The sequence below is a fragment of the Henckelia pumila genome, chromosome 4 (genome assembly GCF_033568475.1).
Source record: "Henckelia pumila isolate YLH828 chromosome 4, ASM3356847v2, whole genome shotgun sequence".
Taxonomy (NCBI): Eukaryota; Viridiplantae; Streptophyta; class Magnoliopsida; order Lamiales; family Gesneriaceae; genus Henckelia; species Henckelia pumila.
The window spans coordinates 29839644-29911732 of NC_133123.1; the positions used below are offsets into that span (position 1 = coordinate 29839644).

At 31.9% G+C, this 72089-nt stretch overlaps 7 protein-coding genes across 10 annotated transcripts; 4 read left to right on the forward strand and 3 right to left on the reverse strand.

The window, feature by feature from the left end:
- The first annotated feature begins 1350 nt into the window (after positions 1 to 1350).
- On the forward strand, positions 1351 to 5053 carry LOC140894610 (uncharacterized). 2 transcript variants are annotated; one of them, XM_073303171.1, is made up of 6 exons: positions 1351 to 1939; positions 2566 to 2602; positions 2691 to 2927; positions 3027 to 3074; positions 4065 to 4504; positions 4799 to 5053. In XM_073303171.1, the coding sequence occupies exons 1-6, from the start codon at positions 1635 to 1637 to the stop codon at positions 4869 to 4871; spliced, it is 1140 nt and encodes a 379-aa protein (XP_073159272.1). In that variant the 5' UTR covers positions 1351 to 1634; the 3' UTR covers positions 4872 to 5053. The 2 variants fall into 2 exon arrangements, with proteins under 2 accessions (XP_073159272.1, XP_073159271.1); XM_073303170.1 differs by lacking the exon at positions 4799 to 5053 and having other exon boundaries at positions 4065 to 4791.
- A 971-nt stretch (positions 5054 to 6024) lies between these two features.
- On the forward strand, positions 6025 to 11075 carry LOC140863290 (WPP domain-interacting tail-anchored protein 1). 3 transcript variants are annotated; one of them, XM_073266610.1, is made up of 6 exons: positions 6025 to 6067; positions 6951 to 6999; positions 7312 to 7914; positions 8208 to 9313; positions 9969 to 10166; positions 10675 to 11075. In XM_073266610.1, exons 3-6 carry the CDS (start codon positions 7350 to 7352, stop codon positions 10885 to 10887), a joined length of 2082 nt encoding a protein of 693 aa, XP_073122711.1. In that variant the 5' UTR covers positions 6025 to 6067; positions 6951 to 6999; positions 7312 to 7349; the 3' UTR covers positions 10888 to 11075. The 3 variants fall into 3 exon arrangements, with proteins under 3 accessions (XP_073122711.1, XP_073122710.1, XP_073122712.1); XM_073266609.1 differs by lacking the exon at positions 6025 to 6067 and adding an exon at positions 6107 to 6213; XM_073266611.1 differs by lacking the exon at positions 6025 to 6067 and adding an exon at positions 6260 to 6339.
- An 807-nt stretch (positions 11076 to 11882) lies between these two features.
- LOC140864700 (uncharacterized) lies at positions 11883 to 13785 on the forward strand. The gene has a single exon (XM_073269000.1). The coding sequence runs from the start codon at positions 11919 to 11921 to the stop codon at positions 13191 to 13193; it is 1275 nt and encodes a 424-aa protein (XP_073125101.1). The 5' UTR covers positions 11883 to 11918; the 3' UTR covers positions 13194 to 13785.
- A 23562-nt stretch (positions 13786 to 37347) lies between these two features.
- Positions 37348 to 38109, reverse strand: LOC140861482 (uncharacterized). Its single transcript, XM_073264506.1, has one exon. It carries the CDS (start codon positions 37865 to 37867, stop codon positions 37490 to 37492), a length of 378 nt encoding a protein of 125 aa, XP_073120607.1. The 5' UTR covers positions 37868 to 38109; the 3' UTR covers positions 37348 to 37489.
- A 1429-nt stretch (positions 38110 to 39538) lies between these two features.
- LOC140861481 (probable galacturonosyltransferase 9) lies at positions 39539 to 42704 on the forward strand. Its single transcript, XM_073264505.1, has 3 exons — positions 39539 to 39832; positions 40831 to 42069; positions 42195 to 42704. The coding sequence occupies exons 1-3, from the start codon at positions 39674 to 39676 to the stop codon at positions 42468 to 42470; spliced, it is 1674 nt and encodes a 557-aa protein (XP_073120606.1). The 5' UTR covers positions 39539 to 39673; the 3' UTR covers positions 42471 to 42704.
- A 10792-nt stretch (positions 42705 to 53496) lies between these two features.
- On the reverse strand, positions 53497 to 53814 carry LOC140860754 (protein GLUTAMINE DUMPER 5-like). Its single transcript, XM_073263756.1, has one exon. The coding sequence runs from the start codon at positions 53812 to 53814 to the stop codon at positions 53497 to 53499; it is 318 nt and encodes a 105-aa protein (XP_073119857.1).
- Positions 53815 to 70923: 17109 nt separating this feature from the next.
- LOC140867303 (uncharacterized) lies at positions 70924 to 71400 on the reverse strand. The gene is made up of 3 exons (XM_073272377.1): positions 71344 to 71400; positions 71186 to 71254; positions 70924 to 70998 (listed from the first exon to the last, which is right to left on the reverse strand). The coding sequence occupies exons 1-3, from the start codon at positions 71398 to 71400 to the stop codon at positions 70924 to 70926; spliced, it is 201 nt and encodes a 66-aa protein (XP_073128478.1).
- Between the last annotated feature and the right edge of the window lie 689 nt (positions 71401 to 72089).

A 72089-nucleotide genomic window follows, 5' to 3' on the forward strand; every position in this document is an offset into this window, starting at 1 on the left:
CGTCACGCTTGTTACCGATAATTATTCAGTTGTCATCGTAATTTACTGTATCAAGATTTTTATAGGAGTTATTGATTTATCTAACGATATAAAGAACTTAAATTATAAAATTTGTATCCCCGATTTTTGACTTCAAATCAATGGTCATATTAAGCGGATAACTTTAGTTTATCTGATACTAATAATTTAAATTTAAAACGAATATGTAATTAGATCCATCCATTGGAAGTCAAGAACAACTTCAAAAAATGAATTTTTTTAAAAAAAAAAAGAAAGAAAAAAAGGAGGAACAGCGTGAGTGGGGATGCTTTGTGAGACAACTGTTTTCTAATATTCCAAACACAAAATAATTTCTCCGAAAGTTCATTTTCCATATGTAGGCCAAAAAAGGGGCCAATAAAGTCCACTATACTTTATTATAAATTTTTAATAGCATTAAATTATAGGTTATATAATGAAACTTAACAAATTTAGTTTCGTATATCATTTAAGTTGAAAAAAAAGGAAAAGAGGGGTTTTGTTTTTTTAAAGGAAAATCTCGTGTTATTAACTTGAATTATATGATCAATTAAACAAAAAGTTTTAATATTAGGAAATGTATAAAATAACAGATAAAGAAGGATAGGTGTGTAAATTAATCGAATTGAGGCAAATATGAAAATCTTAAAGTTCGAATTTGTTTTGAATTAGATAAATTTGATATCGAGTTCTTCGAAACTTGAAAATTATAATATTTTTGCCTTGAATTCGATTTGAATCGAGGTGAATTTAGATTCTATGAATCATAACAAAAACAAGACCATCTTCTTGATTTGAATTAAATCGAACACAAACATAAGCAAAATTCGAGGTTAGAAATTTCACTATTTTTTTTAAGAAAAAAAAATGATTACAAAGGTTTCCTAAGGTTGTCTGATAAGTGTTTTTTTTAATTAAAATACTTTATGAGAAATCAAAATAATGTATTTGATATCTTATGTATTATTATTATTTTTTATTTTTAAACTATATAAAATTTAATATCTATCATTCGATACAAAAATATCAAATTTAATATCAGATCTCAGATTCAAACGTAAATTATAATAAACTTTCCAAATAATTAAAAAAGAAAAGATCTCTTAAATCCTGAAATATCCGGTACTATTTCTATAAGAAATTAAAATACATTTTTATAAAAAAATTAGATTAATCGTGTTTATTATTAAGATCTTATTTTACAATTTTAAAATACATCTTTGTTTTTTTAAAAAAAAAAAATCAAGAAAGAATGCTTTAAATTGAATTTTTGAATGTGCAAGCAATTAAATACAGCCCTCCACCAGCATGTTACCTCACACGTGCCACCATCTCCGGGGATCCCTCCTCAGTTCTTCCCCCTATCTTCTTTTTTTGTTTTTTCAGAAGAAGATTTTTTAAGATTATATTTAAATTATTTATATATATATATATATTCTGAAAATTTTCCCAATTCATAACGGACAAATCTAAATCTAAATTGTTGGAAATGAATCTTAAATCCAATCACATGTACGCATCCCTAGCTTTCTAAATTTGAGGGGTGGAAGAAATCATTTTTTCAGGTTTTAATTGTTGTTTTTTTTCCTTTAATTTATTGGTGTATATTTGCGTAAATGGGGGCGGTGACGTCGTCGATGGCGGCGAAGTTTGCGTTTTTTCCGCCGAATCCACCTTCGTACGCGGTGACGACGGCGGAGGAGGCGAAGGGGAAGCTGCGGATGACGGAGGTTGCGGAGAAGGAAAACGTCGACGTTCTGAAAGTTAAGACGAAGAGGGGGACGGAGATTGTGGCGGTTTATGTGAAGAACCCGATGGCGAAGCTCACGTTGTTGTACTCTCACGGCAACGCCGCTGATCTAGGGCAGATGTACGACCTCTTTAGTGAGCTCAGCATTCACCTCCGAGTCAATTTGATGGGGTATTTTCAAAATTCTAGTCTTTTTTTTTCCCCATAAATGTATATGTTTCTTTTCTGCATTTTCATGTACGAGATTGGGGCGTAGTTTCCTGGTAGAATAAAATATATATATTTTTTTAATGCATGGTTTCATCTGGTGGAATATGATTAACTTCTGAAGGCGGGTGAAATTGTAGATTGTGAATGGTGCGACGGGCTAAGTTGAATGTTTCTTCATGTTCCAGTTTTTTACTTGAACATGGTACGAATATGTTTACTTCATAAAACCACAGTGATTGAGGAAGGGAGTTGGAACAAGCCCAGTGGAGACAGATGCCATGTATTTGGAGGAGCAAAACATGGATTTTTGAAAATAAATTAGGCTTGAAATTTCAGAACTTTTTTAGTTTAGGGGCATCCCCTCTCGGTAGTCATGAAAGAGCTATGGTTTACTCCAGTTTTCTGTTAATCTCAACCAGAATCCATCATACAAGATGAGTATTCAGCTCTATTTTGTCTTGCCATCAAATATTGCAAACCGCCAAACCCCATTAAGTCCACAAAAATATTATCCATCCAGCAAAACTATGCATGCGAAAGTTTGAATTCACAATGCCAACTTCTAGATTTTAATTTCTTTTTGGCAGGTATGACTATTCAGGCTATGGACAGTCTACCGGGAAGGTATGAGTGATGGGGAACATATTCAATAGCTGTGACAATTTTTTAATGGAAATTAATAACTTGTTTTTGTGTGTGTTTATTTTCAAAGCCAAGTGAGCAAAACACTTACGCAGACATAGAAGCTGCATATGAATGCCTTCAAGAGACTTATGGTGTGAAGGAAGAGGATATAATATTGTACGGACAGTCTGTTGGCAGTGGACCAACTTTAGATTTGGCTTCTCGTTTGTCTAGATTAAGAGCTGTTGTGCTTCATAGCGCTATACTCTCAGGACTGCGAGTTATGTATCCCGTGAAGCGAACATATTGGTTTGACATTTATAAGGTTGATCTAATTTCATGCAAGTAACATAGTACCTTTCTTTTATTCATTGTACTGTATGGATGAATACTCCGTTTACTAATGTTCTATTTTGTGGCACAGAATATCGACAAAATCCCATTGGTCCAATGCCCAGTATTGCTTATTCATGTAAGTTTTTATATATTCCGAGGGTTGTAAAAGAGCTTCCAATGATCGTTAAATGCTGGCAAGCTGGTAGAGGGATTTATTCTGCACTCAGTTGTTAAGATTAGTTAATAGTGACTGAATAAATATAGCACTTTCCACAGCTAGCAAATTTCCATTGATACTGTGTAGTTTTCGAAAAATAACATCTGCAATCAGTATTTGTGGAATTGAGAATACTTGGATGGTTTGATGATTCAATATTTGAACCTGTATTGTATGCCTTTGGATGTTGCATTTTATTTCAGACTATAACTTTTTCGGCTATCGAATTTGTTCTCCCACTGATACCATTGCTACATTTTTTTCCGAATTCTATTTTTAAAACTGATTTAATTACCATGTTTGGGAAGCTGCATGGTACATACTCAATATCTGGACTCAAGATTCATGATATCTGGACCCATTGGTCCAATGCCCAGTATTGCTTATTCATGTAAGTTTTTATATATTCCGAGGGTTGTAAAAGAGCGTCCAATGATCGTTAAATGCTGGCAAGCTGGTAGAGGGATTTATTCTGCACTCAGTTGTTAAAATTAGTTAATAGTGACTGAATAAATATAGCACTTTCCACAGCTAGCAAATTTCCATTGATACTGTGTAGTTTTTGAAAAATAACATCTGCAATCAGTATTTGTGCAATTGAGAATACTTGGATGGTTTGATGATTCAATATTTGAACCTGTATTGTATGCCTTTGGATGTTGCATTTTATTTCAGACTATAACTTTTTCGGCTATCGAATTTGTTCTCCCACCGATACCATTGCTACATTTTTTTTCCGAATTCTATTTTTAAAACTGATTTAATTACCATGTTTGGGAAGCTGCATGGTACATACTCAATATCTGGACTCAAGATTCATGATAACTGGAAGTTTTGTTGAAGCTTGAGTATTATACTATCTGCACTTGAATTGTTTTCTAAGAGTCCATAATGTTTTAAATGTTGCAGGGTACGGCAGATGATGTAGTAGATTGCTCCCATGGGAAACAGCTATGGGAGCTTTGTCAAGACAAGTACGAGCCATTATGGGTTAAAGGTGGCAACCATTGTGACCTTGAGCTCTACCCAGAATATATCAAGCATTTGAAGAAGTTCATCTCAGCTATCGAGAAATCTGGACATACGAGGAACGGATCCTTTTCATCTGTGGATCAGATGGACATTGCTCGAAACAGCACAGATTGCAGACCTAGACCAAGCTTAGATCAGAGAGAGAAGTCGAAATCAAGCACAGATCACAGGGAGAATCCTCGAGTGAGCATAGATCGAAGAGACAAGTCTAGAGCAAGCACCGACAAGAGAGAAAGATCACGGAAAAGTGTGGATTATACTGAGAAACCGAATAACAACACAGAACAGCCAGAGAGAGCACGGAACAGCATAGATCGGTTAGTCTCAATATGTATCTGTCAAAGTTTCTTCAGTTATATGCTCGAACAAACAAGGGAGCACCAAAAAACTCCATTGATGGAGTGGAAGAAGCCTAAAGGGATGATCTCTTTTATCAAGGGGGCAAAATTTATATTTCTGTGAAATGCACTCATAAAAAATAATAAATTTTTAAAACAGGCTGGGCGATTGCCTGTTCGTCTCCTGTTGGATACTACTCCCCTGTTTATCGTCTCATTTTGTGATTACAAAAAAAAACATTTTCACTGATTGTTGGAATTGAATTGTGGCAGCTTTGGAGATATGATGAAATCGGCTGTTTTGTGTAATATCGACTGTTTCAAGCCTGTGGGAACAAAGGTTTGAGAGTGACTGGATTGTAAGTTGCCTACTCCGGGCACTTGTTAAATCAACTGGTAGTATGTAGTTTTTCTTTTTCTTTTTTGTTTATTTTTATGCAATGTTCTTTCCATAGAAGCGCAATTGAAATTGTTTCAGGTGTTAGACTATGAATATTTATTTGAACAATTGAATTTGTTTACCATTTATTTTAAATTATTGTTTGTAAATGTAGAATTGTATTTATTACTTTGTTTTATTTTCACCTTGATTATTTCTAATGGGACTCTCGAAGTCGATTCGAGTTTGGCAAGATGGAATTCGAATTCGAACATGAACACAATTCGTTTGGATAAGTTGGTAATATGTCAGTGCTCAGCCTTAGTTAGAAAGACTATCGCATTGGGTAAAGTAAACTTCGCACTATTATTTTGTATGAATGATCATATATTGAACAATTTTGTACCGTTCTTACGCATCCATATATCTCGTACATACATAAAATTGACGTGATAAATCATGAGTTGTTAGATATCATATTAAAATATTATTCTTAAGATAGGTTGAACTAAACGATTATACATTCGGTATAATTTCAGTTTTCAAGGCTAGCAGTGTTGGAAAGGATCCGTGCCACGCCACGCGCATTGCTCGAGTATTAATATTATATGAAGTAAATCAACAAAATTATTTTAGATAAGCGATGTGGTTATCAAAAGACGCACAAAGGATTTATTATTAATAAAAAAATATGGGCAAGGTAAACAATTAAATTTAATGGATCTATATCTGTGGGCCCAAATTATGTAAATCCTACAGCCCAAACTATGCCAACCCGACGTGCGAATGGGACGGCAGTCCACAGTTTGCTCCCACGTGCCACAGGAAAAAAAAAAAAAAAAAAAGGTCACGTGATATCACGTGATGATCATATCGGTTAATATAATTTCTGTAAAAAATTCTTTTTTAGGCATTTCGTAAAATTAGGGAAGCTACAGTTTTAGTTTAATTTTTTATTATTATTAATTATTATGATTTTGATCTTTTTTAATATTATTATATGATTAAAATGGTAATTTTTTTTTTTAAAAAAAGGTAATAAGTGAGTCTAGAATTGTAATAAACAAATAAATTACACTAAATATCAATCTGCACTTGCATAATAAAACAAGGGTACTCGATTTACTTCCACGTTTAGTCTGGAACCTGCGACACTCCAAACGGCATGTTTCTTTTGTGAATGTGATTCTTTTCTTCTTTTTTTCTTTTTTTTTCGATCCATTTTCTTGCAATTCATTTTAGATCACATCCACAAATGATCTCTGGTTCTGTTCTCCAACATTCGAAGTGATGTTTCCCCCGATTTGAGGTTTGAATTACGCTGGTTTTGTTGTGACTGTGCGTAGGCAAGGGGAATTCGATCACTGATCTTTTCTTGGCGTTGTCGATTATCAAATGGAAAATAATGACAGATGTATTTGATATTTGATTATACGTAAGTTAATGAAGGGGATTTATAATTATGGATCAGGATGATGTTGGTGCCGTACGGAACCATGAATTAGTAAAGTTGTATGAGACTGAGTGTGGGTTTGAGTGTTGTGGGGAAGATGTGAATGATAATTTTGTCATGCTGTAGACTCAAGTTTGTGTTTGAAGGAACTGGATTATGGGCTCCCTGTTGTGAAGGTTTCTTGATTTGTGAAAAGTTAGGGCGGACCCAATCTGGTGTCTGGTGGGGAGTGTGAGGGACTCAGGGGCTACTGGCCGTGTTTTTTTTTGGGGGATTGAACTTTCTTTGTTATAGAAATTATGAAAAGATTTTGAATTTTTCTAGAGGGAATTTCACATGCAGACATCATGCTCTGCTCACGCTACAAGTTTCATTGGACAGTTGCAGGGATTTTGCGTCACGATTTTAGGGGTCGATGTTGGTTGTGAAAATTTCTAAAAAAATCTGATAGTATAGCTAAGTGAAAGTCAAGTGATTATGATTTGTTAATCTCATCTGTTCACTTCTTCCGTACACGTAGTTTAAACTTTTGATTTTCGTTCATTTTGATTACTTATCTTGCTTCTTACCCAATTTCATCTTTTACCTTGTAGAAGCTGGATCGACCCGCATTCGTGTAACTCTAACCATGAGCAACACGGGGTAAATTCTTACGCCAGTTATTTCCTTACATTTTAAACCTGTATATTCACCATCCACCAATGAAACCATCCAATACAAAAGCGAAATACATGCAATCCTCTTCGTTCAAAATGACACAATAGTAGTTTATATTAGTATTTGATTTTAAACCCAATCTATTTAAGACAACTGTGAGTCTGTGAGTTCCTGAACTTCAAGTAGTTTTCTTTATGGGTCTTACTCTTATCCACTCCACATGACTCCTCATTATGATTATCTGTTAAATCATATTTCGCGTTTGTTCAGAAAAGATGTATAAGCTATATTTTTCAGGGTCTAAACTCTAATGAAAGCTGACTAGAAGACTTGAAATGGGTTCCGATACCATTCAAGATGGGTCTGCTTCTGCCGAACTTGTAGGTTCTGGAGAAATGGAAGCTGAATCAAATAATATGGATTCACTTGAAGTTGTTTCATCTCGTGGAGACATCATTGAAGAGCTAGATAGTGCAGCAAAATCTTTAACAAGGGTTGAATTAGATTTAGCATGTTGCTCTGAAAAGCTGGTTAATCTGGATATACTTGTGATGCATGTGGCTTCAAGGGAAAATGATTTTGAAACTTTTGCTTTGGAGGGGGAGCATACACTGGAAGGCTCAGCTGAGAAAGCATTTCAATTTGACCTTTTATATGGGTTTTTGGACTCTGAAATCAGAGAACTGGATACTTTTCTAGTGGGTCTTCAAACTGATGTTGCTACATCTGGAAAGGTCATATCATCATTCAAGCAGCTTGGTGATGGTTTTAGGGAAATGGAAGAAAAGATGCGAGATTGTGAGGAATCCCTGAAACGGTCATTTGAACAGTTATCAGACATGAAAGTGCAATCTGCAAACTTCCATAGGATCTTGTTACCTTCTTCGGAAGATGAAAAATGTATGTTCATCACTTTCTCAATTTTCTTTCTTTTTCCCACCCTCTTTTTATAACTTTTGAACATGAGATTCAATTTTGCAGATCGATAATTAGCTTATGATGTGCATGTTTTAGCAATATTTACCGGGGTTTCAGCCTGAGTAATAAATAGAGGGTAACTTTTTGGTTCTTTTGTTGTTCAGGCTCCTGGTTGCGTCCCCGAGTATATCAGTCTTGATTAAATGTCTTCTGTATTTGTGTTTCATGGGGAGTTTCATTTATAATAATCTAACAGTCTCTAGTACTATGGGCAGCGAAATATGACCAGGAGTTTGCAGGTCTGGAAAATGGCGAGCTCTCTAATTTGAATACAAAGATTAGAATGCAGACCGCAGAGCAGCAGAGGCATATTTTGAGAATGCTGGAGAAGTCTTTGGCTCGCGAAATGGATTTTGAGAAGAAGCTAACTGAGGCTAGACAAATTGAGGAAGATTTAAAATTTAGGCTACAACAAGAAGTCATCGGTATTGAAGAAGAAGCTGAAATTATTTGGGAAAGACTGTTTGAGGCAGAAAATAATTCAGAAATTTTGTTGGGGGTTTTGAATGAGCTAGTTGGGAGAATTCAGATTGCACAATTTAATTTAAATGGATATGTTCAGAGAGAAGGAGAATTGGTATTTCAGTGTGAAGGTCTAAATGAACAACTGCAAAAAAAAGACCTTGCTTTAGTGCACTCTGAGCGTTCCAGGGATGAACTTTTGGAAAAAGTTAATTTACTAGAGCAGAAACTGAATGAATATGAAGCTCAACTGCACACCGTTGAGGATACTTCAGAGCAAAATAAAGAATCTTCCTCAATGATTTATGCCAGGAAAAACATAGGTGATGAAACTATGGAAAAGGACACTGAAGCTGAAAAGCGGGTTGAGAGTTCCGAATCAGAGTGTAAATTGCTTAGAGAGTCTAATATGGAGCTTAATAATGACCTGAGTCGCTTGAGAAGTGGCATTGCTGATGCAACTGAGAGGGTGGAGCAACTAGAGAGGCAGTTAAAAGATTCCGAATTTAAGGGACTACATGCACGGGCATCTGCTGAAGCTAGTGAAGAGAAGCAAAATATGCTAAATTGCACGATCGAGGATATGGAAGATTTGATAAAAGATCTTAAATCAAAGGTTTCAAAGGCCGAAAGTCAGACTGAGAGCATTGAAGATAAGTGCATCACCTTGTCAGAGTCCAATGCCGAACTTGTTGGAGAAGTTAATTTTCTTAGAGGTAGAGTGGAGCACATGGAAACATCTTTGCATCAGGCTGATGACGCAAAGAAGGAGACTGTAAAACATGTTAGGATGTATACTAAAGTCATTGCTGATTTAGTTGTGCAGTTGGCTCTTGAAAGAGAACGTCTTCACAAGCAGGTCAGCATTCTGGTTGTTCATATCATGGTGTTGTTGACCGAGTTACTTGTAAGAAAATCCTGGTTTGTATCATTTGTTTGTACCGTTTCTCTGTTCTCACTCTCCAGCATGCCTTTGTTTTGTTGGATAACGGAGATGTTACGCTGTGGTCCAGATATTTTCACCAAACCTATGCCTTCTAGTTATTTGATCTTAAATGAAATTCTCGAGCCATCAGTCTGAGGTGAAATTTTCAGTTACTTTTGTAAGTTTTGCCTGCATAGTCTGCAGTAGATATGGATCCCATAACATGTCTACTTGATATAGTTCCAATTGAATATCAGGCATCTATAACTTAGTTTCAGACTGTAACTTTAATCGTTATGGAGGCAAGAACAAAATATAGCTATGATGCATACTCCTCCTTGCGATGAAAAGATGTTTCTCTACTTCTAACCTTTCTTATTGTGGATAAGCTCAATGAGAACTGAATTATTGGGACTAGAAATGCCTCTTCAACCAGGAGCTATATGAAAAATATTTAATCAGGTGATGCTGTGAGCCTGTGATAAGTTGTAGAGCATTCTTACTGAATGATAGTAGTTTCCTCGTTATTACGGAATGTTCTGCTTTCAGTTTTAAACCTCCATGCTCATTTATAGTTATATTGTTTCAGATTTCAACTTTGGCAAAAGGGAAAAAGGTAGTGGTTAAGCATTTGAAGCAAATGAACGAGGACAATTCCTTCAATATGGTTGAAAATCCTGCTGCCAATGCAAAATTAGTGAAGGTCTCTAATTTTAGTCTTAACCATGGGACCTCTGGAAATGAAATTGACGAGAAAATAACAGGGTCTTCAGTTACAGCTTATCAGGTTAGTGCCTCTGTTAATTTTGTTGGTCAATCATAATTATTATGCTTATTGCTAGTACCCTGCATTTTATCGTTTACGAGTTTGGGATAACCAGCCTTGATGAACAGACGCAACCCTACATGGGCGTGAGCTAGCTTCTCCCGTTTAGATCTGTCACTTTATTCTTTTGATATTGCTTTCCATATCCTTGTCCACTTCGATATATAGCAACATCAGGGTGAAGTTACGGAATCTAATAGTAATTTGTCTTTTTAAGCTGATCTTATGCATGACTCAAATTCATCATAGGCGACATAATCTTGTATTCCTTGGTTCCACTTTTGCATTTTGAAGAACTGTTGGTTGTTACTTGTGTTGTGGTGTTGTACCAAAAGTCAAAGCACAACTAAGATTTTATTTTTCTGAGGTTCCTATGTTAAGAAGGATCGTTCTCGTTGCCTCTGCAACAACTAAGATCCTGATGCTCCAATCTTTCTGACCCAAAGCATGTGTTTGTTTATTTTTTTAGATTGGAAATGATCCTGGAGATTCATTATTAACAAATGAGATTAAGATGGAGCATTCCATTTCCGCCTCCAAGCTCGAGCCTGTGAGGAACATAGAACCAAGTCAGCTAAATTTCAAGTACGTGTCTGTTGCTGTTCTTGGAATGGTGATTTCTTTGTTGGCGGCTTTTCTCTTCCAGAGCTACGAATGGCAAAATTCGAAGAACACGGACTAATTTGCGTGGTAAATTCGAAAGTGGGCAAGTGTTTGTGTTGTATAATTTTAGGTCATGTTCTGGCAATTTTTGTACATCCGAAACATCCCAAGAAACAGCTCTACTTGGCTGGTGAACTGTAATAAATCTTTTGTATAATCTGTGTCAACGATGAAACATCTAGTGGAATTAAATACGATAATTTATCACGCTGACCTTGAATTTGTTTATTCTTATGAGATCATATTTAATACCGTGATTCTTATGTCATTGACGTGGAGCAGCTTCTGTCCGAATATATAAATCTTGCTGCTTATGTAATTGAAAAGTTTACTCTAAATCCTTCTCATAGTAGTTTTTCAAAATATATATATGTTTCAAGTTTGCGTTTAAAGTTGAACATTTAAAAGAAGCGGGCAACAACTAATGGCTAGTAACTTATATGAAATACAAGTCAAATTGATTGCTAGTAACCTATCTGATACAAGTAAAAAATTTGGAACATCTTTGGGTTTTAAATTCACTGAAACAAAATATCTCGATCATATTAAGACATCTTCAATCATAGCCTAAAAAATGAGTTCATTTTCGTCAAATGCATCGTCCCATCAAAAGTATATGTTCAAAACAATGTCTTTTCTTCAAACTCGTCCCATCAAAAATTTATGTTCAAAACAATGTCTTTTCTTCAAACTCAAACAAAGGTTCGATCATTTTATCACATCTCTTGTGTAATATAAGTACAAAATAATATTTATGGGAGTTATATGATCAAAATGTAAATTATCCCCATTTTTACATATTTTTGGTATAATGAAAACATTAATTTCCTTAAACGTGATTCAACAATTTGATTTTTTTTTTGAGTAAACAAAGACTAGAAAAATATCTTATAGTCATAAAAACGTAAATAATAAAAAAGAAAAATAAGAAAAGACCAATAAGTTTGTATTCTTCTAGTATTTAGTATTTATATATATATATATTTTATCACAAACACACATTCAAAACGAGATTAAACACGCGTCTCTTCTCTTCGTCAAATTTCTACAATGGCGGAGGTCTCTAATCTACACCGCCTCAACCACCATCCGCTGCCGCTTTCCCGGCGCTCCGTATCATCCACCGCCACGACTGGGTCTCTGCAAGGAGATGCCGGAGAGGAAGAAGAGGAAGAAGAATTCTATCGTCATCCTGACCCTTTATTTTTTAATTTCGATTCATTATCCTCTCCAGGTAATCCTTCAAACCCCACATTTTTGGATGATTACACTAGTTCTTTCACTTTCGATTTCGACGCAAACGCAACTGAAAACCTGGACTCTGAATCCGAGGACCCTAATTGCTTCTTCTTCGGAGGCGAAGAAGATGAGGAGCAGATGAATTTCGTCTCAGATCTATTCGAATCGCGTGAAACCCACTTGACGGAGGACCCGATCTGGGAGTTTGATCCAGAACCGGTAGACGAGTCGGGCCTTGAGTTCGGGTTTGGTCCTGGCCTTGGGTCAAATAGGGGACTTCGGGTTGTGGACATGGATTCGGAGTCAGATTCTGAAGAATTCGAGGTAAATTCTGGTTTTGTCAACAATAATGATGATAATTATGATGATGGCTTTGAGGTGAATAATGAGAACTATCATAGCGCAAATGAGAGGGAAGAGTTTGAATGGGAGGAGGTGAGTGAAAGACTTCATTTTGACGAGGTAGAGAATTTGAATTCTGTTATTGATAGAATTGAGGAAATATCCGTTTCGTCAGATATTTCTTCGTCAGACGGTGGAAATTTGATGTTAGGTGATGATATGCGGGAAGAGGATGAGGGAAATATAGAATGGGAAGTGCTGTTGGCAATGAATGATTTGGAGAGGAATTTTGAGCTGGAAAATTCCGCAGAAAGTATTGACGAGAATGGGACTCGCCATGACAATCTGCGGGATCGTGAAGATTATATTTTGGCACTGGAATATGATGCCCTTTTCGGGCAGTTGGTAGAGAATGAGAATGCTTTGAAGGGTAGTCCCCCGGCTGCTAAATCCGTGGTGGAGAACCTGCATTCGGTGGTGTATACAAAGGAGGAGGTAGAGGAAAATAGTTGTCTGGTTTCTTGTGCAGTTTGTATGGATGAGTTTGCTGTTGGTGAGAAGTTGACAAGGATGCCTTGCTACCATCTATACCACGGTGAATGCATTTTGCCGTGGCTCCACAGTAGGAATACATGTCCTGTTTGTCGATTCGAGTTACCCACAGATGATGCAGATTATGAGAGGAGGAGGTCTGATAGAGGAGGTGGTGGACTTTCTGCTTCAAGGCTAATGATCTTGAGGTAAGGTACAATTTTGGACTTTTGCGTTGAAAATGTGGATTAATATGTAAAATGTTTTCTTTTAAAGATGATAGATTTTGGATATTTGGGTGCGAGTGAATTTGGTGTTGTATATAGAATGGTTTATGCCGCAAGGTTTACTGTTTACGGCTGCCATGTTGAATACACGAGTTTTAGGTGATTTGCCTATAATTCTTTTAAAATCGCAAAGCTGTATTTTGGGTCATATGGGAAGACGATCAGTTGGATAGTCAGGTATTTCCTTCTGAATTTTACCTGTCTTTCGATGGTTTGCCGGACTGAACTAAATATCAAGGTCAAGGTTGGGTTGGCTGGTGTAAAGATAAGATGCAGATATGCAGTCGAGCCCCTACCCCTATTAATAATGAGGTAAGAAGATAATATTAAACTAGTTTTTACCGGATGAGCTATGTTTGATGTATAGATTAGGTTTGTGTTAGAGATATCTCTTAGCATCTTATGTCCGTTTGTTGAAACCATCTGAATTCATCTGAATTTGCAAACCTTTTTCCTGCTTGTTTTGAGCTCATGCTCATGTTCTAGTGTTATGAATAAAGTTTCCAATTGTTCAGTTACATCTTTGTCGATGCTATATTCCGGATAGTCTTACCTGCCAATATTCCTTCTCTATCTGTGTATAGAATAATGGGACAAACAACTTTGAAGTGTGAGTAATCGCTCAGTATGAAACTACAAAACACAATTCATGTGATATCAAGCAATGATATATCTGGACAGGTTTACCTTGTTCATGTTATGTAAGAAGATAACATCCAAACACTTGACACTAAATATAGCTACGTATCGTGTTTTACCTGGTAGTAGTGTACATATTGATTAGTTCTAACGATGGTCGCGAGTCGCGACTGGCTCAACTTGTCGTCGCTTTTGACGTCTAAACTAATCGACTGAGTAATCCATTAGCTAATTTATCTCATTAAATTACTTATTGCATGGGGAAGTATCAATCACTAAGGGCAAAATGCTATCCATACAGGCATTTATTCTTGAGTGACTGTACAGAGAATAGTTCCATCATTTTAATGGTGATATTTACTGTCAATTTTTTTTTCTTATAAATATATAATCTTGTGTAGTTTATAATTTTTTGTTGTCATGGAATTAATTGTTTTCATTTAATCATGATATATTTATGGGGTGTTGGTATAATAAAGATGATTACTATATGTGATTACATATAAAAAAAATGCTAAAAAAAATTCAACCGCCTAGGCGGATTATATATAAGAAAATGCTAAAAAAAAAAGTCAACCACCTAGGCACGACCTTGGTAGGCGCCAAGGCGGTCACGGACCGTCTCTCCACGTGTCCCGCCATTTACAACAATGGATATATATATTTTTTATTAAGATTAGTTATGTTATTCTGAAATAATTTGAAGGCTCGATGTAACGAAATAATGCAAATAAATATTTTTGGATGTTTTATGGTATTTGCCTTCGAAAAAAAAATATATATTTTTGGACCTATTTTGTGTTCTGTGACATTGTTCTTTGAAGTTACGCATTTAAGATATAAGGGGTATTTTGATCTTTAAAATTAAAATCTTTTAAAAAAATTAGGGTGACCGCTGTTTTTCAAACAATTTTTTTCACAAAATATGTTTTTCAAATTTTTATTCGGACAGCTTATTGGATATTTAGAATCTAGATTCATTTGAAAATCATAAAATCGGAAAAACTGGTTTTTTTCAAAATTCAGAATACAAAAAATTCAAATAAAATCAAACAAACCGTTCATAAATATATAGATAGACATGCAAATGTATTTCAATATTTCATTTGATCTCATGTGACATATTTACTGTGATCGATCTTATTTATTTCTTAAATCTATTATTTGTTTGTACTATTTTTAATATGTTGAAACAAGCAAAGCATATGGACCATGGTTGTAGAACTTTTTAAAGCTGAAGTGATACATTTTGAGGATTCATATTCTGATATATATTATTAAATATTTTTAATATTTCATATGTTGATATTTGTTTATTTATGATAGCTAGTATGTAAATCATACTTAAAAATATCCAAACTATTTCATTTATAAAAAAAATATTAAAATTTTACATCGATCATCCAAACCAAGAGAAACAGAACCAAAAATATGTCATGGCTTTTAAATATGAATTGTTCGGCTTTGTTTAACATTTGCCAAACCCAATAAATAGAGTTTTTATTAAAATCGAAAACAAACTCAGTTTTATTCATTCAATTCGGACACCCACAAATGAGTCATTTTACTGAAAAAAATCCTAAAAAATAAATAAAAAAAAATCAAATATGTTGATGAATGGTGGGGGCAGCTCTGGGCACTTTAATTTGTCCATCCACAAACTTGGCCTAATTATGGCTTTACCTCTCGCGAATGGCTGCATTTTACACACTAATTTATATTATATTAAATTAATTAAACTACTACTATTTTGCACGGTCAGATACTTTTTAATTACTTCCTTTTATTTATTTGTCATCAGAAGATTCAATGTGTCGATATCTTTCGCGTTCAACTCGAGCCGAGCTAAATTGAATGTGCATGATATTCTTATTTCGACTCAAGAAAAAAATACTAGAATTTGAGTACTTGAGCTTCGGATCGATGTCAAGGTTGAGTCGACTCTAAGGAGTATTCGAGCTCCAATTAGGCTTGAATCAAAATCGAATTCAAGAAAGTTATGATCAAAATAATTACATAATAGTTAACTCAACTCGATTGTAGTCCTCAAATTATCAATATACATTGTATTGTAAAATTAAGGGGCATGCCAAACAAGAAGTTCATGTTTAATCATATATTTTGTGTTATATTTAATCAATTCATGCGTAAATAAATCATATATATTCCGGCTAGCAAATCAGATTATCCTTTGGAGAAAATCAAGTGTTTTAAGTAGTGTTTGCAACCTCTAAAAACAAGTAATTATGAAAATCTTCATAATCATTTATTTTTAGAGGTTGCAAGTTTGTTTGCTAGTGTTCTATTGATTAATATTTCTTGCACGTAAATTGACCTCCATATACATTTTATCATATTCAAATTAAATAGAACGCAATCTGTCATTTTTTAATATGCTATCTCAAAATTGTTGTATTTTCATTAAATTTTTTTTTGGAACTGATTTTTTTATTTTGAAAGCTTGGAACTGATTATAATATAATATAATATAATATAATATAATATAATATAATATAATATATATTATATGTTTATAAATACATTGCTTTGACACGTCATTATTTGAAATTATACTAATTATAAATAATTTTATGAACACCATTCCTAAACATTATTCATTTTAATATAATTAAGTCATCAATAAACTAACCAAATTTGGTCATGTGGAAAAATACCCCAATATTTAATTAAAAAAATAAGAAAACTTCCAAATTTAATTATGTATATCTGTTTTATGATTTGGAATTCCAGCCTGAAATAGTCTATCATCATCGTAATTTTGCAATTTTGGTTTTCTTTTCAACTTGGTGATTTTGATTAACGCTGATATGATGCTCATATGTACCACGCTATATCAACACTCCTGACTAGGGCTGGCATACCGGATCAAAATATCGAGTTTTTGACATATCGTATCGGAATTTTTTCGATATACATACATTTTTTTGGTATACCACAATTTTTTCAGTATCTATACGTACGGTATCAATACGGATTTTTTTCGTACCAAAATTTAAGAATTTTTGTATCGGTATAGGTATGAATTTTTTTTATACCAATATTTCTGATATGTGTTAGAACCTAATTGGGGGGTGGGGGGGGGATTTAGGTTCTATTGACAACTTTAGCAATTTAAAGCGATTATGCAAATACGCAAGCGGAAGACTTAAAGCAATCAAAAATAAATGCGGTAAATAAATGCGTAAAAGAAATAAAGCGATAAATGAGATAGGATATGTTTATGGAAGTTCGACGATAAATCGTCTACGTCTCCCCTTCTTGGTTAAGATCGATTAACCAAGGATCCACTGGCACTTCAACGTCTTGGCCTTGATGGCTCCAAGGATAGCCGTAAAACTTGACACGATCACCGCGTCGATACAACTCGATACTCTTGGCCTTCAGGGCTCCAAGGATAGCCTCAACACAAACACTTGTCTTCATACTCAAGTGCTTACAACGATAGCACAACACACTTGGCTTCACACTCAAGTATTTACAACAATAGCACAACCAACTCACAAACTATTTTTACAAACACTCTCAAATATATCACACAAACACTTTGATAGTGAGAAATTGCTTGCAAAGGAGAGAGAGATGAGTTGGGATGTCTCCAAATGAACTTGGATGGCCTCTATTTATAGTTGGCAAAGATTTGAATCTGATTTGAGTGCTTGGAGCGTGTGTTAAGAAGTCAAGGAGTGACAAAAAGTGTTCGGCGCCGCTGCCTATTTTTTCCCAGCACTGAGCGGATTTTGTGAAAAAATTATATCTCACAATCTAACCGTTGGATTGATCTGAAATTTAAACCAAAGCTTTAAAACATCTGGATCTTCATTCGGAACGGTAAAGATTTGATTTGATCAATAAATCATGCCCAGTATTTTTCGGAAGTCGCTTCATCATGTTTTCGAACTTGTTCTGTGCAACAAATTTGAAAAATTCATATCTCCCAATCCATCCGTTGGAGTGACCTGAAATTTTGACAGAAGCTTTATAACATCATAAGCTTGTATCTGATCGGTGAAGATTGGATTTAAATTTATCAACATTATCAGTTATTTTCTGAAGTCGAATCTTTATGGTTTCGTTCCTTGCAGAAGTGGGTACTGTGCAGTATATATGAAAAAATTCATATCTCTCATTCTAGCTGTTGGCTTGCTCTCAAATTTGGACAGTACATGTAACACTTCTTTATCTAGATTATGACAGGTGAAGATCCGATTTGGAGTCATAGAAAATTTCCAGTAATTTTCGAAAGTTGCTGCTCCATACTTTAGCTTCTTCTTGTCTTTTTCTAAATATCTCTTAACAATGTTCCATGACATCCACATAATATTGTGTCCATTATATGAGCAAATTGAGATTTCATAAATATATTGATAGCTTCAAAATAACTTCCAATAATTTAATCATCAATAAATCTAATCTGTAAAATCTCACTTTAAATGGTTAGTAACAATTAACCGAGTTTTGTAATCATCAAAACATAATATTATGAGACTTGTTAATGCATTAAAAATATTAATCTCATCACACGAGATTTGTATGCGTTTAAGGCGTAACAATATGGTATACCGAAAAACCACCCCTATTCCTGACTCTATTTTTTTTTTTTTTGAAAAAAAAAACTAACTTTGATAAAAATTGAAAAATGCATGTCTAATTAATCAATTTTAACAATATTGGTGCCCAAAATGGTAAAGAAACGTTTATACACTAGTAAATTGTAATTTTTCTGAAAAATTATGATGAGACACGAACTAGTAAATCACATGAATGAATATATATATATATATATATATATATATATATATATTAATCTAACAGATCTCATGTTATGAACTAATAAATTATCTCTTCCTCACTTTAAAATCATCCAAAATTTATTTAAAATTTAATAATACATTATAATGTAATTCACTTATTTTGATCTTAATTCTAATTATTTAAATTTGAATTTTATAAAATATATAAAAAAACTACGTCCACTTATAAGAAATTTAACTAAAACATAAATAAATTCTAGACACTCAACCCCCAAAAGATGAAAATTAAATATTAACTAATTAATTATTCTTGAGCAATGTTATTTCACATAAAGCGTATCGAGTATGTATTTTATAAGATAGTCTCATGACTCGATTCATATATGTAATGAAAAATAGTATTTTTGACATAAAATATTATATTTTTTCACGATTTACATTGAGTCAGATATTCATATAGCACAAAATTGATCCGTGAGACGATCTCATATGAGTTTTTGTGAATAATAGCAATATGATATGTGGGTAGAATTATTCTTATAGTGTCGTATCTCTGAAATATTTGGCTAGTGAATCTATAAACTATGATGAGTTTTGCTTGTGGAGTAATTAAATAGAGCGTGCAAATAAACAAGAGTTGGCTCCACAATGTGACCAATGCCCACACAAAAGGGTGCACATATATCCCCACAAATATTGCAATTTTTCCATCAAAATTCAACATCACACACACCCAATGCAAACATTCTTTTTGGATTTGATCCAATTTCGCATCGCGAGAACATGCCAAGTTGAGAAGGCGACACTACAAAACAAACGCTCATTATGAACGAATTGAATAGGTTTTCTGAGAATTAATAATTTCATAATTTGTAATTAAGTATTATTAAATTCAAATATAACGAATTTTAAGTTGATTGACGTACAACGCAAATGTTTGTTAGTCTCTACTAGCTAACTTCATTTTTGTATTATCCATACTATATTATGATAAATAGTGCGAGCGGAACAACATATTATATCATTATAATTATTGATCATTTTGAAAGATATGATCAAAATCAAATTAAAGTCCTTAATTTCCCAATATGTTGATATAAACCAAGTCAATAACATATGCACATATATAGCTAGGTCAAAATAGTTGATATCATCGATAATATCGACAAATAAAATAATTTTTTTACCACCAATTATAGTAAGTGAAGAGACAAAAAAAAACAACAGAAAATTACTGTTTTTTAGCTCATTTAAATTTACTTTTAATAACCAAACAATTATATATCCCACAAAGTTAGTGGATCGGGAACTTGTCCCAAGTACGTAGGCACACTTTGTTCTAATGCGTCCAAAATAGTTCTAAACAATCAAATGCACCACCCACAAATTTTATATGATATACATATCATATAAAATTAATAAATTGTCGCCTAAGCTGGAAAAGCCTTTAAAAATATTTATCACCACTTCGCCAAAATTTATAGTTGTTAAAAATTGTATAAGTTAAATATTATAAATTGTACGATGTTTTGATTTTTTTCTCGACAGTGATAATTATTATAAATCAACAATCTTACTTTCAATCATTATTTATTACACTCACTAAGATCTACAAAAATTAGATATATGATTTTCATTCTGATACCAATTATATGATTGAGCGTTGTATTTCTAAAAGAATATATATTATATCGTCAGTGTGTCCTAAACTAAATGTTTGGCAACCCGACTAATGTAGTAGTGAAAGCTAAAGTTATCACGAGTAATTAATTAAAAATAATAATTTTTTTATGATAAATAAAATATGATTTAACAATTACGTTCGATGATGATGTAAGCTTATCCCCTCTTAACCAATCTTTTGAGTTTGCTTTACCTTGTTATGTACGATCTCAATATAAATTTTATTGACGTTGTTTTTTTGTTATAATTTTTTTTTAAAAAAATTATATTTATGTATACTTTTTAAAATTTATTGGTTTTCAATTATTATTATTATTATTATTATTATTATTATTATTATTATTATTATTTATTTATTTATTTAGAACCCGGTTCATTAATGTAATAATGTCCTCATCATGGAGTCATGGAGAGATCTTGCAATAAAATTAATGAGTAAAAATTAATTTGGTATACGAACTATTGGTTAAATGTCAAATTGGTACACGAACTTTTTGTAAATGGCTTAATTGGTATATGTCCATCGGATTTCGGTCAATTTCCGGTGACATTTATGTAAAATATCTAATTTGCCCTTTATTACAAAAAATACACATTTTATTTTTAATTTTAATTGGATGTATTTGTATATTATATTTTAGATGTAAAAATTGATTTGATTAAAAATTTTATTTGTACATAAATTTTATTATATTAGATATATTAAATAGATTATATATTTCAACGAGATGGATTAGATAAATTATATTATGTCATACAATATATAAAGAATTTTAAATAAATAAATTGATATCAAAGAAAATAAATAATTATTTTTTAGCTAAAATTTTGATTTTTGTATACATAATTTTTTTATTAATATTTTGGAAAAAATATTAAATAAATAGTGATTGTTATAAAATATTTTTAATATTTTAACTATGTAAAAATTTATTGAATATATTATTTTAATAAAAACATTAGTTAAGTTCTATCAAAAATTAATTTAAAATTTAAAACTATATTTATAATAAAAATTCTTCAAATCACCAATTAAAAAACGTCATAACGTGTCATATGTTTTTTAATCAGCAAATAAAAATTTTGAAAGTTTATTTAAACACAATAATTTATAAGAGAACACGACTAAACATAAATTGAAGTCGTTATCGGTTTTTCTGGCGGACAAAAATGATGAATCTGGCTTTAAAACAAAATAATATTATTACATTAATTAATTTATAATATCAAAAGACAAAATGTACCCTTTTCTTCAAAATAATTTGGTCAAAATCAGGTGGACATGTACTAATTAAGCCATAAACAAAAGTTCGTGTACCAATTTGACATTTAACCAATAGTTCGTGTATCAAATTAATTTTTACTCTAAAATTAATTTGTAAGTTCTCGAACGTCGATCCTTTCATGCCTAAAACAAGTCCCGTCGAGTCGACTACATAACATCAAGTTCATGTCCGATCGCTCCCACTCGGTCACCAGTACCCCCGGCAAATAGTATATATATATATATATATATATATATATATATATATATATATTTCTTTTATAGTGTCCAACACTATATGCCCACTTCATGTCCACCATGTACAAGTCAACTCATCTATTGTACCGGTCAACTCATCTATTGCACATGGTAGGCATGAAATAGACATATAATGTTGGGCACCATAAAAGATCTATATATATATATATATATATATATATATATATATATATATATATATATATATACCATTTATAAGTAATTAAAGTGAAGTGCACAAAACAATAAATGTATAAGTAATTAAAGTGAAGTGCACACAACAATAAATGTAAATAAAATTCTCAAAAAACATTTCTCCTTAGTATTTTTCTATCTTAAGTATCGAAAAAAGCTATCGGCATTCTCTCACATGGTGTGCTAAGGCAAACTGGCAAGGTATCAACCCCCATCGGCCCATCCCCTCTTCTCACAAAAATATTTAATAAAATTGAACTTTATATGATCATGGATTTGAAATAGAAGTTAACAATCTCAATTTTTAATATTTGTTTTAAGAAAAAAGTATAAGTTTTGATGATGACGAAATCGGTCTGGATAAAAATAAGATTAAAGATGATCAGGACGAATGTAGATCAAGAAATGAGTTATAAAGCTACCAACACTTTATTGAAATCATGTCGTGAAGAGCTTTTTTAATGCAGTTTACTTGACTAATGTAATTTGCAGACTATTGGTTTAGTTCGAGGATTTATGCAGTACACACCGAAAGTGGCGTCTGCAAGTTCCCACATCATAAAAAAAAGAATTACGTTATAAAGTTGCAAGTACAATATATTAAAATTTATGTGGACTAAAAAAGAAAATTAATATGCTAAGTAAAATGATCCGGAGAAGGAAATCGATCTACATACACTGAACTGACTAACAGATATACTTAGTCATAATTGATCCAGACTAAATCAATCTATTCAGAGACAAAGCATAACAGTTTGGAAAACCGACTATTTAAATATGAGAAAGTGATCCAATTAGTTAAAGACAAAAACAAAACTTGAAAATGCCATTGATTTTCGTATTAAGAAGCTACTTCCGAATAACCCCGCGTGACAGTACTATTTTTGAATGATGACAAAGACACGTGATATGTTCTGTTTTAATATCGGATATTTTGGGTCAAATTTACACCTGCTATTTTTAAAGACGTTGGAAACGTGTCTATAAATGATTTATTCTTGTGAAAATCCTTATGCAAACGAAAAAATGAGAGACGTATCTAAACAATTTTTTATCCTAACACTTTGTTTGGTTTTTTGTTTTTCCTGTACTCTTAAAGGTCGTTTTTTTTTTAATTTTTTTTAAAGAAATGTCTCCTTACAAAAATTTATACATGGAAATCGAATACACAATCTTGGTTATTTGCTAATTTTGTGACCAAACGTTTTGACTTTTACTAAAAATTAAATGTAGTGGTATAACTCAAATATTTTAATTAATACAAAAACTTAAATGTCATGTTTCGATCTCTCTCATAAATGATACGAATGAATAAAAAGTTGATATGATCATCACACGTACGACCTTTATGAATCCAAACAAAAACTTGATAGGGCTCACCACATGATTTTATTTTGTATCGAAATCATTTGCTTTACACAAACATGAAAGAGAAAACCACATGTAGCTAGGTTACTTAAGTGGGATGCATATGCTAACAAATGGACCGTACCACAAACTATTTCCTGATAATTTCGAAAGTTCTGATAAATATAAATTATAAATATTTTAACACATAATATAACATAATAATAATAAATATACAAAATAATTAATAATTATTATTCAAAAAATTCCCAATTCCTTCTTAAAAAATTATTAAATTACCAAAAAAAAAAAATTATACCAATCTCGAAGGCACAAAACAAATGCCTATGCAGCTCTCAGTCACTTTAAATCCCACCTCATCCGTTACTTACGGGCCCTGTCCCTATTCATTAGATTTCTTCCTGAATTATAATTTTCCCAAATATGCATATACTCCCAAAGAATCAATATATATTTTTTGACACATAATCAATATAAATTCCCGTAAACTAGACTTGATTGATTTTACAAATAAATATGTTATAATTAGGCCTCGAACTCAATATCTTATTTCACTTAAACTTGATATTTTCATGTCAGATGAGCCATAAATCAATCGCTAATAGTTACTATTTATTAAACAAGGGATTATATGGAAAAAAATGATGAGATACGGGCACGATTTTGAAACATAGATAAGATTTGGTGACAGAGTTTGTGCCTTAAGTGGGTTTTAATAATTTCTATCATTCATGTCAAAAAGAACAAGGTTTCCAGCCAACCCTTTCTTGTTCTTTCCTTGCCTTGCTTTATATATTTTGTAATTTTGATTTCATGAGAAGATATGAATAAATTTGAAAAAGCAAAATCTTACGTCTCCAAATCTTTATTTTTTAGAGGAAACAAATTAAAGCCCACATAAAGTATTTGTAGTGGTGTTCTGAATATAATACAATGGATTAATTAGCGTGCATGCTCTAAATATAAAGTATGTTGTTTCTGGAAGGTAGTATATATAATTATTACTACGTACGTGCGTGCGTGTGTACACTGTACATATATACATTGGTCGGTGTGAATGTGATTTACAAAAATTAAAGAAATTAACATGCATGAAATAATAATAAACTTTAAAAGCAGGACCTTTAATTTGTTAAAGATTATATATGAATTTGAATCTAACTCAATAAAGGAGAGGGTTGTTCAAATCTATATATGCAACTTTCACGAACTCTATTAAATCGATGTGAGACATTTTTACACACTACACGCTCAAAAAATTAACTATATCCAACAGATGTGGGATATCTTAACATCCTCAAGAACTCTATCCAATCGATGTGGGACATTTTGACACATTCCTATGAATAAAACGATTGGAGCATAGAGACCGGAGACATTAACAGATGACCCAACTATGGGCATTCAAACACATACCGGTGACCTGAGCTCTGATATTATGTTAAGATTATGGATCTGAGCCTAACTCAACCCCAAAAATTAGTTTAAGGGAGGATTGTCCAACTCCATATATGCTACTCCCATGAATCATATCCAACTAATTAATGTGAGACATCTTAACAGCCTTAAATAAATAAAAATTAGTACACTTAACTGCTAAATTTAGTTGATAGGGAAGTTATATACTTATATGTTTGTTTCTTGATAATTTGGGTTGACTGGGAAGTTATAATTTTTTTTTTATTAATGAAATATTTTAATTTAGAAAAAAGTTATTTATTTTTAGATTGAAATGTTGATGTGGACAACACATGTCAGCGATATGTCCATGATGCGTTGGCGCACCATATTGGAAAAAAATTTAAAATTGTGTAAAATAAAATAAAATAAAGATTCCGAATTATGATTAAAAATTTGACAACATAAAATAACCAAAATTAAAAATAAAGAAATACACAATATCAAATTAAAATTACAAACTTTATTCTAGAGCATGGTGAAGAGCCAAATCCCATGCATTTTCTTAATTTAGAACACTCAAGCTAAGCTACTAAGTATAATATGAGACGGTTTCTTATGAGATGATTTTATATATATTTATCCATGAGATGAACCAATATTACTCATATTTTCAATAAATAATAATAATATTGACATAAAATAATAATAATTTTTAATGAGTAATCTAAGAAATCCGTCGTATAAATTAAATCGATTCATATGAAACCGTCTCATAAGAGTTTTTATAAATATAATTCATACGACTGAAACTTACAATTTCCTTGAAACAAATCTGTCTATTCAAACAAACACTTCGAGAATCAATGTAAGTTTTTAGAGGAATTAAGTACATTTACATATAAATCTTATTAAATTATATACTTGATATCACATTCCAATGCTCAATGACAAACCCATGTATTTCAGATCTTATTATAAAATTACAAATGATGGATTATTTTTATTTTCTTGAAATTAATGATTAATATTCACTAATAGGGGCATTTAGGTAAACAAAAAGGACTTCACCATCAACATCAAAACTAGTTACTTTAGTTATAGTGTGTTTGGATGTCTAAAAAATGAAATTTGAAATTGGATTTGGATTTTAAAATCCATGGAATTAAAATTTCATTTTGTGTTTGGCAAAAAGTTAAAATATATTTTGAAATTTGATAGTATAAATTTTGGATAAATGATATTTTATAAAAAAATATTAAAAAAAACTTAAATTTATAAGTAAAGTATATGAATTTATTATTAAAAATAATTTTATTGCTTTATAAACTCAAATCCCGTGAAATCCCGTGAAATCCGATCAATTTTGTCAAGATTTCACTTAACTAATTGAAATCCTATGAAATCCCACCAAATATCAATCCCGTTTTGAAATCTCAAGTTGCCAAACACTAAAATGGTATTTTCAATTCCAAATCCCACCAAATTCCGTCCAATTCCCGTGATCCAAACACAGTGTTAAAGTCTCAAACTTAATTAATATATAAGCAATAGATTATACGAAACTTTCGGTATACCGAAAATCGGTATATCAAAAATTTATGTATATATAATATTGTAACGTCCGGAAATTTGCTACGTAAATCCGCATGCATAACTAAGAGATTTAATAAGTTTAAAATAATGTGAAAATGTGTTAAATTATTTTTATGAGTGATTATTTAAATTATGTGATTTATTTTCATGTTTTAAATATTTTTTTCGGCATTTAAATTTGTTTTCTGTGGTTTATGAATTTATTTGAGAAAGTTTATTTTATGATCGCGTAGGCGGGGCCGTGGACGGACGAGATGTTAGTTTTCACCCAAAATATTTTCGAAGATTTTTAGGAGCCTTAAAATATTATTTTAAGGTATAATTTGAAGAAAATTATGGTATTTATATATATGTATATTTAGATGTCCGTTTTTACCCAAAATAAATCATTTTAATGACTTTTATTAAGTTTTAAAAATCACCTATTTTATTATTTCGGGATTTTTAAGTTTTTAGCAAATTATTCATGTATTTTTTAGTTTAAATTTTAGTAATTATCTACCCAAAGTATTTATTTAAATATTTAACCTAGACTACCCAAATATTATCCTAAGATTTTCTACCCTATCTCACGCCTCAACTCCCTAGCCGCCTCCCTCAACCTTTCTCCATCATCTTCATCGTTCCAGCAAGATTTTCACAGCCCCGTAGCCGAGCTTTTAAGATTTTATATTGGTTGGAGATCTGTTCGTCCCGGAGAGCCGTACGACGCGACATAAACGTTATTTCTTGCAAATATTCATCAAGGCACGTCTCGAATCCATTCTTGGCCACCATTAAAATCATATACACTGATTTTTACTATGAATGATTTGTTAATGCATGTGTTTTCAGAATTTAAGGATATTATTCATGATTCATGCATGTAATCACGTTTTTTATGCATAAGGCTCATGTTGACGAGTTTTCTGACCACGGCTTGATCGGGACTGCTGCACCTTTGTTAGGGGTCTGATCTAGGGTCCTTAGGGTCGGTTTGGAGGGCTGGTTCATGGCTGGAAAGGGCTGGAACCGGCCATATCTTCTGGTGCGCAGCAGGTCGCGCAGGTTGAGCGAGGTTGGAAGATTTGCTCGTTCTCGGTCCACAGTGCGTATTTTAGGGTGATTCCAGTTAGGTTAGAACCCCCAAGACCTTGGGGAAGATTTTTCAGGTGGTTCTCCGGCCGGTTATTTCCGGAGATTGGCGGCCGAACGGCCGGAAGTGGCTGCTCGCGTTCTACGCGCGAGCAGAAACTAGGTCTAGAGTGTTTTGGTTCGTTCTTCTTCCACAGACCACGGTTTGAGGTAAAATTTGTTGGGTTAGAACCGTCTGGGTGTTGGCTAAGTATGAGAGGTGGTTTCACGGCCAAAGGTGGCATGAGCAGGCAGCACGATCAGATTTTCTGAAGCCGCTCAGGGCTACCTCGAGTTGGGCTTAGGGAGAGGTAAGCTAGGGTTGTGTCTTGTGTTTTGGCAGGCCGAGCTCCGCTTTTCGAGTCCGGGTTGGGTCTAAAATATAATGGGTCGAGTTAGTTTGGTCCGGGTCTGGGGTATATTAGTTGAACTCGGGTATTTTTATTTTAAATTAAATAAGAAATTTAGTTAATAATTAATGGGTTTGGGCTTGACTTAATTAATTAATTACACTAATTTAATATTAATTTTGGGCTTAAATAATTAATGAAGTGAGCCCACTAATTTTTCATGGGCCGTGTGATTCATGAAAATTATTGGGCCAAGTTGTGTCGGGTTTAGTAATTTTATCAGTCAAATTTATAAGTTAATGGTTAGTTAATAATTTTATTAATTTAACTTTAAGTTAATAAGTTGATGGACCTAAATTATGTTTTTAGTGAGCCCATTAGTTTTTCATGGGCCTTGGGGCCCATGAAGCTTAATGGGCCAGGTCAGGTTGGGCTTTTGGGTTTTTGAGCCAGTCTAGGAATTTTTGAGTTTAAGTCTAGTGGTCAGCAGCTCGAACAAGTCCTTGGAAAAATAAACGTCCGTAAATATATATTTAATTCATGCATGCATTTTTATTAGATATATAAGTATGAATTTTAAGAAAATAAATTAAATATATATTTACGGACAAATTTTCATGAAATAAAGAAATAAATGATATTTTTTTAAGTTCATGCATCATGTAAGAATTTTTATGATAAGTTTAAATTTATGTTAAGAAAAATATATTTGTATGGAAGTTGAAGTGAAGGTGGAAAGTGATGTGGTTGGAGGCCGGGATACCTGGGCCCGGTGACCTTCCTAATGATGTATAAGTATGATGAGCTTATGGATCCAGCTGAGAGGGCTGGTGAAGTGGCAGCACAGAGGTGAAAACCCCACCGCCGCATACGTTGGTTTATAAATTGATCAATCGCTCAGTATGATGCCACCGACATGGATACGACCTGTTGAGAACTAAGAAATTATGATAAGACATTTTATGAGATTTATTAAATATGATGTTTATGTTTAGCATGATGATGAAGCATTATAATTATTTATTCATGTTTATATGCATAATATTTTAAGAGCATGCACGTATAATTATTATTCACGTATTTTATATGATGTGTGCTTGTGTATGGTTTCATTTTGTTATATAAGGATAGAACGTGCTGAGCCTCTAGGCTCACTAGATTTAAATGGTGCAGGTGAGCAGAATGTTAATGAAGTTAATGTGTTCCCGACTGGTGACGAGGGCATATGAGTATCCAGGCGGCTAGAACCCGTGACCATTGCTCTAAGATGATTTTTATGTTGAGACTAGAACATATATTTCCGCATATGTATTATTATTATAGATTTTTAGTATATGCATGGATTTTACATTTAAGTAATTATTTTTTAAGTTTTCATGAATTTTTGTGAAAGAAATATTATTTAGGAATTTTATTATGACATTCTTATAAATTATTATTTAGTAATTAGTTTTAAGTATTTAATTGCATGCGTGTACCTTTATTGTATTTTTTGTGTATTTTTATTTTAAATTAAGTAAAGTTATTTTTAAGTACGATATATATATGTATGGGCATATATATATTTATATTCATTATTTTATAATAAGAGATTTAAAAAAAAATTCAGTAGTAGTTTTAGGATGTTTCATTTGGTATCAGAGTCATGGTCCTTGGAGGGTTACTAGCCTGCTACACGGAGCTCAGAAGCCGCACTGCCAGTCTGTAAGTTTTAAATGTTTTAAATTATGTTTTATGCATGGGACACATGATTTTTGTTTTAATGATTTATGAAAATGATAATTTTAAGTTATGAAAGACTTAAAGTTAAAAAAAAAAAAAAATTAGTTATGCAATGCGGTTACGTAGAGAATTTATGGAAATACAGTATGTTTCTGAGACACGTTACACATCAGGATGACTAGAATGATATTTGTTTAAAAAATTAAGTTTGATAATTTATGAGACGTAAGTTTGACATTTAGATTTGTAGATTAAGTTATGATTTTAGATTTTAATTTTGACAAGTTAGGAATTTTTTTTTTCTTTTTGAGATTTAAGTTGAATTTTAGATATATAAATTAAGTTATGTTTTTGAGATATAAGTTTAAAAAATTAGTTTTGAAACATTTTAGTCATGTGTTATTAGACGACTAAGTTAAATCAAATTTCGAGGACGAAATTCCATTTAAGGGGGAGAGAATTGTAACGTCTGGAAATTTGCTACGTAAATCCGCATGCATAACTAAGAGATTTAATAAGTTTAAAATAATGTGAAAATGTGTTAAATTATTTTTATGAGTGATTATTTAAATTATGTGATTTATTTTCATGTTTTAAATATTTTTTTCGGCATTTAAATTTGTTTTCTGTGGTTTATGAATTTATTTGAGGAAGTTTATTTTATGATCGCGTAGGCGGGGCCGTGGACGGACGAGATGTTTGTTTTCACCCAAAATATTTTCGGAGATTTTTAGGAGCCTTAAAATATTATTTTAAGGTATAATTTAAAGAAAATTATGGTATTTATATATATGTATATTTAGATGTCCGTTTTTACCCAAAATAAATCATTTTAATGACTTTTATTAAGTTTTAAAAATCACCTATTTTATTATTTCGGGATTTTTTAGTTTTTAGCAAATTATCATGTATTTTTTAGTTTAAATTTTAGTAATTATCTACCCAAAGTATTTATTTAAATATTTAACCTAGACTACCCAAATATTATCCTAAGATTTTCTACCCTATCTCACGCCTCAACTCCCTAGCCGCCTCCCTCAACATTTCTCCATCATCTTCATCGTTCCAGCAAGATTTTCACAGCCCCGTAGCCGAGCTTTTAAGATTTTATATTGGTTGGAGATCTGTTCGTCCCGCAGAGCAGTACGACGCGACATAAACGTTATTTCTTGCAAATATTCATCAAGGCACGTCTCGAATCCATTCTTGGCCACCATTTAAATCATATACACTGATTTTTACTATGAATAATTTGTTAATGCATGTGTTTTCAGAATTTAAGGATATTATTCATGATTCATGCATGTAATCACGTTTTTTATGCATAAGGCTCATATTGACGAGTTTTCTGACCACGGCTTGATCGGGACTGCTGCACCTTTGTTAGGGGTCTGATCTAGGGTCCTTAGGGTCGGTTTGGAGGGCTGGTTCATGGCTGGAAAGGGCTGGAACCGGCCATATCTTGTGGTGCGCAGCAGGTCGCGCAGGTTGAGCGAGGTTGGGAGATTTGCTCGTTCTCGGTCCACAGAGCGTATTTTAGGGTGATTCCAGTTAGGTTAGAACCCCAAGACCTTGGGAAAGATTTTTCAGGTGGTTCTCCGGCCGCTTATTTCCGGAGATTGGCGGCCAAACGGCCGGAAGTGGCTGCTCGCGTTCTGCGCGCGAGCAGAAACTAGGTCTAGAGTGTTTTGGTTCGTTCTTCTTCCACAGACCACGGTTTGAGGTAAAATTTGTTGGGTTAGAACCGTCTGGGTGTTGGCTAAGTATGAGAGGTGGTGTCACGGCCAAAGGTGGCATGAGCAGGCGGCACGATCAGATTTTCTGAAGCCGCTCAGGGCTACCTCGAGTTGGGCTTAGGGAGAGGTAAGCTAGGGTTGTGTCTTGTGTTTTGGCAGGCCGGGCTCCGCTTTTCGAGTCCGGTTCGGGTCTAAAATATAATGGGTCGAGTTAGTTTGGTCCGGGTCTGGGGTATATTAGTTGAACTCGGGTATTTTTATTTTAAATTAAATAAGAAATTTAGTTAATAATTAATGGGTTTGGGCTTGACTTAATTAATTAATTACACTAATTTAATATTAATTTTGGGCTTAAATAATTAATGAAGTGAGCCCACTAATTTTTCATGGGCCGTGTGATTCATGAAAATTATTGGGCCAAGTTGTGTCGGGTTTAGTAATTTTATCAGTCAAATTAAGTTAATGGTTAGTTAATAATTTTATTAATTTAACTTTAAGTTAATAAGTTGATGGGCCTAAATTATGTTTTTAGTGAGCCCATTAGTTTTTCATGGGCATGGGGCCCATGAAGCTTAATGGGTCAGGTCAGGTTGGGCTTTTGGGTTTTTGAGCCAGTCTAGGAATTTTTGAGTTTAAGTCTAGTGGTCAGCAGCTCGAACAAGTCCTTGGAAAAATAAACGTCCGTAAATATATATTTAATTCATGCATGCATTTTTATTAGATATATAAGTATGATTTTTAAGAAAATAAATTAAATATATATTTACGGATAAATTTTCATGAAATAAAGAAATAAATGATATTTTTTTAAGTTCATGCATCATGTAAGAATTTTTATGATAAGTTTAAATGTATGTTAAGAAAAATATATTTGTATGGAAGTTGAAGTGAAGGTGGAAAGTGATGTGGTTGGAGGCCGGGATACCTGGGCCCGGTGACCTTCCTAATGATGTATAAGTATGATGAGCTTATGGATCCAGCTGAGAGGGCTGGTGAAGTGGCAGCACAGAGGTGAAAACCCCACCGCCGCGTACGTTGGTTTGTAGATTGATCAATCGCTCAGTATGATGCCACCGACATGGATACGACCTGTTGAGAACTAAGAAATTATGATAAGACATTTTATGAGATTTATTAAATATGATGTTTATGTTTAGCATGATGATGAAGCATTATAATTATTTATTCATGTTTATATGCATAATATTTTAAGAGCATGCACGTATAATTATTATTCACGTATTTTATATGATGTGTGCTTGTGTATGGTTTCATTTTGTTATATAAGGATAGAACGTGCTGAGCCTCTAGGCTCACTAGATTTAAATGGTGCAGGTGAGCAGAATGTTAATGAAGTTAATGTGTTCCCGACTGGTGACGAGGGCATATGAGTATCCAGGCGGCTAGAACCCGTGACCATTGCTCTAAGATGATTTTTATGTTGAGACTAGAACATATATTTCCGCATATGTATTATTATTATAGATTTTTAGTATATGCATGGATTTTACATTTAAGTAATTATTTTCTAAGTTTTCATGAATTTTTGTGAAAGAAATATTATTTAGGAATTTTATTATGACATTCTTATAAATTATTATTTAGTAATTAGTTTTAAGTATTTAATTGCATGCGTGTACCTTTATTGTATTTTTTGTGTATTTTTATTTTAAATTAAGTAAAGTTATTTTTAAGTACGATATATATATGTATGGGCATATATATATATTTATATTCATTATTTTATAATAAGAGATTTAAAAAAAAATTCAGTAGTAGTTTTAGGATGTTTCAAATATAATACCGATCATACCGAAATTTACGTTATCGAAATTTTGGTACGGTATCGGTATATACTCTTTTATAACAAAAAAAAATTCTTATATTTTTAAAATTTTATTGTTTATAAATATTATATATTTTAAAATTTTTTCGGTTTATCAGTATACCGATATATATCGAAATTTTAATTTCATATCGTTATCGTACCGAAATCTTCGGTATACCGAAAATTATATAAGTTCGATATTTTTTTCTGTACGATAACGTTGATATACCAAAAATTCGATATTTTTTCATGCCATATTCTATAATGTGTTTTTATTTTTAGCTTAAGAGTTACATGATCTTTTTATGATGTGTCAACAAGTGAGTTACCCACGTACACTTTTCATACATCGTATATCGATAAAATATAAATATATGCGCAAACGTTTATGTTAAATTAAATTATATTTGCCTTTTGAAAAAAAAAAAAAAAGTCTGTTGCTTAATTATTCTAAACACGAAAGGAAACAATCATGAAACTTGAAAGCACGGATAAGTACTCGTTGTGTATTAAAAATTTCCTAGCAATTAATTATTAAAACGTATGCATTAACGAAATTAGGTCTCATAACACAACCTTCCATTGTTTATATTATTAGATTAGAATCATTAATAATATTATTAAATCACATTCATTGTACTTATCCATCTTTATAATTAATTAACAGCTTGCCCATTATACGTCTACCATCAATTAAACACTAATTAAATATAATCACCCTTTGGGAGAATGGATTGGAACTATCGTTAACTTGTCTTTCAATTATATACGTATATATATATTTTTTAAATAAATAATCTATGTAAAACATCCCTTTCTATCATGCATAATAAAGTCGCACTAATAGCTCTATGATTTCCAATAATAGAATGACATAAAACGAACATATGACAATTTGCAAAAATCTGAAAAAGTAGAATAGTAGATAACATTTTGAAAAAAGTCACTAGGCTTATAAAATATCATTTTTAAAAAAAAATCAGGTTTAAAATCGTTGAAAAATGAGATAAGTGTGTGAATATTTTAAAAACACTGATATGGAATATGCATATATATGTTATGAAATTTTTGTTTTTTAGAAAATGGTTTTTAAAACTTATACAATTGGTTTTACTGTTATATTATTGGGAGAAGAAGTTTTTTTATTTTTCTTTTTTTAAGCTTCCTAGATTTAACCATCTTTTTTGTTAATAATTATGTTAGTTTTAGGGGTGGAAAAAAATACCGAATATTCGGTATGTTGAAGTTACCGTACCGAAAAATACCGAATTTATAGAATTTTAGGTATACCGAAAATTTTGGTACGGTACGGTAACGGTATGAATACCGAATTTTTCGGTACGATAACGATATGAAATTTAAAATTTTTGGTATATACCGGTATACAGAAATACCGAAACGATATAAAGAATTTTAAAATATATAATATTTATAAATAATAAATTTATAAAAATATAAGGTTTTATTTCGGTATAAACGGTATATACCGATACCGCACTGAAATTTTGGTATACCGTAAAATTTATGTATGATTGGTATGCTATTTGTATGTACCAAAAATTTCGATATACCGAGAGTTTCGGTACGGTATCGGTAAACATTTTCTTATACCATAATTTTTGATACGATATACGGTAAACGATTTTCGGTACAATATAGTATACTATTCTTAGTTAATTTAGTAAAAGTAGAATGTTATAAATATAAATTTAATTTGATATTACATTGACGAACCATTAAAATTCATGATTCAAGTTTAATATATATCTCGATAGGAAAAATTCGACCCTAGCCCATGGGTATTACCCTATGGGCTAGGTGGAAACATTTTATTGGTTCATACATGTGGACCTCATATAATTGAGTGGGGTTCACATAATTTGAACCAATTAGTGAGTGCTACCTATCCCATGGGGGTATGATCGAACCTCTATATCACCCATGAGGTAGGATCAAACCTCTCGATATAGATAGATATCTTCTTAAAAAAAATGCATGGATAGATATATCGAAGAAACTATTGTTTTGGTCACTGTTTTTGGAATCGGATCGGACCGGCCGGTTAGATCAGTTCGACAGGGAACCGGTCGCCGGACCGGTCCGATCCGACCCCAAAAACCGAAAAATCGATTAAACCGGTTGGACCGGTTTTTTGAATTTTTTTATTTTGAAAAATTTAAATTTTTTTATTTTTAAACCTTAGATTTAATATTTTTATATATAAATACATTATTATTTGAAATTTCTACTTCATTTAAATTTTTTTAAAATAATTATTGGTTTTTTAAAAAATAAATAATTTATTATTTAAATAATTTATAACTATAATTGATATTTTAAATATATTTTCATATTTATTTAGCTTTTAAACTATGTTAAATATATATTTTATGTCTATTTATATAATTTTTGACTTTTTAAAATTTTAAAATATATTATTTATTATATTAAATTATATAAACGGTTTTCCGGTTCGATCGTCCGATTAAAACGGTCCGACCGATTGAACCATTTTTTTAAGTAAATCGGTTCAATCACTGATTCGATTATGAAAACACTGGCCATTAATTATTATTTGATTGACTTTTCACCCCGTACCATTTTCTTACCCAGGCTTTTTTTTTCTTCAATTAAACATTCCCTATTTCAATTATTATTCCCCGTTACAACTTTACAAATTATTATCTATGATGTAAGCATCTTTACCTTTCTGAAAAGATTATCCACAACAACAATTAAATAATATGATCTTATATGAACATTCAACAATAATAAATGACTTAAAATAATGTTTTCCTAGCGACCAAATGAAAATCAACTATCAAATTGTATTATATTCGAATTTTTGTTATGTAATTTATATATTTTTTCCAACTTTTGTCTTGTTATTAGTCAATTTATATTATATTAGTTTATTAAATTGTATTTTAAAACTTTAATCGTTTTTCATCGGAGTGCTAACGGGACATCAGAAATATCAGCGATGATCAATATTATAATAGTAAATTTTGATGACACATAATTATTTTCTGTCATTATATATATTAACCCTCAAATGAAAAATTATTTGGATTGAAAAAAAGTTCAAATTAATTGACTAATTAAAAATTGCGAATTAACAATATAACATAACCGAAAGAAAAAAAAAACAAAAATGGTGTTGTTGGAATATCTTATAATGACCTTTCTAAGCCTAGTGATTTTAACTTTATTCAAGTGTCTATGTTGAAATTGTTTGAGATTGACTTCAATTTCACTTGTCTTCGCTAGATCAGTCAATGCTGGAAAAAAAAGTTTTTAACTTGGTTGAAAAATCTTCACTACTGGAAAATATTAATTCCGTATAATATTTAATTTTTTTAAAAATCCTTTTAGGAGTAGTCCGTACTAATTTAGGAGGTTATTGCAAAAATATATAAAAAAATTTGTATGAATGGCATTCCACTACTGTCACAGGTGAGCTCACCAGCGTTGCGTAGATCCCTCATCATAAATTATGATGTTTGGTTTTTTTTTTTTTTTTTAGGTTTTGTTGTTCGTTTGGAAATTTGGTTTTTTGTGTTGTTAAATTTTAATATTAATCATAAAAGAGAATGCAAATGTTTTTTTTTCCCTCTAATAAAATATTATGGACTTATAACTGCAAATTTGGTCATTTATGTTTGTCACTTTGCGATTTTGGTCCTCTATATTTTCATATTTCAGTTTTAGTCCTGTATGTTCCGATTTTTTGCAATTTCGGTCCTTTTACTCGAAAATGCTTACGTGACATTGTACACATCAGATCCACGTCAACACTGAATTGGTGCCACGTCAGCGCCACGTCGGAAAAATGACTAAAATTGTCAAAAAAATAAAGATAGCGGACTAAAATTGAAATCTGAAAATATAAAAAATTGAAATCGCAAAGTGTCAAATGCACAGAACCAAAAAATCAATTTTCCCAAATTATTATTTTGGATTATCCTGTGCATAAGAGGCGTAGGTATTGGATCTGGATGAAACATGGGGCAAAAAGTTTCTCCATTTTCATCATTTTCTCCATACTATAAATTCACAAGTACTCAACCAACCAAGCTTAATTCACTTCATCTTCAACCTCCAGCAATTCTCCTCCTCCACTAAATCCAAAGCAATGCAAACCTACAGCGAATTCTCAGAGCTCCGCGCGGGGTACCCTCTATTGATCCCTCATCAAGTACTCCCGTACTCCGATGAGTTAATTCCGCCCCTCGCCGGAATGAACCCGCGGCCAGCCGCCGCCTACTTCATGAACCCGGCGTATCGGAACGACAACTTATTAATCCAAGAACTCATGAGCCCCCTGCAAGCGACTTGTTGTTTCAGCAGCAACTCGACTTCGGACGAAGCGGAGGATCAGAGCATAATCAACGAGAGGAAACAGAGAAGGATGATCTCCAACAGAGAGTCGGCTCGCAGGTCGCGTATGCGGAAACAGAAGCACCTGGACGAGCTGTGGTCGCAGGTTGTCTGGTTGAGGAACGAGAATAGCCAGCTGGTCGATACACTCAATCATTGCTCGGACCGCCATGATCGAGTGGTGCAGGAGAATTCTCAGCTCAAACAAGAGGCTTCCGAGCTTCGTCAGATCATCCTTCACATGCAGAATATGAACACCTCTTTCGATGGATTTGACCCATGAAAATGAAATCATCATATATCCCTTCCAATTTCTTGTATTTTTAATTTCTTCTTTTTTCGCTTCCCAGCTTTGGATTTCTTTTTCTTTTTCATTATATTGGGGGGGGTGTAGCACTTGCTTACTATATGGTCATGATAAATATATATATCTATCTATATATTATAAAGTTTTGTATCTTAAATAATGATCGTTGTATAAATTCTGGAAATGGCCGGGAACCTGCAGTCTACCATTATCTCCTACCGTTTTTGGCATCATGAGAAAAGGCTAATGTTAAATGAGATTATATATGACGATGTTGAATCTCATACTTCATATATACTAAATCGTGTAAGTTTTGTTATCAATCTAAAATTATAGATAATGTGAAATACTGAAAAGATTAATTTTTACGTGGCTAATGTTATTTGCACTCAATTTTTCTATTCATGTTCTACTAGTTTGTGAAGAAGATAAGAGTAATATATAATCGGGGGAAAATTGCTATTTTGGTCCTTTATGTTTGTCATTTTGCGATTTTAGTCCTTTATATTTTCAGATTTCAGTTTTAGTCCGTTATCTTTATTTTTTTTTTTGGCAATTTTAGTCCTTTTTTCGACATGGCGCTGACGTGACACCAATTCAATGCTGATGTGGAGCTGACGTGTACAATGCCATGTAAGTATTTTCGAATAAAAAGGACCGAAATTGACAAAAATCAGAACATGCATGACTAAAACTGAAATATGAAAACATAGAGTACCAAAATCGCAAAGTGACAAACATATATAACCAAATTTGCACTTTTTTCTATAATCAGATTAACGTAATTCTATTCAAAAAATGAAATATATATATATATATATATATATATATATATATATATATATATATATATATTGCACAAATTAGAGTGTATGCCACTGTCATTCTTTTAGGTTGTATTTGGATGGATTTCAATTAATCTATTCAAATTTATTTTTGTTGTTTAGAGAAACAATATCATACATAAAATTCAAATATATTTCTTGCATATGTGTGTGATATTTCATGTTAATTTTAGGATATATGAAGTTCAAATCCACTCAATAACGATATTATTTGAAATTAATTCTTTCTACGTACTTTATATTACTAATATGTAAATAATTGATACGTATGAATTTTTTTATCATAAATAATAAAACTATAATCGAAATCCATGATTTCAAATCCATCCATCTAAATACAATCCTACATGATTTTGGTTCTTTACACTTGTTATGTTTAAAATAAGATAATCAAGTAGCCCAAAAAGTTACCCTACAATAAAACAAACATTTACACTGACATGTGTCAATACGATGCACAAATGTTTAGATGACCAAAAGGAGAACTTTTTTAAAAGGTGCATTTTTTCAAAATAACTTATATTATTTGTATCTCATTAATTCATTGAGCGAGGACTATTTTTGAAAACAAGATACACTGTGGGTACATCATAATTTTCTCGAAAAATAAAAAGAGAAAAAGAGAGATAAATTGGGGTTTAAATAAAAATCAGCAAAACTTCTGGCCTTGTAACTCAATTCAGAAGAAATAAAAATATCAAATTAATAAATTATTTTTTTTAAAAAAACCCACCGACGTCGATGCGGGTCGGGTCGAACCGGCTATTGGTCTCCGTGTTCTTTCTGCATTTTCTTCTTCACACTGTTAGATCTCAATTCCATTTTGTTCACATACTCCCTCACACACACAGAGAGAACCTCTCATTTTTCTTTAGCCCTAACATTATACTAAGTTTTGTATCATCCATTCGAACAAAGAGAGGATTGATTGATTTGTGGTTGGACGATCGTGATGGCGGTTGTGGTCCGCGGTGGTCGGGTTGGATCTGGCGGTGGATCCGGGATTCGAAGCTTTTTCAGCTACCGGATCTTTGTTTCCGCCATGTTTACGCTCCTGTTCCTCGCCACTCTCTCCGTGCTGTTCACATCGCATCCCTCGCACAACGAAGCCGTAAGTGCTAGCTTTCAGTTCGCACTGAGTGCATTTTATTTCTAGCTGTGTCTACATTTGTTCATTCTGTTGCATTTTCGTGATTGGTTTACCTTCTGCATGGTTCAATTGATGTTGACTAGAAAACGGTGCGTTTGTTCTAGTTAAATGGGGTGTGGTTGATTATCATCTCTTTGGTTTTACCTGTGTCAGTTTACTTTGAAATTTATGATAGTATTTTCGAGAATGTGGATTTGTTCTTACGAATTGGGACGATTTGAGGTTTGTTTTTCTTGATAATCATTATTTATGCATAGTTCAGGGATTGACTATTTAATTTGTACATTAGAAAAATATGGCAAATATGTTAATGTAGTTTGCTTGGTGAGTAGTATTGAATACAACTATGTATTTTCTACCCGATGAATTTGGAATATTCTCCCCTTGCAATCATAAAATGATGCGTCTTTAGCTGTGTTTAGGATCACCAGAGACTTCACTAGTTTTCTGTGACTTAAAAAATGCATATTTGCTCTACATGCTCTCAGTGTTGGGCATAATTTTGTGTGGGAGGATGCAATCTCATTTTTTTTACGTTCTGTTGTAAAAGCTGATGCCTCTTTTGATGGTTAATATGATATATGGAAGTTCTAGTTTAAAAAAAAATCAGTACCGTGCTTTGGTTAATAATGTTGAAGATTGTCGAAATGGAATAAAGAAGAAATGTTTTCATTGGTACCAATCCCTTTATCATCAACAAAAATTACCAGTAATATGATTGTCTACACCGGAAATCTAGATCCAATTTCTTTTCAGTTAATGTACCTTCGGGAACGAACTAGATTCTTAAACTAATAAACATCTTGCTTACATTTTCTCTTTGTTTTTATTTAGAATTAAATAAAGTCTCGTTTTATTCTCAAGTGTTTGTACTACAAAAAATCCAAATGCCAAACATAGTATTTATTTTTGTCTTTGGGAAAATGTACCTGAAAGTATATGTTTTCTTCGATAAACAGATTATGGAGACAACGGGAAATGCGTATGTAAAACGAACTTTTCTAGCATGGCAGTCTGATCCACTGAAGACGAGGCTGGATTTGATAAAAAATCAGGCAAATAATCATGTTGCCTTGGTGAATGCATACGCCGCTTACGCTAGGAAATTAAAACTTGAGATATCTAAGCAGCTCAAGATGTTTGATGACTTAGCTAATAATTTTTCAGAACTTCAATTGAATCCGAAGTATGTCACGGCGTTGTATGAATCCAATGGACCAATTGATGAGGATATTTTGAGGCAATTTGAGAAGGAGGTTAAAGATAGAGTTAAGATAGCTAGGTTAATGATTGTTGAATCAAAGGAATCGTATGATAATCAGTTAAAAATTCAGAAATTGAAAGATACAATATTTGCTGTCAAGGAGTTGCTGGTGAAGGCCAAGAAAAATGGGGCTTTTACCAGCTTGGTTTCTGCAAAATCAACTCCCAAGAGTTTGCACTGTCTTGCCATGCGACTTGTGGAGGAGAGAATTTCACATCCTGAGAAGTACAAGGATGAAGAGCCCAAGCCTGAGTTTGAAGACCCGAGTTTATACCATTACGCCATATTTTCGGATAATGTTATTGCAATCTCTGTGGTGGTTAACTCTGTTGTTAAGAATGCAGATGAGCCATGGAAACATGTTTTTCATATTGTTACCGATAGGATGAATTTTGCTGCAACAAAGGTTTGGTTTAAGATGAGACCGATTCAAGGTGGGGCACATATTGAGATCAATGCAGTGGACACTTTCAAGTTCTTGACGCCCTCATATGCACCAGTGCTCAGACAACTTGAATCCACAAATCTGCAGAAGTTTTACTTCGAAACCAGGGCAGAGAATACAACTAAAGATATGAGCAACATGAAGTATAGAAACCCAAAGTATTTATCCATGCTCAATCATTTACGGTTCTACATGCCGGAAATGTATCCAAAGCTGCACAAGATTCTGTTTCTAGATGACGATGTCGTAGTTCAGAAGGATTTGACTGCTCTATGGAAAATTGATATGGGTGGAAAGGTGAATGGTGCGGTTGAGACATGCTTTGGTTCATTCCGTCGGTTTTCTGAATATTTAAACTTTTCCCATCCTCTGATCAAGGAGAAGTTTAATCCCAGGGCTTGTGCCTGGGCATTTGGCATGAACATGTTTGATCTAGATGCTTGGCGTCGAGAGAAATGCACCGATGAATACCGTTATTGGCAAAATTTGGTAAGCTGTATATGTAGTTTTTTTTAAACCATGTTTTTTCAAAAAATTGTGAGGAAGCTATGTATTGTTCAGTTTTCAAACACACCTGCTGATATATTTTTTTTTATTGATTGATGAATAATCAGAATGATGACCGTACATTATGGAAATTGGGAACATTACCTGTGGGGCTGCTTACTTTTTACTCTACTACCAAATCGTTCGACAAGGCATGGCACGTCCTGGGTCTTGGGATCAATCCGAGTATCAGTATGGATGAAATTAACAAAGCTGCGGTGATCCATTTCAGTGGAGACATGAAGCCTTGGCTGGACATCGCCATGAACCATTACAAACATCTCTGGACAAAGTACGTCGATAATGAAATGGAATTCCTTCAGATGTGCAATTTTGGCATGTGAAGAACTCCACTTCAACTCGACCGAAGAAATTCGAGCCTTTCTGATCGTTCATCGCAAGTTGTAACTTTCAAAGAAAAGGTTTTAGGCATTAATTTATCCTACATTTTTGTTCCACGTAGTTGCTATTTTGTGCAGTTGTTATGTGGTTGCCTGAAGCTAAGAATGATGATGGAATCGTACTGTGAAGCACATTCTTTGTACAAGATAGTTTATATACCATCTAAAACGATTAAATATATATATATGTTCGGTTTAATTTCAACGGGGATGGACCCATTAATTTTGATATAAAGATGTGCTTGGTAGGGATTCTGTGAAGCAAGCAATCAGATGGCTCGAATGAGGATGTATTCTTCTTTGAGATGACCTTTCTTTTCTTTTTGGTTTTTTTTTTCCCCTGGAAAATTTCTGAATATTTTGTATTTTTCCAAACCAGTTGTTTCAATGACTGCTGGTTTAATCATAGAAATGGCATTTTTTATTTTTTTTTGTAAAAGGATCGTTCTAGCAGAGTAGAATTGCTCTACGAAATTACACTTCCTGTTTGTAATGTTTGTAAAGTACGAGTGGAATATGCCATACGTGGATTAGTGCTAAAGACAAGACAAAGTGTTGATAAGATTAATGATGATTATTCTTGCTGCAAAAACCTGATCCGTTGCTTTTGCGGGTCCTTTCCGCGGCGTATTTTACCATTGTTGTAACTTAAAATCATATGGTTCTTCCATTAGTGATTATGAATATTCTCCAAAGGGCAGCTTTGTGTGTGTGTGTGTGTGACGAGACGAGACGAGAGAAGCATATGTGCTTGGTCATTTCGATAGAGGCATGCCTAAAAGCCACCATTAGCGGATGTGAGATTGGCTTTTAAAAGTTGTGTTGTGTTGCTGTGGAACTTGTTCAAGGCGATCATGAGGATTGAGGATCGAAAAGTAACTCATGTCCACTTGAAGTGGATGAGTTATTTGTTCTTATTTTTCGGACGGATAGAGTATTTAAACGGATCGAATTAAGGCGAATGTTACCAAAAATTTGAAGTCTTGAATTCGAGCGTGAGTAAGTATATTTAAGTTTGATTCAAATTTCTAATGTATTTGGCTTCAATTCGATTCGAGATGAGCTCAAAATATTCGAATATATCCGCAAGTTATTTAAAAATAAATAAAAGTATTGAAATGCTGAAAAATATTAATTTAATATATAGTTATATTATATTAATCTAGACTATTCTATAAATGCATTTATAAGCTGTTTTGGTACATCTTAGTACACCAATTTAAATTCACAAACACAACTCTCAAACACTGTTCTTTATTGTTTATACGAGTCATTGAGCAAAAAAAGGTAAAGAAACACAAGCGCATGATCTTACCCCACTATCAAAATTTCTTCTCTTCCACAAACTTTAATCATGTGATATTTTACTTCATGTTTTGTTCATTTTGTAAATTATCATGATTAAATTGAATATTTCATTATAAAATATTATTCATATATAAATCATGATATGTAACTTTCACTAAATAGGTAAAGCATGAATGCTTCGACTACTAGTAAATTATTTTAGTCTCAATCGTTTGCGAAATATTGATTAAAATATTTGCTTGAAATTTTTTTCAAAAGTGTTACCTAAATACGATAATTTTGAACATGATTCAAATATTTTTGGAGATAATTGAGATCCCTACTTTTTTATTGACAAGGCTCGAACCGTACTCAATCTTGGAACTGAGCTCTTCGCTGCTTGTACAGTTGTGCTAATGTGTATTGTTAGACGCTCTTCTTCTTTAACAATAACAAATAAGCACACACAATGTGTATAATATAAAAGAAAGAGGAATGAATGCGTTTGAGATTTGGGTGGGAAATAAGGAACGTAAAAATGCAAAGAAGTGGGGGTGATGGGAGGTGGGGTGATGGTAGTTTAGATATTTTAAAAAACAGACCAAGACACCAATTAGTTATTCTAGTATGCCCACCCTTAATAAATAGTAAAAGATAAGTATAATCATCTAATTCTATTTATAAAGATATAATATAAATATTTGTCAAATATACATTGATTGGTGCTCCTCTTCTTTAACGTAAGTATAATAATTTAGTTCTAGATTATAAAGATATAATATAACTGTTTGTCCAATATACATTGATAGGCGCTCCTCTTCTTAAACATAAGTATAATCATCTAGACCTAGATTATAAAGATATAATATAACTGCGCGCTCGCATAACTGACAGGACTTTGAACATGAACTCGAGACATGTTTATTTCGATGAGAGAAATTACAAAAAAATATCTAAATCTATTTAAATAAATTAAAATAACTAACCACACTCAGCAAAAATCGAACATAAGACCAAATGGTCTCGTGCCCTCAACTTCATCAGCAACCGGCCTCATCAGCAACCCTTTTCACCAGTTAGTTTCTGTTGGTAGGCGCATTGTCTAAAAATTTAATCTAAAAGAGGATAGCATGCCACTTTTGCATATTTCACGACAAAACTAAACGTGGCTTCTTTATTGGCAACTAGCTCTCATCATACATGTAGCCATGTAAGGGTGGACATCGGATCGGGTATTTTACAACTAGCTAGCACAAAATTTCCTTATTGTTATTATTATTTTTTTAATCTCCCTCATTGAATGCTGAAAACATGTTCAATAAAATGGTCATCTATCTTTTCAAATACAATAATATTCGAGTTATAAAAATTAACCAATCGAATCGGGTGACGAAAACAGTTGATTAATTTTGAAAATTATAAAGAATTTTGATTGAACTCCAAGTCACGTTTATAAGCTATTTTTTAATAGATGTTTCCTTTATGATATGAAAATATCTCTTAGCATACAATTGACAAAATGTTTTGTTATTGAACAAAACAAAAACCGAAAAAGACTGTCATTGAATCTGATGATGCAACATATGTATATAGACATTAAAAAAGGACTCCGGACAGTTGTAACTCTTCATCAAACAACACACCTTTCGTGTCCCTTCTGTATTTATGGGACACATCCAGGTCGATGCTCGTAATTTTCATACTGATGATCATTATTCGTTATCGGTTATGAAATTTCTGAAAATATTAAATAAATTTTTGAAAATATTCTAACAAAAACTATCGAAAATTGAAAGATATATGATTGAAAGGAGGAGGATTAAAGGTAAGTAAACAAATAAAAGTATTTAGGGCAGTGGTACTGATGGATGAAATGCGCCTCCGCCGCAGGGCATTGAGAAAGAAATGCGACCCGGAATATCCAAAAAAGAGATTCCTTTGTCCGCCATAAAAATGGCCTACAAGTAAAGAGCATTGATGACACCACCAGGTGTCTCCCATTAATCACAGTGTATGAAACAAAGTAAAATACTAATGGAGTATAATATAATATATAAAAAAGCAATCCAACAAATTTTAAAGTTCTCCTACGCTATCATTAAATGTTTGCGTACTCTAGCCGCCGCGTCAACCTATCTCTTTTCACATAAAAAAATAAGCCTTTCGATTAAAAAGAAATTAATGCTCTGCTTTATCATCAACATTTTCCCTGTAATCATATAACATAATACAATACCATCATCATCATTATAAAAAGTTCTTCTTGTGTTTGGATGTATGGTTTTGATTTGAATAATTTGATTTGAGTAAAGATCCGAGAAATGAAGTCAAGAAATCTGAAATTCGTCCTCTTAACTAAAAAAAAAAAAAAAAAAAACTCATGAATATGTAAACGCAATCACTAATGCTTATAGTGTTAACAGTGATCATTACATTGTAAGATATACAGTAATTACATACAATTCTTCCTTTTTTTTTTTTATAATTGTTCGCGGCGAAAATTAAGTTCCACCATCTTTCTCATCGATTCTTCTTTTTCTAAAAAAATATATATATAAAAAAAATTCGTCATGATCTTTTAGACAAATATTAACCATTAATTAATGTTCAATTCACTCGGTCCAATGGAGTAGAAGAAATAAACTAATGGAACTATGATTTGGATGCAATTAACATTTAGTGTCAAATTAATTTGCATTTTAGATTGAATCATTTGTAATCGTACAGTTGTTTTCTGAAAAAATGAATTACAAGAAATAAATTTTAATCAGATCAAAATTTCTTGATATATAGAACCAACACAAAATCTTCTCAACTATTTAATATTCCATTTACATAATTCCCCGATAAACTCTATGGGAAATCGGAAGAAAAATCAAAAACCCATTATTATTTAATCAAGAAACTACTCTAATCTCAACACTAATGACACCACAAAATTTTGTTTATTTTTTTCCGCCAAAATTAAAAATCTTGATCAAGGCAGCTGTTTGGCACTCAAGAAAGAAGAAGGGATAGGAACCGCGAGTCGGGTGGGATTACTATCTCCGGCCATGATCACCACAATCTTTGGCGTGTGGTCCGCCGCAGCGACGGCGGCGGGTAGCTGAGCCGCCTTATCGGCGGAGCGGGAGGAGGATTTCCGGTAGGAACATGCTAAGATGATCAAGGCTGCAGCGATCAACAGAAGCATCAAGCCTAAGCCGCCGAATAAGTAAGGCAATGGAGAATTCCAGTTCAAGAATCCCGATGGATCATTGTTTGCTGGTGTTGGCCTCATCTCTCCCACCTTTAATTTTCTCTATTTGTGTGTGTGTTTTTGGTTTTTGTGTGTGAAGAAATGTGTCTGTGTGTGTGATTTATAGTGGTGGAAGGTGATGGGATTACTACTGTTCTGTGAAATTACTATCAAGCCCTCCTATTCGTGCATGATATATATACATATATATTGTGTGTGTATGCACTCAATATCCTTCTTGGTGAAAGCACATTTTTCACATTAAATCTAAAGTTGGTTTGGTAAATTTTGATGCCGTGGAATTAGAAACAATATCATTCATGCTTCTAATTAATTAATCAGGACAATATATTATAATTATTTTGATTACTTCTGTGTTCTTTGGGTTAATTACTTACTTCTATACTTTTTCTAATCTCCTTGTAAAAGACATTTGAGACAATCGACGGGTATCTATTAGACTATTACCCTACACTTTGGAGAGGTCATAGGAACATTTGTTGGATGCGCTATCTAAAGCTATTGTCTCAACGGTTTATCTGATGATATACAATGAATTATGTATGATTTTTCACGTTATTTAATACATATATAACCTCATAAAAAATCAGATATTGTTTTACATGTCTCTAGGTCCATTTTAACTACAATCTCAAAATTATTTAAATCTAAAAAAGATATAATCACTCACAAGCAAATCGATTCTCCAAATTTAAACGGCCTCACCTTGAAGCCTAACAGGAGAAATTGAGAACACTGCATGCTGCACCTGATTGATAGTTATTATATAATTTAAAATATCTAAATTATACCACTATCTCCCATCATAGTTTTTTATAAAGTCGACAATCGCTTGAACTTATTATTGATTGCAACGTCCTTAAAGCGCGTATTTATTTAGAAAATGATTTTTTGGTGCAACAATTGTCCATATTCCATACCACGAAAACAATCAAATGTATCTTTCGAATTATTAAATTAATTATAAAGATTTGATTGCTTATTAACATCAAATCTCAACTCTCACTTTTAGTAATACGATCAACATTCGATCTTACATATCGTTTACTTTTTAGTTTCACTCGATAATTACTATAATTTGTAATAACTTCGTGTCATGTCACGTCTTAGGTTATTGGAAGTTGAGATGATTGAGCTTGGCACCGAACCTAACGATAATTTTTTACCCACTCCATATTGCATGTTAACGTGGTGGAAATTATTCAATATCTGAAATTTATAGTATTTTTTGAATGATTAGTTCAGTGTTCAAAGATTGTCAAATCATCATTTCAGAGAATCAGAAAATTAAATAATGAACGTAGTCGGAAAATTGGAATTATTATCCCTGTAAAATATTTACAATAAACCCCCTTTATTAAATTTACCACCTTTTTACACCCCCAGTATTTTAAAAAATCGAGAAAATTCATACATACATACATACATATATTTGCGAGAGAGAGAGAGAGAGCACTTTGCTTTTGACCAATTTGGCACAATTTAATGCAGAGCATTTACACTTTGTACTTGCTTGCTCCCCTTCAATATCTTTAAGCCAATCTTAAATTAAATTCACACAACTTCACCAATCATAATTGTCACCTTTATTTAGGGCTTCACCAGATTACACACCCGAGGCGCCACATATTTAATCGTTTGACCCATTCTATCAATTGAGGGATATAATATATGTGATCATAATTTGTCCAAAGAAAATAAAAAAGAGATAAAGTAAAAAGTATTCGAACAATATCTTCAATTATGTTGCACATAATGGATCGATATATTTAACTTTTTTTCCCATCAAAATCGCGATGGCGAAGGAGTTATTTTAATTATTTATTAATTGATCATATTAAAAATTAAACCGATTCTTATGGAAAATTTTGAAACAAGTTGACAGCATTTGTCAAACACCGTTGGCTAAGTAATATATATAATGGCAAATGTGAACACTGGTTTTGAACATTTTGGCATTAATGATATCTTGCAGTACTGTTATTTCCACTAAAAAAGAATTTCACTTTTAATTCCATTTTCAATTTAAGTTGGTGTGTGTATATATATACACTTTCAAAAACTTTTATGATATTGTCTCATACATCTGTTTTACGAATTTAATTCATAAAAAAACATTAGTTTTTATATTAAAAATATTATTTTTTTATTATAGATATGCATCAATATATATATATATATATATATATATATATATATATCAATTTGGTATTTACATAACAAAATTTTCGAGCAGTTATAATATTTTTTGTGCATAGTTAATATTTATATAAATAATTACGTGCTTGAATAACATTTTATTTTATTTCTTTGAATTTAGTTTTAATTGTTTAGTCGAATTTATTTTGTACTTTTTTCTGATGAAGAGGTTTTCCGACTTAGGATAGTTTTTTATGGTTTTGATATTTTCTAAATTTTACGATTTGAAAAACATATTTTATAAAGTTTATGATACTTATTATGTGTTTTATATGGTTTTTTCACTTAAGATCGTGGGGTAGCTTTGGAAAAAGGAAAAAACAAGCATTGATGAAGCCTATCAAGGAATAATATGTAATTAATAGTAGAGAGTAGAGACTGATCTGGATTAAAAATGAGCAATGCTATATGTAAAGTGAAATTTGTACATTATTTTATACAATATAAATAAAAAATTCAATAAAAAATTTCATTTACAAAATCTCATGATAAATTGAATATAAAATATCGTGATATAATAGTAAAATATCACGATATATTTGTTGTAAATATCGTTTTACATGATATTTGTTGTACATCTAACATTATCCATTAAAAGTAGTGGGTATAGCCTCAGTTTGTGGTGCTGTGTTATAAACATCTCCAAATTTGAAAGAGATCTGAGTTTAATTTCTAGCTAGTGATATCGAAAAAAAATACAGTAAAAAAAGTGTTATTAGAAGTGTAGTTTTAGCAATTTTTAAATTTTAATTTCCTGAAAATATAATGTAATTTAAAAATTTCTCATTAAAGAAAAATTATTTTATGTTCGTGACGTGTGCTAATCAGCCAAATTCCAAAAGGAGACTCCAAGTCAATTACTATCAACTTCCATGAAGACCCCAAGAATGGAAGAAAGAACTTGGTGGGGAATTAAATCTACAATAATGTATTAAATATTATATTTATATTTATAGTGGTGGGGAATTTACAAGTAAAATAATTAATGTGTGTCTTCCACTAGAGAAATTGATGAGAAAATTGAAGGTTCCTTTAGACTAATTTGCCACAATTTATTGCAACACAAAACACTTTTTACTTACTCACTTGTCTCTTTTCATTAAACCAACCTTTGACAAAATTTCAAATCCTTATCCAATCAATATGGTCTTTTACCTTTCTTTAACAAATTACATGCTCGAAACGCCACAAATTTCATCTATATAACCATTGACAATTTTAGGGAGGATATCAAATTTAATCTTTCCACCTATCTCATTGGATCGATCCAGCCAATTATTGATTTCTTACCGATAGAGATATATATCTCCTCCAATAAAATCATTGGGAAGGTGAAAAAATGTCATGGAATTCAAAATATCTGAGTTGTATTGATACGATATATCAAGTTTGAATTTAATTAACACTATAAGTATCCGGTTTACAGTTGATATCCAAACAAAGTCATGGATTTTATTTTTTTGAATAGCAAGTAGAAATGTATGTGGTATTTGTTAGGAAGCAACCATGGCCCTTAATTAATAGTAGAGCGATCAATATTTGCGTAAAAGATAATTAGTTGTACAAAATAACAATTATTTGATCAGACAAAAAATGGTTTTTAAAAATAGTATATAAGTTTTGTGAAAATAAATAACAACCATTGCCCTTATTTGAAAAGCGATTTAAGTTGTACAAAATAACAATTGTTTGTTTGATCCAAAAAAATAAAAATAAAATAAATATAAGTTTTGTGAAAACAAATATTAACGCCTTCTTTCCAAATTTATATTTTGAATATGATTTTCATACTCTCTCCGATCCGTAACCATTCCTATACATGTTGGTTGCATTTCCTTTATCATGAATATATATATATATATATATAGTGATCAATTGTCCATATTTAGTAATTCTCATGTTATTTTACTAATAAATACATATAATTTCCAGCAATTTAATTTATAATATCTCATTAAGATACTCCTTAAATAAATACACAATAGTAACATTTTTGTATAATTAGTTTTTCATCGATGTTCTTAATCTGCATGAAAAATGCAAACAAAACTATATATATTAGACAAATGTGGTATTAAAACATACTCTTCATCTTAATTATTAAGATTTCTTTTTTCTTTGTCCCATATATATTATACTTTCTATATTTAGTAACATTTTTTTACTAATACAATCTTATTAACTAAATTTTGGAAAAAAAAAATGTAACCGTTTAGAGAATAAATTAAGAAAATTTTTTGCAAATTTTACTTTAACAATGATTTTCTTAATATGTGTGAAAAATAAATCGTCTTATGAAGAAAATATCACGGTTTATTTCATGGAAACAAACTTTCGTTCTTTGTTTGTCAAACTTTCGATTGATTGTAAAACATTGGATTTAGAAGCTTTGGCCTTTTCAATATACACCACTTCGAATGAATTCTATTCCCAAATGATTGATTACGTTGACTCATCTAGAAGAAAATTTATTGCATCAGCCACCAAATCACACTAACTTTTCTGTACACCCAAAAATTCAATTTGGAGCAGTCATCACGTACTAGCTAGTGAACAGACATAAATCTTTCGTATTAAAGGGTCATATCGATATCGATACCGAAATTTTAAAATTTTGGTACGAAAAAAATCTATATTCATACCGTACAAATATCGAAAAAAAATTCGATACACCGAAAAAATGTCAGTATATCAAAAAAAATTTCGGTACAGTATCTTGATAATTCGATATTTTGATACCGTATGTCAACCCTGTGTATACAGACAATAAATAAATTAATAAATCCCACATTAATGTTGTAATAAAAAAAATTCTATTTCGGAAAAAAAATTTACATCAAAGTACGTAGCATTTTTGAACTGATATAATATTCGCTTTTCAATTAAAATAAAAATATTTTTCAACATAGTAGCTTCGAAGTTTATTTATTTGAGTAGGTCTCTGCAGACGATTTAATAGATATATATTTATGAGATGAGTCAATTTGCTTTATTTTTACAATTAAAAATAATAATATTTTAGAATAAATTAATATATTTTCACGTGTCTTACAAAATTAACATGTGTGAAGTAATGGTCTCATAATAGTTTTTGTGTGTTTGAAAATAAATGTTGTAAGAATATTTTTTATGCTTTTATTTAACAAAATCATAAATTATCAAATTATAAATTATTATGCATGAATAAGTCTACAAATTATATTATTATTATTATTATTATTATTATTATTATTATTATTATTATTATTATTATTATTATTATTATTATTATTATTATTATTATTTTATTTTACTATATTTTTTATGTGACAACCCGCAGCCGATTTTTTTGAGTACGCACCGAATAAATTATTCTAATGTTAAAGCAAATAATATGCAAATTATGCTAACTATGTAAACTGCACTGAACAAGTTATGTACAACATGATCATTTAACAAAATGTTGGTATAGAAAATTGAACTCTTTATAATTTTTCAAGATCTTAATTATTTATTTCATCAATTCGAATATCATCTTAAGAGCAAGTCCTACATGTGTTTTTTGTATTAATTATTAATAAAACAAGTGTATTTAGAGACTTTATTTGGGAGTTAATTCTGGAAACGGACACCTAAAGCCCACGGAGTTGATCAGACTCAACCCATCAAGCATCAACATCAATAAGCCTAAGCCTTGTAAATTATAACAGAGCACTCTTAATTCTAATGTAATTTTTTTTTTTTGCACAAAAATTACTTCACACCCAAAAACATGGCATAACAAAAATTAACTTATATATGTTTGTACACATAATTACTAGTTCACATCAATGACACGTAGTTCATTTGACACCAAAATCTTAAATTTGCACTAAATCTCGATTCGAGATTCAATTTTAACAATATACCCCCTCACCCAACTCAAAAAAAAAAAATTTTACTAGTTCATAATCAACTACGGATTTACCTCATAATTTTCATATTGTCCATACTATACCCTACGAATTTCATCAAGTTTAGCTTATTGGCGAAGTAAAATCCGTTGGATCCTGAAACATAGAACAGGGTCTCCCATTAAAAAAAAAAGAAAAAAAAAAGAAAAACATTAAAATTGCGATACAAATTGCTCACTAGTTATTTACAATTCTCAGCTGGCCAAAATTAACACAAAAATAAATAAATTATCGAATGGAATTAAACAAATAACTAAATACAATATATTATTATTGAAAAAAGAAAACCGAGTCAAACTTGTGGTTGACTTCGTGGAGCAGCGGAGATAGGTTTGGCGAGGTGCGTAGGATTAGTTCCTCCCGCCATGATCACCACCATTCTGGGTTCCATTTCCGGCCGTAAAGCACGAACTGGGCTCTGCCGTTTATCATCTTGAGATTGATCGGACGGTGGCGATTTTTTGTACGAGCAGGCTAAGATTATCAACGCCGTGGCGATGAGCCCGAGCATGAGAGCCAGGGCGCCGAAAAGGTATGGTATCGGAGAGTTCCACCGCTGCACTTCGCCGCCTGCTGCGGTGGCGGAGGGGTGTTCCGGTGTTGGTCTCATTTCTTTATGTTTTTTGTTTGAGTTGTGGATGATATATGGATTGTACGTGCTATGGAATTTATTTATATGGGCAAAGGTACTACGGTATATTGTTACCAATTATCATTATTTTATGATATGTGTATAATAAATTTTATGATCATTTTGTTTAAGAGATAGATGATTTGTGAATTATTCAAAAAAAAATGCACCAAATATGGATACATATATATATAAATGTATAAATATAAGTTTATCTTATTACTTATACACATTTTTTTTTATACACAAGTCATACAACTAATTTAGATATTATCTATACGTGTGTATGTGTGTGTGTATAATGTAATGTAAATTGTGGAAGTGACCCACGAACTTTGCTAAAAGTTGGGATTCTTTCTTTTGCTTTATTTCCATGCAATTTTCAAGAGGATTGATTTCTTTGCAAGTCACTTCATTTACTGAATTTCCATATTTGCCCTTGGAAATTTATGAGTATCATGGAAAGTCTAAATTGTTTCATCCAAATTTGTCCATGGTTTGGTAACATATGTAATAATGTAAGCCCAAGTTAGATGATTTGTGAATTATTTATTTTTAAGAAATATTATATTTGATTATTGAGAGGGCGTTTTGATAATTTCCTATGTAGATAGAATAAGAAGTACTCCACTAAGCAAACCAAGAATGAGAATGAGTGTGAAGTTGTCCTAATAAAACTAATACCAATTTCCTCAAAATGGGCTTTATTTACTCATCCCTATCGGACCCACTGAGCGTGTTCATTCGGGTCAAGTATCCCCAAACAAGTCTTCCATTGCTTGAATTTTACCCAAAAAAAGTCAAAAAATAAGTGGACTATTTCTTCCAACTCATTGGTCATTTCAACCTAACTTTATTTGGATATATTGTAAATATAATTTTTTTAAAAAAAGAATTCCGTATGAGATTTTATGCCTTATTTTTAAAGACAATTAAGGAGTTCTAAAAAAGCATATAATTTTTGGGTTTTTACACTATTTGAGCAACTTTATTTCCTATTGATGACGAAAAATATGTTGTCACTATTTTCGAGTGCGTATTGGTTAAATCTTAAACGTCACTATTTTTGAGTGCGTATTGGTTAAATCTCAAACGTGTAATATTATACAAAACACGCACTTCAAGATATCTATAAACCGAAGAGGCTTTTGTAGGACCTTGACGCAAAATATTACATACTTAACTAACTCGTTCTCCTATCGGAGGCAAAATCCTATGATTTTAATTCACAAGTGTTTGTCCTATTTATACTTATTTTTTAGGTTTTTATATTTTTGATTTGAAAACATAAGGTTTTAACACGAAATCGATGTGAATTCACGTGTTCAAAAATATTTTTGTCCCAATTTTATTTTATAAACAGATTAGTGTTTATCACTTGAATTGGATTTTATTTGGCAAAATGTCAAAACATATCCAACTCACATTATCACATACGTACATGAAGCACTCTGAAGAAATGATTACCGAATTAACTTTCTTGCAGCTAAACGGCTCTTATTTTAAGCCCTGAAACAATTAATATCGAGTCATTCATATTAATTAGAAACTTTTAAAAGTATTATTTCTAGTAAAGCACATGATTTTTTGTGACCCAAAACTAAATTTTAGAGAACTAAAATTGTACAAGTTTTATGGTTTTGTTATGACCGTGTAATTAATGATACGTACAAACAAAAAAAGAAGTTACTGGAATAGGAGAATGCTTGGTCAAATAATGTCCGGAGTTTGATTCTTTTTGCCAATAATTTTTTGGACTAGTTTTTCGCATAGGACTTGCCTAGTACGAGATACCTAACTAGCTTAGTTTTTAGGCTAATATGTTAGTCCGAAAGTTTATCCAGTGCGCACTGAAAAATATAGTGATTGCGGGTTCTCACTTCATAATTAAAAAAATAGACCTTAAGTCATGATTATGAAAATATTAGAAAAAAAATATTTTAAAAAATTTTTGTTTGATCATTTTAATATGTGGATTTAACCAAAACCGAATATATATATATATATATATATATATATATATATATATATTAATATATATATAATTGAATAATTGTTCTATTTATTCAAGTTAAAAATATAAAAGAAATAGGACAATTATTTAAAAATCAAGATAAGATTTTAATTTTCTTTTAATTTGCTATACAATGAAACCATGCAGTGATATTAGGGGTGTGCATTAAACGGCTCAAACCGAAAAAACCGACCAGATCATAAATTTTGGTTTTTTTGGTTCAGTTTAAATGGTTTTTCGGTCGGTTCTGGTTTTGATTTTTGATAACTTCGGTTTTTCGGTCCGGTTTACGGTTTTGAATTTAAAAAAATCGAAAAAACCGAACCGACCATCTAAAATATAACAAATAATAAAAATAATTAATATATGTTATTTTCATTAGGTTTACAGATTTGCCTCCTCCCTTCTTTACTTTTCACCGTTAATCTCTAACTTGGTAACCGTCAATCGTTATATTTTTTATTATTTTATTTTGATATATGTAAGATAACTAACAAATTGGTCACAAAAAACATAGCTATGCCTATTTTTATTACTTAATTTTGATGTTTTAAGATAATCAAAAACTTGTTTTGATCACTATTTTTTAATTATATTTATTTTAAACAATTTAACATACAACTTCATTTATAAGTCAAATTGTTACTCAAACCGTAATAATCGAAACCGTAATAAAAATAAGTGAACCAAACCGAAATAAAATGGTTTGGTTTAGGATTAGGAATTTGAAAAACCGTAAACCGAAACACCGAACCGAAATTTGTTAAAACCGAGCCGAACCGACCATTGCACACCCCTAAGTGGGTTCAATTCAATCTACCTATACAGGCATTACCCCCATGATAGATCTAAGGGTCCTAATTTATCAATACACGTGGGGTCCACTAAAAAATAATGAATCCCATATTTATTGATAAATGTCCACCGTTAGATCTACCTTAAGACAGTGCCTGTATAGGTAGGATCTAACTTACCCCTAACTGATATTTGGGTTGATTTTGGTAAGCAAGACGTGATGATTAATTATACGAGTCCAAAAATAATCTAAACAAACCGGTTTTCGACATATATAATATATTATAGCCATTGTCATTATGCAAACTAAGGCCATAATTAAAGCATAATTTTTTTCCCTCTAGGCGAATAGGATATTGAGATTTTTCTTTGTAACGCCACAGGCTAGGCCTTAAACTAGATTTTCCAAATTATATATATATATATATATATATATATATATATATATTATAATTCAATTATCTTGAATAACTATGTAAGCAACAGTTGATGAGACACCTTGTACATTTAATAAGTGAATGATATGTCAGTTTCTGCTCACGTAGTTGTCCATAGTGATTGCTCATTTTTATCAAAATTCTATACATATATTGTGCATATATAATAATAATAATAATAATAATAATAATAAATTGACAACGTGATGTAAACCTGAGTTGGAGGATAGAATGAATATTAATGAATGTCAAAATTGAAGTGGAGGTAATTAAATGTTATTATCAGTAATAATTAGTTGAATTAAAAGAATTAATTATTAGTGTGAACGTTAGTGGGAGCAGGAAGATTATAAAGTAAAAGCATCAAGATATTGTCAATGGTCATCCTCCCATTAGTTTAATTAATATTAATTGATTGAGTTAAACTTTCTATTATGAAACTTGTAGTTCTTATTCTTTTATGAAGTCAAAATTTGGAATAATGGGGCATCGATAAACATTTCCAAAAATTATTTTTAAACATAATTAGAATGGTGATCAGTTATTAATACTTGTTGGGTTTGGAGTACTGTGCAAAATAAAACTGTTTGGTTTGTGACTTGACAATTGTTGGAACACGAAATAAGACAGGACATAAAAAGAATGTTTTAAGTCAAGGTAGAGTTGGACTCTATCTTCTTAAAATAAATTTTTCCCACACGGTACTGATAAAATACGACAATCGTCTCCTAAGATACAATGACTTACGTTTTGTAATAGGAACACTACAAATTACAAAACCCAACAAACTTTGAAGATGTTTTTGAACTTTCTGGAGTGGGAAACAAAAAATATATACAACAAAATGATAGTGAATGTAAATCTATGTATTTTTGAAATTCCATTCAGACATATGAGTCTATATATATATATATCCAAAGGTTGGAGGGCATTTTCTCATATAGGAATGTCCCTTAGATGAAATTCAGTCTGATCCATCATATTTGAATTCGTCTGATTGATCAGAGTCACATGATGATATCCTCTTGCAAGATTAAATCTTGTGCGTTTATCTTTAGATCACGATCCAAATCACACTCACATATCTTGGATTTAACTTTTGATACACCATATCTCAACCATAGTTCTAGCGGTCCAGATTCCTCCAACGGTTACGGGTTGCGAACTATCACAACCCTTCATCTATGCCATCCGATCCAACGCATATGATCACTCCTTCAATCGCATCCACATCCACGCTCACGTGGACTCCATGACACATAAGCTCCCGCGCATCATCTTTCACCACATGTGAAGTGCACCATCAATGTGTCCTTTGCGTCAGTTGGTTTATGAAGATTTCTGATTCAACTTGTTTGACTTGCAAGCCTAGGAAGAATGTTAATTCTCTCGTCATGTTCATTTCGAATTGATCTTGCATAATTCTTGCAAACTTCTCACATAATAATTTGGAGTTAGTTGACCCAAAAATAATATCAACATATATATGTACTAAGATTGTAGGCTGATTTTTAACAAATATGAAGGGTTAATAGCATTGAACCCCCTTATGAAATTTCAATATAGCACAAAACCCCTTATACAAAATAAATTAGCTATTAAATACTCAACTTTACAAAAAATAAGAAAAAACCTCTGCTTTCGAAATTGTGAGAAATGCAAGTTGTCATATTTAAAAAAAAAATTAATACCTGAAATAACTAAAAAAAACCTCAAATTTTTTAATATACTATTTGTTAATGTCTTTTTCTTGTTCACTTATGTAACACATGATTGTTTTTATATTAGTTTAAAATTTCTAAATTTTATAAAAGAAAGAGTAAAACCACGATTTGAAAAAATTAATTCACCAACTTACAAAAATCAGTACTATTTGAAGAAAGAGTAAAACCACTATTTGAAAATTTTAAAATAAGTAATAAAAATAATTAATAATATTATTGATAATAATAAATTTAAAAAATTAATATTCAAAATAATAATTAATATTATTGATATGAAATATGGTAGTAATAATTATAATATGAATAATAACGTAAAAAATAAAATAAAATAATATTAATAATTCATTTTCAAAAAAAGATTATAATAATACTAGTAAAATGATAGAACAATTTTTGCTCTGATCACATAGTGTTTTTGATATATTATGCCCAATTAGTACGGGTCCTTTGTTAAGAAATGATTTTCACTAATATAAAATCAATTATTATTCAAAGTAATGATAATAATAACAAAAATATGTGATTAATTTTGAATAACTAAACTGAGAGGTATATAAAATAATTTAAGTTTTTATTTTTATTTTGTTAAAAAATTGAATACAAAATAAAGATGTTTAAAAATCAAATTAAGCCAAGTCAAATCGATTGTTAACATAAAAAAAAATTGAGCACTTTTTTTTTATTTCTTGAAATAAGTCAATGCATGACATGAACTAAACATTTCCCAGCAATCCTGATACTACAAGTCAGAAACAGTGGACCAAATTTTTTTATTCAAAAATACTATTCATCCTATTGACCAGATACATTACTTGAACCTCTTTGGTGAGAGGCATTATCCAGTTGTCAAAGAGGCCGCTCTCCATATTCGTCAATTTACCAGTAGTTTCTCCTTGCTCAAACTTCTTAGCTTTAGTCACCACCCTTTCTGAAATATCACTTCCACTTTTGGAAAAATTAGAAAATTTAACTTTTTGTCTTATCCCGCGACAAGTATAAATCCAAAACAACCGTTTTTAGTATATTTTTACTATAGTAATATTCTAGATTTTATTTATTCTCCTTTACCATAACGTATGGCATTTTTTATGACATCGGGTGAGGCTTGGAATTTCTATTCTGCAACAATCATTCTGAAATGGATCCTTTTCGAGATAGGTTACAAGGGCAGTTATTAAATCAAAAGAATTTATCAAACTTCTGCCATTACATGAATGACCAGAAAGATAATAAACGAGACCCTGCATGTGCCAGCTAGCACAAATAGCCACATTAGTAACTCGTATTTGCAAAGCAAAAATGAGATGTAAACTAAGTTCTAGGCTTTGATTTTACAAAAGTAAATCGGCTTGTTAGTAACTTGCAAACTGCATGCATATCTGTAAGCAACATACATTACAATTTGCAATCTCCACAACATCAGCAACAATGTCGCTTTCCATAGCGAAACTTGGGAGAAGATGCCCACGGTACATTTCCCATATTTGGAAGTTGTTGTTAACTTTGTCTGCCGCTGGTTGAAGAAATTGCAGGGCTTTGTATTAGAGGATGGGGATGAGGAAGACATCTCCGTCCCCGCCCCAATTTCATCCCTATATAATAAAAAAAATATCACAATCAAACAATAACAAAAAATGTCTCGCCACAGTCAAATAAGCATCATCATCAGAAAAAAAAAGTCAATGCATAACATGAACCAAACGTTTACTAGCAATCATGATACTACAGGTAAGAAACAGTGGGCCAATTTTTTTTATTCAAAAATACTATTCATCCTAGTGACCAGATACATCACTTTAACCTCCTTGGTGAGATGCATTATCCAGTTGCCAAAGAGACCGCTCTCCATATTCGTCAATTTACCATGAGTTTCTCCTTGCTCGAACTTCTTAGCTTTAGTCACCACCCTTTCTGAAATATCACTTCCACTTCTAGAAAAATTAGCAAATCTAACTCTTTGTCTTATCCAGCGACAAGTTTAAATACAAAACAACAGTTTTTAGAATATTTTTACTATAGTCATATTCTAGATTTTATTTATTCTCATTTACCATAACGCATGACATTTTTTATGACATCGGGTGAGGCTCGGAATTTCTACTCTGCAACAATCATTTTGAAATGGATCCTTTTCGAGATAGGTTGCAAGGGCAGTTATTAAATCAAAAGAATTTATCAAACTTCTGTCATTACATGAATGACCAGAAAGATAATAAACGAGACCCTGCATGTGCCAGCTAGCACAAATAGCCACATTAGTAAATCGTATTTGCAAAGAAAAAATGAGATGTAAACTAAGTTCTAGGCTTTGATTTTACAAAATTAAATCGGCTTGTTAGTAACTTGCAAACTGCATGCATACCTACAAGCAACATACATTACAATCTGCAGGCTCCACAACATCAGCAACAATATCGCTTTCCATAGAGAAACTTGGGAGAAGATGCCCGCGGTACATTTCCCATATTTGGAAGTTGTTGTTAACTTTGTTTGCCTCTGGTTGCAGAAATTGCAGTGCTTTGTATTAGAGGATGGGGATGAGGAAGACATCTACGTCCTCGCCCCAATTTCATCCCTATTTAATAAAAAAATATCACAATCAAACAAGAACAAAAAATGTCTTGCCGCAGTCAAATAAGCATCATCATCAGAAAAAAAAGTCAATGCATAACGTGAACTAAACGTTTCCCAGCAATCCTGATACTACAGGTCAGAAACAGTGAACAAATTTTTTTTATTTAAAAATACTATTCATCGTAGTGACTAGATACATCACTTTAACCTCCTTGGTGAGAGGCATTATCCAGTTTCCAAAGAGTCTGCTCTCCATATTCGTCAATTTACCAGGAGTTTTTCCTTGATCGAACTTCTTAGCTTTAGTCACCACCCTTTCTGAAATATCACTTCCACTTATGGAAAAATTAGCAAATCTAACTCTTTGTCTTATCCCGCGACAAGTTTAAATACAAAACAACCGTTTTTAGAATAATTTTACTATAGTCATATTTTTGATTTTATTTATTCTCCTTTACCATAACGTATGACATTTTTTATGACATCGGGTGAGGCTCGGAATTTCTACTCTGCAACAATCATTCTGAAATGGATCCTTTTTTAGATAGGTTGCAAGGGCAGTAATTAAATCAAAAAAAATTATCAAACTTCTGTCATTAAATGAATGACTAGAAAGATAATAAACGAGACCCTGCATGTGCCAGCTAGCACAAATAGCCACATTAGGAACTCGTATTTGCAAGCAAAAATGAGATGTAAACTAAGTTCTAGAATTTGATTTTACAAAAGTAAATCGGCTTTCAAACAGTAAATGACTCAAGAGTTGGTGCTTTTTCAAACACAATCGTCTCAAAATGGCTATCTACTGCCATGTCCACTTCTCTCATATTAGCGAAAGTTGGAGTCGGAGAATATGAAGGGCACTCCGGAAGCTGCAGAATTTGATCGGACAGATTAGTTGAACAAATACAATATTGGTGTCTAGAAAGTTAAAAAGCATGCAAGTAGCATCACCTCGGCCCAAGTCCCAAAGCTCAACTTTCTTGCGTTAGAGAGTTGATTAAACAATTGAAATACATTGTTCGAATGTGCAATCCCTCCTCCTATAAGATAGTCGCTCAAGAAAATTTCTACCACATTGATGCATGATAAATCTTCAAACTTAACTGTATACGCACAATAGTCCTCTATGGTCAGATTTTGCACTGTAGTGACATTTAATTCCAACTGTCGAGAGACATCGCAAATCTTTTCATCCATGAAATCCTTATTTAAAGTTTTAGCGACTTCGACTCGATAGAAAAACGAATTAAGCCATCACAGTCTGGCAGATACCTAAAAAACAACAATTCTTCTAGTGCAGGGCCACCACAAATAAAATTCGGAAGGCTGCTATCATCATAATAGTAATTCGATAAAAGTTGTAACTTTTTCAGACAGGGCAATTGAATGTCATTCGGCTATATTTTTATCCACTTTCCTTCGATTGTTAAATCCAATAAATGCTGATATTTGAAAGATGTGAGTGGAATTGGGATTCTCGAAAGAATAATACTTTTTACTTTGCGTTTTACTGCAGCCGTTAACCAACCACCAACCTACTCTTCGCTAATTTCAATATTTTCATGCATATACATACAACCTTTAATTACCACCAGTCTATCGATGGGGCCATCGTGAAGCAACAAAACCCTAATCACAATGTATGAAAATTTTTATCGTAAAATTTGTCTTGGTCGAAACATAGAATAGGCATGTCTTTCCAGACGTCTTTCCAGACGTCTTTCCATCGTTTTGACAAGATACCGGAACTCACCGCCGATTTCAACGGCAAAAGAGAGACAATGCAACCCAGAATAGGGTTTGGAAGGGTTGAAATTCGATCCATCGATGGATCGCGATCAAATCAAAACAAGAACTTTGGAGAAGAACAACAACTCCTATCTCAAAATTTAAATCCCTTCCAAGAAATGAACCGCGATCGAACAAGAACTTTCGAGAAGAAAAAAAAATTTCTCTCTCAAAATTTAAATCCCAAAACCTATCGATCACTATTAGAAATGTAAACAAGCTCAGAACTTTATAGAAAAATTGCAACATATCGAACTTTATAGAAAAACTTCAAGCAACATACATCACAATCTGCAGTCTCCACAACATCAGCAACAGTGTCGCTTTCCATAGCTAAACTGGGGAGAAGATGCCTGCAGTACATTTCCCATATTTGAAAGTTGTTGTTAACTTTGTCTGCCCCTGGTTGCAGAAATTGCAGGAGTTCATGAAAGTTAGAACTAATAAAACACGATGAAAGTAAAAAATTCAACAGTTAACCCTTGGTGATGTGTGCGCAATATGCTCCGGTAAGTCTTAAGAGAAGAACAGGCATTTAGTCTCGTTCACAAATGTTCAAAACTACATTAAGAAAATGCACGAAACTTAATTTGACCGTCAAAATATTTAAAAAAATATTTATCAACATACTTACCCTGCCTTGATACCTCTCCAATTCCCTCGTCATGTGCTGGATCACATTATGATCATCTGAGGTGTCATATAATCGTGCATCAAAACATAGTCGTGATATCTCGACCAACCTCATGATTATGCTTACCTCCAGTTGTTTCAAATGGTTCCTAACCTTTCCCAACGAATAGTCATGAGGCTCATGTATCCTGGGAATAATGAAAAAATTTCAGAAATGAGATTTGATCACCCCCAAACGATAATTTCAAGTGGTATCGGACGAGTTCATCACCCCCAATCGATGATTTAGTGATATCTCCATCCCTGAACCCGCTCTAATAATAATAATAAGTATAAATATTTTTATTTATCGAATTTTATTAAATCTTTGATTAATATATACATGATTCTAAATATTAAAATTAAAATTAATAGTAATATTAATTTTTATTATTTTTATGCATTATATATAATGTATATATTTATGATAACATAATTTTTATAATATAAAAATATTATTTGATTATATCACATAAATAAAATATTAAGATTAATCATTTATATTTATTATTTATTTTGTTAAAATTTTGAAAAAATATATTTTTACTAAAATTTTGTTATATAATTATTTAAAAATTAATCTTAATTGATAGGGATATTTTTTATTCAAGATATTGTGATTAATGTTAAATTTTAATTGTAGAATCAAAATTTTTTGCACCAATTTTTTTTTGTTTATATGTACTTTACAATAAAATTAACTAATAATATATATATATATGTATATTAATAAAACAAAAAATAAATTTATTTATGTATATATCCAGGTATGGGGATGAGGATGATGATTAAGTCTACGCGGGTATGAGGATAGAGAATTTTTAATTAAAATATTAGGGAATGGAGCAGGGATGGGGACGGGCTTTGTATTAGAGGATAGGGATGAGGAAGACATCTACGTACCCGCCCCAATTTCACCTTATTTTAATAAAAAAAAATCACAATCAAACAAGAACAAAAAATGTCTCGCCGCAGTCAAATAAGCATCATCATCAGAAAAAAAGAAAAGAAAAAAGATTCAATGCATAACATGAACTAAACGTTTCCCAGCAATCCTGATACTAGAGGTCAGAAACAATGGACCAAATTTATTTTATTCAAAAATGCTATTCATTCTAGTGACCAAATACATCACTTGAACTTCCTTGGTGAGAGGCATTATCCAGTTTCCAAAGAGGCCGCTTTCCATATTCTTCAATTTATCAGGAGTTTCTCCTTGCTCGAACTTCTTAGATTTAGTCACCACCCTTTCTGAAATATCACTTCCACTTCTGGAAAAATTAGCAAATCTAACTCTTTGTCTTATCCCGCAACAAGTTTAAATCCAAAACAACCGTTTTTAGTATTTTTTTTACTATAGTCATATTCTAGATTTTATTTATTCTCCTTTACTATAATGTATGACATTTTTTGTGACGTCGGGTGAGGCTCGAAATTTCTACTCTGCAACAATAATTCCGAAATGGATCCTTTTCGAGATAGGTTGCAAGGGCAGTTATTAAATAAAAGAATTTATCAAATTTCTGCCATTACATGAATGACCAGGAAGGTAATAAACGAGACCCCTCATGTGCCAGCTAACACAAATAGCCTCATTAGGAACTCGTATTTGCAAAGCAAAAATGAGATGTAAACTAAGTTCTAGGCTTTGATTTTACAAAAGTAAACCGGCTTGTTAGTAACTTGCAAAGTGCATACATACCTGCAAGCAACATACATCACAAGCTGCAGTCTCCACAACATCAGCAACAACGTTCGCTTTCCATAGCTAAACTAGGGAGAAGATGTCCGCAGTATTTCTCCCATATTTGGAAGTTGTTGTTAACTTTGTGTGCTCCCGATTGCAGAAATTGCAGGAATTCAAGAAAGTTAGAATTAATAAAACACGACGAAATTAAAAAATTCAACAGTAAACCCTTGGTGATGAGTGCGCAATATGCTCCGATAAGTCCTAGGAGAAGAACAACCATTTAGTCTCGTTCACAAATTCTCAAAACTACATTAAGAAAATGTCGAAACTTAATTTGACCGTCAAAATATAAAAAATATATCAACAAACTTACCCTGTCATGATACCTCTCCAATTCCCTATTCATGTGATGGTTAACAGTACGACCATCTGAGTTGTCATATAATTGTGCATCAAAACACAGTCGTGATCTATCAACATCCTTCATTATTATGTTTTCCTCCAATTCTTCAAATCGTTCCTAACTCTTTCCAATGAAGATTCATGAGGCTCCGGTATCCTGTGAACAAAGAAAAAATCACATAAATAAAATATTAAGATTAACCATTTATAATTATTATTTTAAAACAATTTGAGAAAAAATATATTCTTACTAAAATTTTGTTATATAAAATTTTATTTTAAAAGAACAAATTTAATTTATTTAAAAAATAATATTCATTTATAGGGATATTTTATATTCAAGATATGGTGATTTATGTTAAATTTTAATTGTACAATCAAACTTTTTTGTTTATATTTTTTTTGCAATTAAATTGACTAATAATATATATAAATAAAATTAAAAATATATTTATTTATATATAATACCGGGTATGGGGACGGGAATGATGATTATGTCTTTGCGGCTATGAAAATGAGAAATTTTTTATTAAAATAACAAGGAATGAGGCGGGGATGAGCACGGGTTTTGTATTCGAGGACGGGGATGGGGAAGGCATCCCCATCCCTGCCACATTGTCATCCCTGTCTGAAAGAAATATCATTATCTAACAAGAACAAAAAATGTCTCACTGCAGTCAAATAAGCATCATAATTAGAAAAAAGAGTCTATGCATAACATGAACTAAACGATTCCCAGCAATCCTGACAGAAACAGTGGAACAATTTTTTTTAATTAAAAAATACTGTTCATCCTAGTGACCGGATACTTCACTTGAACCTCCTTGGTGAGAGGTATTTTCCAGTGGCCAAAGAGGTCGCTTACCATATTCGTCACTTTACCAGGCGTTTCTCGTTGCTCGAACTTCTGAGCTTTAGTCACTACCCTTTCTTTAATTTCACTTCAACTTCTAGAAAAAAGAGCAAATCTAACTCTTTTTCTTTGTCCCGTGACAAGTTTAAAATCTAAAACACTGTTTTTAGTATATTTTTACTATAGTGCATATTCTAGATGTTTTTTTTTTTCTTTTACCATAACGTATGATATTTTTTATGACATCAGGTGAGGTTTGAAATTTAAACTATGCAACAATCGCATCATTCAATAATTTCTTGCTGTAAATTAATCATGTTTTAATATTCAGTTGGTTGGTGAACCAAAATCAACCTTCTAAAATAAACTGATAGAAGCTTGTGTATTATGTATTATGTACCATCAAGCTCTTTTGATTTCAAACTTTTATATCATTTCACTCCATTTTGCATCCCCAAACACAGAACATCTTGTTTGTTTATTGTTTATATCTTAGATATGTAAATATCTGGTAATATTGGGCGGTAACTTTTGTATCTATGCCAAATAAAAAATGAAATATATATATATTTATATATATATTGAAATTTAATTAATATAATTAGTTATTTTATTGTGATAGTGAAGCAGTTATGTACATTTTTTTATTGTTATGTTTATTTATTATCATTTTGATAAATTTTTAATGCATAATTTTTTGGTTTTTAAGGTTTTTAAAATTAAAATATATATTATAAAATAACATACAAAATGTGTACATGCACTCAAAATATATATTTTTCATTTCTCCTTGTTTTGAACATCATTGCATATTTGACTTTTGTTTCATCCTACATCTTTATATATACAAGTTCTACGCATCTAAATTTTTCTAGTGTATGTCACACTATTCTACACTATAGAGTATTCTAGATTGTCTTATACATTTACATGTGTTGTAGAATAGATTAATTTTTTTTCAAAGTCTTTATATCTTGCTAGCTTTTCCACAACATTTAGGTCATTATACATGAACCTAGAATGTTTCAACTTTTGTCCATAATTGTTTAAATCTTTTCGCACGAACATAGATTCTTAATATTTTTTCACAATATTCTAGGTATTTCTACATGAACATAGAACCTTCAATCACCATCTCAAGTTATACAATAAGATTTCAGATGCCACCAAGCCTCTGTGATAGCTTTCTTGTCCAATTTTTTTCGTCTCACACGTTGAAACCGTGTGGTTTTATAATTTATTCACATGTTTTAGTCAAAAAAAAATATTCACAAGTATATTATATTATATATAATAAAAAGAAATTATGTAGGGTAAAATGAAATTGATAGTTAAATATATTTTTCTACTTCTAAATTTTCTCCGAGGTTATTTATTATCTATTTTTAGTGTTCATTAAATTGCTTGTATGAAACAATATTGTTAGAATACATGCAGTATGATATATAATATTTTATTTGTATTTATTTACAAATATATTGCATTAATTTAATAAAAATTAGAATACAGTATGATATATAATATTTTATTCTTATTTATTTACAAATATATTGCATTAATTTAATAAAATTTGGTTAAAAAATAATGATTTAATTACAAATTATGAGTAACTTTTAAGATGCTAACTCTAATTATCTTAATTAACATATTAAATTTTTATTATTTTATTATTCTAATTGTTAATGATTTTTCATATATATTTATTTACCATGTTTTTGTATATAATAAATTGTTCACATTTTTTTCTTTGTTTATCCCAAATATATAAGCTTGTATTTATATTTAGCAGTCTTTTTTCAACGCTTTTAGTAATATATCCATATTAACTATGTGTTAAAAAACATACAATAATTTTTTGAATGAATTATATGGGTAAAATGTGAAGTTTAATTTGTATCTAATTTGATTTTTTTATGATTATTTTAATCCGAGTTTAAAAAAAATAGAACTGTATAATCAGAATATATGCAATATATAATAAAAAACAATGATGTAGATTCAAATGATATTCAAAAGTTAATAGATTAAAATATAATATATAATTATTTTACTCCTAAATGTTTCCATTTGGTTTAATTGATTAGTGTTTATTTTACTCCTTTTTTCGTCGAAATCAAACTTCGTCTCGAGAGAAAATCTTCTCTAACAAATTGGTGTAAGAATGTCTATTACATCAATCTCTTCATCATATCGATGTTAAATTTCTCTTTTCATCAAATACATGGCAGAAAATGATTGGTGTAACACACAATGAGACACCAACTTTGTAACAGAGGATTTTAATTTCTCCTACTAATACTTTCTTGGACTAGCCTTACATAGGGCTTAGTGTAGTGACTCTGCATGGAATCACCTACTAACTGGCAACTAATAGCATGCGATAACTTAATAAAACAAAATGCTTAACAGAGTGAAACGTGCGAAAATAAAATCCATAATTTACATATCAGCTTAGTAATAAATCCAGGCTTAACACTGTAGTGATACAACCATATCGAAAAAAATAAAAGTAAACATTATACAGCTATATCGAATCCTACTGTATAATTAACTCCTCAAGGCTCCAGCTCCCTAGTCCTGCCTTGAACTATCAGCTCCGTCCATCCTGCGACCTGCCCCGTGGAATAGGGTGTCCAAGATAACAACTAGGACGTGAGCTCTAACGCCCAGTACATAAACATGGGTAAACATATGTATATAATGCATGCAACATGATGACTGGTAAATAGTCATCTAAAAAGTCATGCTTAGTACCGGCGCCACATGAGTGCTGCCACCTCACGGATCAACCTCTGGGTGCAACCACATTCGTCTAGTACACCAGAGTAGTCAGACATACATGTCCCCGCCGTCGCGGTACTCTCAGTGACAGACTATCGAGTATAGAGCTGAGCGGCTCTATAATCAGGTATAACAAGGTATAGGCTCAATGTGTATATGCACATGACATATGAATATGAAAAACGGTAAATCATATATCATGCCATATAATAATGCCAAATAAATGCAACATTTAAACATGTATACTCGCTGGCAATCTCAATCAATGTGTACGTACCTCTAGGCTAGTTCAAGTATAGTAGATCTTAGGTTCCAAGCCTATATTCAAAAGTTCACCGTATCACTACACAATTTTTATAAGTCTTAACTAAGCTAATAAGTACTCTCAAAACTTAAATAGATTCTCGGACCATACCTTCGTCCGTAGATAGCCCTTTGAAGTCGCTAGTCCCGGATGACTATAACCACTCCTTGGTTATTCCAGAACCTCTATTATAACCGATAAGGCCCTCAAGTGTATAACTCACACTATATAACTGGAGAAAAAAACTCGGGAATTCGTAATCAGAAATGAATCTGAAGACCCCTATTTATAGGAAAATTTTCGGACGAGTTCGGGCCCTCCGAACTGGGGTTCGGATCGCCCGATCCAACTCACTGCCTGCATGCGAAACACGTCGAGTTCGGACCGTCCGATCACCACTTCGGGTCGTCCGAAGTGTCCTAAACTCGACACTTGTCAAAAACCATGGCTGAGTAATCCTGCTTGCATGGCATGAGGGAGTTCGGGCCGTCCGATCCTTAGTTCGGATCGTCCGAACTGGCCTTAACTCCGAAGTCAACAAGCCATCTTCGGAGCCCCCGGTGTGCTGAGTTCGGGCCGTCCGAAGTCCTCTTCGGACCGTCCGAACTGGCTCAGAAAAATAAAAATTCAATTCTTGATTCTGAAGTCCGATTAAAACCCGAAATTGGTTAATCACCAACCCTTAATCATGTTTAACATATTCTTATCTTAAAATGGAATCTGGGTTACTACACTTAGTGTGATATATCTGGTTAACGTGGTTTGTAGGCTATTGCATTAGTACGGGGGTTTATCCAATGCGTACCGAAAAGTAAAACAACAACAACGTTTTAATTGTCAATAAGCACAAACCTTTCATAATAAAATGGAAAAAATAATAATAATTGAAGAACCGGAAAAAACTAAAGATGTATTCGATGATCACATCAAGAATATGACATAGGAAAAATAAAAAAAGCAAGCATGCACGCTGTGCATTGCCAAAACAAAACTCCCAACTTCGAATCCAAATCAAACATGAAAAACAATCAACTGAAAAACGACGCAGCGGTCACTTATTGATGCCAGTTGCATTCTTCATAGATTCAGCTGCACCTTGCGCCTTAGCTTTTACCTGCTGTCCAGCCTAAACCTCAACAAAAAGATCGTCACGTTATCGACACAATATCCGGACCCGTATTAGCATACACGAGTAGTTACAAATGAAATATAAAATCCTTTTGTATCATTGTATGTCTCCATGTCTAAATATCAAGAATAGTTCGTGGTGCGTCTTAACATAATTAAGCTGGGGCGAGTCGCATAAAGATTACCTCCTGCACTGTTTCCTTGGCAGATTGTGCAGCGTTACTAGCCTTGTCCATCATCTGGTTGCATTTTTCCTGCAATGATCAGACACAAACTTTTAATGTTAATCGGATTTCGGATGCCGATTTTACTTATAACAGAGACAATAAAGGGTAACTAAAACCTGTGCCTGGCCCTTGGCCTGGCCGGCTTGGTAGCTCAAGTTCTGTGAATTATCCATTTTCTTGTTTGAACGATAAAGATTGTATGTATTTAACGTAGGAGCTGGTATTTATAGCATCTGGGGCTTGCTGGATGTTTGCCAAGTGTCTTGCGAATATAATAATTGGTAGGGATTGTGTTACTAATTGTAGGATCTATATATTCAAAGGCAATATACTAGGAAATATTGTTGTTGAAAAGATCTTATCATGCACGTGTGTGTCTTGTTCAACATATCCGTGAAATACAATATATTTGAGTCCATACCACATATATATTATCATAATATATAGTTTAAAGTAAAATACATACGGACATGTACGTGCTAGCTTTGTCTGTTTGATTAAGAAAAATGTTTAAATTTTACTTCAGAAATTACAAAGTTAAGCTAATGAAGGAATCTAATGTTATCAAAAGTGCATTTGAACATTTTAATTATAATTTCAAAAATAAAGTATAATCGTGTTTGTAATTTTATTTTTTTTTGGTGACGTGGGAACCCCACCCGCTACTTTCAGTGCCGATACATTCATGTAAACTTTAACTGAAGGAAAATTTATTGTTGGACTTGGGCCTAGAATGTCATTTCTATAATTCGATATTAAAATAGTTAACCATTATTCATTGCTGATTAATATGCGGGTCCAAACATGGACGTGCTCTTCGTGATGATATTTTGTTCCTTGCAAACTATGTTGAGTTTCAAAT

Bases quoted from the DNA above. Each gene is read 5' to 3' on its own strand.
- LOC140867303 (XM_073272377.1), bottom strand. From the start codon at position 71,400: ATGGATAATTCACAGAACTTGAGCTACCAAGCCGGCCAGGCCAAGGGC. The intron at 71,255-71,343 runs GTTTTAGTTACC...TGATCATTGCAG, and splicing joins AGGCCAAGGGCCAGGCACAG to GAAAAATGCAACCAGATGAT. The intron at 70,999-71,185 runs GTAATCTTTATG...GTTGAGGTTTAG, and splicing joins CCAAGGAAACAGTGCAGGAG to GCTGGACAGCAGGTAAAAGC.
- LOC140894610 (XM_073303170.1), top strand. From the start codon at position 1,635: ATGGGGGCGGTGACGTCGTCGATGGCGGCGAAGTTTGCGTTTTTTCCG. The intron at 1,940-2,565 runs GTATTTTCAAAA...TCTTTTTGGCAG, and splicing joins CTCCGAGTCAATTTGATGGG to GTATGACTATTCAGGCTATG. The intron at 2,603-2,690 runs GTATGAGTGATG...TTATTTTCAAAG, and splicing joins ATGGACAGTCTACCGGGAAG to CCAAGTGAGCAAAACACTTA.
- LOC140860754 (XM_073263756.1), bottom strand. From the start codon at position 53,814: ATGAGACCAACACCGGAACACCCCTCCGCCACCGCAGCAGGCGGCGAA.
- LOC140861481 (XM_073264505.1), top strand. From the start codon at position 39,674: ATGGCGGTTGTGGTCCGCGGTGGTCGGGTTGGATCTGGCGGTGGATCC. The intron at 39,833-40,830 runs GTAAGTGCTAGC...TTCGATAAACAG, and splicing joins ATCCCTCGCACAACGAAGCC to ATTATGGAGACAACGGGAAA. The intron at 42,070-42,194 runs GTAAGCTGTATA...ATGAATAATCAG, and splicing joins ACCGTTATTGGCAAAATTTG to AATGATGACCGTACATTATG.
- LOC140863290 (XM_073266610.1), top strand. From the start codon at position 7,350: ATGGGTTCCGATACCATTCAAGATGGGTCTGCTTCTGCCGAACTTGTA. The intron at 7,915-8,207 runs GTATGTTCATCA...TACTATGGGCAG, and splicing joins TTCTTCGGAAGATGAAAAAT to CGAAATATGACCAGGAGTTT. The intron at 10,167-10,674 runs GTTAGTGCCTCT...TTATTTTTTTAG, and splicing joins CTTCAGTTACAGCTTATCAG to ATTGGAAATGATCCTGGAGA.
- LOC140864700 (XM_073269000.1), top strand. From the start codon at position 11,919: ATGGCGGAGGTCTCTAATCTACACCGCCTCAACCACCATCCGCTGCCG.
- LOC140861482 (XM_073264506.1), bottom strand. From the start codon at position 37,867: ATGATGATTTCATTTTCATGGGTCAAATCCATCGAAAGAGGTGTTCAT.